The 72,089-nt window shown below is 46.0% G+C and overlaps 1 protein-coding gene across 1 annotated transcript; it reads left to right on the top strand.

Annotated features, from left to right (window-relative positions):
- The first annotated feature begins 43,345 nt into the window (after window positions 1–43,345).
- On the top strand, window positions 43,346–69,795 carry LOC144145454 (monocarboxylate transporter 12-like). Its single transcript, XM_077677076.1, has 4 exons — window positions 43,346–43,818; window positions 54,399–54,542; window positions 61,527–62,414; window positions 69,592–69,795. Exons 1-4 carry the CDS (start codon window positions 43,596–43,598, stop codon window positions 69,750–69,752), a joined length of 1,416 nt encoding a protein of 471 aa, XP_077533202.1. The 5' UTR covers window positions 43,346–43,595; the 3' UTR covers window positions 69,753–69,795.
- The last annotated feature ends 2,294 nt before the right edge of the window (window positions 69,796–72,089 follow it).

Genomic DNA, 72,089 nt, shown 5'->3' with positions numbered 1-72,089 from the left:
TATTTCCCATATTTAAATCCGGCAACAAGCAGTCACCATTGAACTATCGTCCGATTTCATTAACGTCTCAATCATGTAAACTTCTCGAACGTATAATCTTCAGTCATATTATGGAGTTTCTTGAATGCAATAACATTTTGTGTAACGTCCAGCATGGTTTTCGTCGCGGCTTTAGTACAATAACTCACCTTGTTGAATTTTCCCATGACATTGCCCATGCCCTCGACAAAGGAAATCAAATTGACGCAATTTTTATAGACTTATCTAAGGCTTTCGACACCGTTACCCATTCAAAACTTCTTCAGAAACTTCGCGTTATACTTTAAAACTCGACCTTAGTTGATTGGATTGCTAGATTTTTACATGATCGCTCCGAGTATGTTTCGTTTAACTCCACAAATTCGTCGGTAGTACATGTATCATCCGGAGTTCCCCAGGGTTCGGTCCTGGGGCCACTTTCGTTCTTATTGTACATAAATTATCTGCCTAATTATATATCCGCGAACATCCGCCTCCATGCTGAAGATTGCGTGTTGTACAATGTAATTAACACGAATGATGATCATATTTTGCTAAATGATGCTTTTGCTCAATTTTGCAGGTGGTGCCAGACGTGGCAAATGAATATTAACTTTACAAAAACAGTAACTTTATCTTTCAGTACACGCAGTTCCGTTTCTTTGTTTAATTATTCTTTCAACGGCTCTTCCCGCCAGCGGGTGAACGAATATAAGTACCTGGGCGTCATCTTCACACCTACATTGTCTTGGTCAAGGCACATTGATTATACATGCAACAAAGCGCTAAAAAAGTTAGGCTACCTAAACCGTACATTGCGGGAAGCTCCACTCGAAACGAAATTTCTAACATATAAAACGCTTATCCGATCCATCTTAGAATACGCCTGTACCATCTGGAACCCTTATAAAGTATCTGCAATTAACACACTTGAATCTGTTCAAAAAAAATGCATTCGTTTTATTTTCCGCCATTTCGATAGGAGCTTTTCGCCGTCATCCCACCTTGCTACACTAGAATTACAACCCCTGTCCGAGCGCCGTGAACGCCAATGTTTTAAACTCTTACATATTCTTACGAATACTCCGCGCTACTCAGAACAGAATAGCTATTTGTCGCTCGATGAACCTAAATCTACCAGAAATAGCCACAAACTCAACCTTGCAACTTTTTCTCCACGAACTAATCTATTTAAGTAGAGCTTCTTCCCGCGAACAATAGAAAAATGGAACCTTCTACCAGGTGAAATTAGGTCATTGCCTTTGGAAACATTCTTGCAGAATTTAAATTGATTGTGTTATGTCAGTTTTGCATAATTTCAATGTCTTGCTGTACTTATAATCTATTATGTCTAAACTTCACGAATAAGTGAGTTTAAATGTGTGGTGTTTTTATGTGCGTTATTGATTGATTGATTGTGGGGTTTAACGCGCCGACGCAACGCAGGCGATGAGGCGCGCCGTAGTGGAGGGCTCCGGATTAATTTTGACCACCTGGGGATCTTTATCGTGCGCCGAAATCTCGTACACACGGGCGTTTTTGCTTTTCGCCTCCATCAGAAAAGCGGCCGCCGCGGCCGGGAATCGAACCCGCGACCTCGTGCTCAGCAGCGCAACGCCTTAGCCACTGAGCCACCGCGGCGGGTTATGTGCGTTATTCTGTGCAGAAAAGTGTTTTGCATTCTATGTACCAACCCAATCCTGCGATAGCCCAATTGGGCTGCAGTGTGTATAAATAAATAAAATAAATAAAAATAAGAATGGTTCAGTATACTCGACTGACTACTTTAAATAGTACATATCAGCAAACAAATGAACTCATGAGGCGTTGTCCTTATTTCATGTAGATGCTTGTAGCCGAACAAACAAGAGGGAACAACTTGAAGTACTGTTCAGACAACTTCCACTAGAATTCAGTGTTTTCTGCTTTACTGAAACGTAGGTATCTTGTACGAGCGATGTTTGCCCTTTTGAGGGTTACGAGCACATCATTTTATTTAGTTCTAGTGATGTGTGCTTTGTTGATGTTATACAAAACAACAGGGCTTCTTGTGTATTAAACCTAAAAATGAGTGATCATTTACCTTTGTTCTATGTTTTCAATTACTACATCTCGAAACAAATACGCAAATCTTTGCAGAAGTTGACAAAAATAATGATGAAATGATAGCTACATTTAAAACTATGGTATGTCGTTTAGACTGGTGTGATGTTTTAAATGATAATGGCGCAAACTCGGTGTTTTCAACTTTTTTATCGTACAGTTATTCATGCCTGCCACAAGACATTTCCAGCGTATATTTTGAAGACGCATAAAAAGGCCAGAAAACCGTAGATAACGGTTTCTATTTTTAGTAGCACTAAAAGAAAAAATAAATTATTTGCAGACGTTCTCCAGACAAAACACCTTGAACTATTTAAAGAGTTTTAAAAACTTTGCAATAAAGTAAACACCGCTATTAGAAAAGCCAGAGATTCCTACTACAGACATAAGTTTGAAAATATTCAGCAACAACAAAAATTTTGGAACGCCTTTTATGAGATGAATAACGCACAAAGTAATACCTACAGAAAGAATTGTCAGTTGTGTAACACTTTCTGGTACACAATTGTCTGATACGTTTTATTGAACACTTCTTGCCGTGTGATCTCACCTAACGATCAGCAAGAAAGCGTGATCCCGTAACCTACATTAACTCCCTTGTTCAAGGCAGTATCTTTTCAAGGCGGTCGGATGAGTTAGAAGTACAAAATATTGACGCGTCCTTGACTAATAAAAGTGCAGCATGCCCTGACGAAATCAAGGCTGGACAAATAAAAGCCGTAGCTTCTCTTATTGCAACACTGCCGTTTAGTCATGTATGTAATTGTATACTTCGCGACGGGTTGTTTCCAGGTGAACTCAAGGTTGCAGGTGGGACGGTTCTTCACAAAGGTTGTCGGAAAGATTTTTTAAGTAACTATCGTCCAATATCGATTCTGAGCGTTTTTTCGATAATATAGAATGAGTAAATTTTACACGAATAAAGGAACACTTACAAAGTTTGCAACTGATAGTTCCTCCACAATTGGGTTTCGAAAAGAAAACGTCGACTTAGTTAGCGTCATTAGGAGTTAGGGAAAAGCTGATAGAAAACATTGAGAAAAAACTCTATATGGTGGGACGTTTTCTTGATATCAGGAAGGCCTTCTACTCCGTAAAACACGATATTCTATTGAACATGATAGGTCTATACGGCATAAGACGAGTGGAACAACAACTAATCAAAAGCTATTTGACAGATCGTAAACAGTTCGTGTTGTTAGATGCCACGTCGTCCAGGTTTCGTTCGATATCAGTAGGAGTACCCCAAGGATCGATACTTGGTCCTCTCCCTTTCCTGCTTTATGTTAATGATATTCCCATTATTCCTTACACGCAAGAAACATTTTTGTACGCAGACGACACTTATGTTTTCTTTTCTGGAAGTGACTAATGAAATTACAAATAGATGAATATCGTTGGCTAGGGAAACTCTCTGACTGGCTGTACGCTAATGTATTGCAGTCTAATATAAACAAAACAAAGTACGTTGCGTTCGGAGACCGAAATAAATTCCGGACAGAAAATGCTCAACTTTGCTTTCGCAATAACATAATGTAGTCCACTAACACTATTAAACTTTTAGGAGTGTTTTTTAACGAATATATATCCTTGAATAAAGATATCGATCATATCAAGCTAAAATTGTCACGAACAATAGGCCCACTGTGGAAGGTAAGTAACCAAATTCCTGCAAGGTTTAGAACCTGTATATATTCTGTCATGATTCGGTTTCATTTGCAGTATTGCCCAGTAATCTGGGGCACTGCAACGGATTTCAATTTGCCCGCACTACTTCTACTACAAAAAGATCTGTCAGAGAATTAGAAAACTTAAGACATACGGAGACTGTTGAAGGTGTTTGCGCCAAATATGGTCTGATCGACGTTTTACTGCTTCAGAAACACAAGCTTGCGACGTACATGTATTCTCACATTAAGGAAAGTCGCGAGGACTTTGAACATGCATATCTTACCAAAAATAAGTTTTTCGAATTTTGTTTTTCCAATCTCGAAGTCAGTTTTTCGATCTAGTAAGTACAAAACACCGATGATCCGAACCAATTACGGCTTTCAAAGTTTACAGAACCTAATTCCTAGCCTCTTAAATAAAAACAAGAAATTATTGATAAGTGCCCATTTCTCATTTGCTTCAAGAAAGCATTCACTTTGTTTATATTTTCTGTGTTATGCTGACTGCTTATCTGTTTTTGTTTTGCAATGTAACCGCGTTTTTTGTGTCATATCCGTTTTTTATAATCCCTAGTACCTATACACACCACGTGTACGTTGTCTGCGTGTTTCTATTGTAATTGAACTTGTTTCTGTTTCCCCTGTATGCACAATGCAAGGAGTAAGGAACGCAGACAGCTGCAGTTTGGCAACTTTTGTTCCTGTTTCTTTCGTTTGCTGTACTTCAGAAAGGGGGAATGTAATATAAAAAGCTACGTTTGTAGCATTAAACATCCTCTCTTTTCAGGAAACATTAACATATGCACAAGCGTAGGTGGGTGCAGCCTAAAGGGAGGCATTGTTGACAATGACACCAATAATTGTGAAGTTGGTAGATGCCAGAGGTTAACACAAAAATGAGAGATAAACTCAACAGATGCTGGACGAGATTCCAAAGTTTCGCATAGGGAAGTGCTTTTGGAAATCGTGGAGCGAGCCAGTCGGGTCCTCGCAACAGCTCAATGAGGTGTATATCGGCGGTGTTCTGAAACAGTTTTCTGCTACGCAGGCGTTGGTGTGGCTCTTCTTGTGTGTTTGGTGTTCAAAAGCCTCCGTTTGGCAACCTTGGCACACTCACAGCGGGGCTGCTGCAATTGGACGTGGGTAAGCACATTTACCAGCAGCCAAATTCTGGCGGAAATCAGTTGTTCTTAGAAATACGTGTGTGAAGGATGCGTGTTCATGAGCTCAAGTCACGTCCCTCAGCACATCACTCTGCCAAACACGCTTCTGTATCCCCCGTCCTTCCCATCCGTTTCTCGCTGGCCACTTGAATTTTACCCTATTCCTCATCTTATGGCAAGATTGTCCTCTCCATCCCGCTATTCATTTCCCAAACCACTCTACTATATGCTTTTCCTTAAGTTAAAGGGATTTTTCAAGACCCGACACCTTTTTTCTCGCCTGGTTTGCCAAAAAATATTCTAGACAACTTGAATTATTAGGGACGTTGTTGAGAATGTCTCGCGTCACCCATGAATTACCGGACGAACCAACGCTTTGGAGGCTTGCCGCCAATAATGAAGGTAGAAGTTCCATTTTCATCAGTTGCATAATGTTTTCATTTCACTATTGCTTTCGCTCCTGCAGCTTACTTAGAGAATGTTTCAATACACAATTACTAGATGTGTCACCTGTTCCTTACAGTACAATGTTTTAATGATTCAAGCATTTCGATGCCATGTCTGTTAGACGGATATACGGGGCCCCATTTTTTGTGAGGAAATATGCGCTGTAGGAAGTTCTTTCTGCGGAAAATGTGCAGTACAGCCTTTATTCCTGCATATTCAAGAAGATGACGTTCTGAGCGGTTTATGTATTCTCAGTTTCGCTAAAAGCGCTTCAAGGAGCTCGTGAAAAAAAATTACAGCATCTTTCCGAGGGGAACCCTGAGGTGATGCGAAGCATAGCGGAGTTCCCTTTATTTTCACTTGCGTTGGTTACCCACATCGCGTGAACGTTGTTGCAAACTCTACGATGCTTCGCATCACCACGGGGTTCCCCTCTGAGAAACGGCTCTGTTAACTGGTTGGCTGATGCTGGCTGAACTTGCATCAACCAATCCGCTAGCAGGACTTTCGGTACTCATCAGACGTGGGAGCGAGACTCGTCCGACGCAGCAACTGAGGCAGCGGCGCGTGCACGCGGGTATATATAGCTCTGCCGTGGAGAGGATGACGGAGGGAGAAGCGCAATATCACAGAGCTGGCGTGGAGCGGGGGATGCGGCGGAGAGGTGCGGACGCCAACGGGCAACGTACAATGGACAACGGACAACGGACATAGCCCCGAGCAAAACGTGCTTTGCATCTAAAAACTCAGGAAGAAACCTTGAGACGTACATTGACTATTCTTCTTGATTGACTATTGACTATTGACATACACTATTCTTCATTGACTAGTACGGGATCAAAAGGTGGAGATATAAATGCGGTTCGGTTACAAGGCAAATAAAACGGGTACGACGAAACGCTTTCAAACAGTTAAGGAAGAACAAATCACAAATCCTGCATAATGAAATGAAATGGGCCCCAAAAGTGGCCTAGTCCTTCCGTTTTCGGTGCTTGTAAGGAACAGGCAGAAATTACACGACTGCGTTTAGGTACCATATATTTCAAGTTTTTATTTTCGGCAGGCTTCTTGGCAGAATCTGAGCATCCCAAGATACATTCTCATAAAATATCATAGGCCATATAGCAGATATGCTGCTGAAACGTCTGGGTTTGTGACTGGCTGTAAAATTTCACGAATGCATTAGTATAAAAGTAGCAGTGCACGTAGGGCCGGACGAAATATGGTGGCGCAGACATCCAGTTTAGGAATCGAATTGAATTCTACTTTCGGCCTCACATCCGGCTTAGAGTTCGGCTGCCTAGCTTAACAATTGAAGCAGTCTTATTTTCACATGCGCTAACAGAAGCTGTGTTTTTACTAAGGGTGACCATCCCGGTAAATCATTTTGGTACGCAATGAGGGACAACCATGTCGTTGCGATATATGTTGTAAATGATTAAATCATATGAATGATTGATTGTAGGGTTTAACGCGCCGACGCAACACAGGCGATGAGGTGCGCCGTAGTGACGTTCCCCGGATTATTTTGACCACCTGGGGAACTTTAACGTGCGCCGACGAAATCTATCACACGCGCGTTTTTGCTTTTCGCCTCTAAATCACAGGAATGTCAGAGGGGCGTTTAACAGACAGCGGCGGCTACCACAGGGGCACAATTACAATGATCTTCGTAAAAAAAGCACTGAACTGTTCATAAACAACCAGCTCGACACAACAAGACAATAAATGCAAGCAAACCAAATCCACATGCCACGCGCCTATACAAATGTTTCAATTCTGTAGTGGAAAGGCTGTACCGCATTATGGCACTCTTTTTGACTGCTGCTCACGTTTTGTGGAGAGTCGATTAGCAGGTGTAGGAGACTCTTCCAGCACACAAAATTATGCGTCCCTTGAGGAACAGAAGTCTGAAAACGCCCGAGCTTCAGACTGTGTAGTGCCGTTCAAGATCAGGGGTGGCAGCTCGCGGCTTTCTAGACCGGGGAAAGGCTACGCGTGTTTCTTTAGGTTTCCTTTACTCTTTGTCTGCTCTAATAGACAGCTCGCTCGCTCGCTCACTCACTCACTCACTCACTCACTCACTCACTCACTCACTCACTCACTCACTCACTCACTCACTCACTCACTCACTCACTCACTCACTCACTCACTCACTCACTCACTCACTCACACACTCACACACTCACTCACTCACTCACTCACTCACTCACTCACTCACTCACTCACTCACTCACTCACTCACTCACTCACTCACTCACTCACACTACGGCGGAAGCGTTATGATAGATACAAGTTCGTCCCGATAAACAGTGTTCACTGCAGAACGTTGCATTGATGTTAAAGGGGGTATAAATTTTCTAGACCCCATTTTGTATTTCTGGGTATATTCGTACCTCTAATATACAGCGACGATTCGGCTGGTAAAAACTATGCTCTAATCATTTTGCCGCTAGTTACGCCCGTTTCCACGGCACTTCCCAATAACAGGCAGAATCCCAGATCGTACCAGTGCGGATACGGCTGAACACACGCGAAGACGCGACATAATTTGGGCGGTCGTAATGATCTTGCTGCAGGGTCAGATTTATTATCTGGCCACTCTCCCGAGGACTATCGAGTGGTTCTCCCCTCGATCGAGTCAAACAAACCGGGTGCCCTTCATAGGATCGGTGGTTGTGTGAACGACGTCATCATGCATTGACTTCAGGCTTCTCACGTTGGCAGTTTGCTCTAAGAACCGGAGACCCCATTTTGCGAATCAAAGCAATTTTACCCGGCACTTCACACAAATCTCACGTCAACTCACGGTGTCCTGAAGTGTTTTACGGCTCTGAAATGCGAAAGAATGCCCATTAGTTCGCTTGCCTACTTATTCCCACATGAGTGCAGGGAGTATTCATCATTTAAAAACAACTCAGATAAATTCTTTACTCGCGCTCATGGTAACACCGGTCCTGAGACCACGCATACACAAGTTATTTATCTTGTAAGTGCTATACATGCTAGAACAACGTGGTTCTGGACCCCTTTTAGGACAGCAGTTTGTTACACCTCGCCTACTTGGCGTAAGTGTATCTGGAGGTTCTTCAGTGTCCATTATGTTATTTCCTTGCTTTAGAAGACACAACACGTTGAACTAAAAAGAATGTTTCTCCATACAACAGTTACGCTGCCACATTGCTTTGTTGCTGGAAAGCACCATGAGGTTCCTAAGTGTTTATCATGTTATTTCTTTGCTTTAACAGTCATGACACCTTCAACTAAAAAGAACGTTTGTCCATACAACGGTTATGCTGCCACATTGCTTTTAGAAGTGAAAAGCTTGAAAATTTTGAAAGATGGTACGGAATGAACTAAGACAAAATCTTGCTCACCGGTTCTCATTGGGCTTCCCAGTGATATGGGCAATAAGGAGAGGCGTACACAACTGCAGGCCCACAGTAGACGCTCGAGATTTAAATAATTATTGACGAGGAGACACCGCATGCATTGAAACTATCCCTGAGACTCCCCAAGCAGCGTGTTTAAGGTTGAAAAGCACACGAAAGATGTATTGAAAGTTATTCCCAGTACGGATAAGCCTGGATTGTAAGGAAGTTGACAAAAGTTCGTAATTTTGCGTTACATAGAGATTTTCGTTACATGCAGGTTTTGAGCGAAGGTCGCTGTAATGAAGCAGAATCGGAGCCAAAATGCTAGACGTCAGTGAAGGTGAACTCACTTTTATGGACCTATTTTACAGCTAAATGAAATGAAATGAAATGAAAATACTGGGTGAGTTGCGCGTGCGGCCATCGCGCAATCTTAGGCACTACACGGCTCTCCAAAGAAGCTAGATAACGAACTCCCGTATTAACAAACCAAACTTTTATAAACTCAATACTTTTAAGAACTCAAAATAATCAAATAAATTCAATGCCATTCCCGAATTAACGAAGTATTTCGAGAAACACATTTAAAAAAAGGCAATTTTGAATCTGTTTCGTCAGAACACAACGAATAATATTGCGTTGCGTCAGAAAAAAAAGAGGCATCTAATTTCGTTTTTAAAGAGGTCTACGAGGTAAACCCAGCTTTCCCGTGGTCGCAGACCACGGCATCTCGGCCAGCACGCTTTCCACAATCTTTTAAGGAGCCATGAAGACAAAACACGAGTTTGTGTTTTTCGAAATATTTAGTGTTTTATAGTGCCCCCAGCGCTTGTCCGAATGCGAAGAATGCTTTATTCACTGATAAATTAATTATTGAAGTTAAAATCACAATTTTCCCGCTAAATCATGCGTTTTCGTGCTCTGCAATGACATCACAGCGCCTTGTTTACCGTTAGCGAACCTAGATGGCGCCACCACACGGCGCCAAGCCGTTTTCTGCCTTTGGTTTGTTTGTGAACTTATTGTACCTGGCTTGTTTTGTTCATGGAGACAATCGTTTCGTGAAACATGGTGCTCGCTCGACAAATACGGCCACGTAAGACATCGTCGCTTGCGTCAATTCCCCAGTGTCGTGCAGCTAAACCAAGCATAGTGCACGCAGCACCAACAGCAGCACACCCATCGACAATTCTATGTTTATGTGTTCTTTCGTAACTTCCACTGTTTGTCCCACCATTCTTAGGGCTTTCAAAAAAATGTGCCCTATTTAGGCGCGAATAGCTCGCTCGGCAAGCTTACAAGCTCTCCCTAATTTGCGTTTGCTTTTGCCGCCCTCCGCCAATCGCAGAGCTGTCTGGTATGACATCATAGGTTCTATTGCGGGAAATGAACTAGTCAGTCGCATGGCCATTCCCTTTTTTCCTAATTATGTAGCTTATCAGAGCGAAGTTTACGTTAAAAGTGGTGTCAGTATGATTCTAATGAGGCAATCTTTTGAATGAACCAAACTTGTGTTTTCTCTTCATGGCTCCTTTAAGGAAGAGGGCGCCATCATCCGTGTCTCTTCGCCTGGCATTACGTTGAAGAAAATTAACCTCAAGACCACCCTCACCAGAACTTGGAAGAATTCATGTTTACCTGGTTCAAGAATTTGAGAGCCAAGAACGTTGATGGTACAACTAAAAACGCTGTGTTTTGCGCGTCTCCTCGGGTGGGAAAACTTCAGGGGAAGGCCCGGCTGGCTTATTATTTTCGCCGCGAACTTTTACCCCAATGCTAAATTATTGGCCGGCGAGCGCCGTGGTCGCCGCAATTACGATGCCATGGTAAATGCTGGGATGCGCCTCAATTTACACATTGAATTCATGGAACCAAGTGCTTGTAAAATGACAGTGCTGATTTAACGAAGTTCTCGATTTAACAAGATTATTCGCGATTCCCAGAGACTTCGTTAGATGGGTTTTTAAGTGTTTCACTTTTGCCTTTTGACATCCTGACACTTTTGGGCGCCTTAACGCATTTCAAGAACCAAACTTAGCCTGAACGGGGGCATTTTTGCGGACTTGATACCGCTTAACGCACTCAAAATGGTTGAGAGAGGGGGCTTGCTGGGTTTACTGTACCAGGCGGCAGCATCCTTCTTTTTCGCCCGCGCAGCATTTTAAATTGTGTGTTTGTATTTAGAAGACACAACGTCTCGTTTTCTTGCAGCAGAACGCATCCCCGACAAGCCGATACCGCATATAGGTGTAGAGATGCGCGACTACACACCGACAGGACGGCCTAACACCTCAAAACTTAAGTCTCGAACCAAAATCGCACTGACACGTACAAATGTGCGATACCTTGCGGTGGAAGGTCAAAAGAACGCGTAGTTAGCCTTTCTACCTGGTGCGTTGTCACTCTACACAAGCAAACCCAGTAGTGGATGCTACGTTAGCCACGGGATGGCGCCAGCCGAGCTCGACACAGAATACGTGAAAAGGTATGCGTTGTACCTGCGGGCGGATAGTTTAAGTGCGCCCGCTCCGTTCGCTTGTACTGCTTTTTCGATTTACTTGTTGTCCGTTATAGCAACAAACATGGAGTAAAGGCTGTCGCGCCAGCAAACAAGAAGCGAATCAGCTGCAATTGTGGATTTAAACCGTCGTGATGATCGTGAATGTTGCGTACAGCTTCTCAACCTTCAAGTCTTCCCATTGGTGTGAGCTTCCTTCGTTGTGCTTCTCATTTATCGCAACTACATAACACAGACGTGTCGAAGATGTCGTGATGTCCAAGAGAAAGGCATAGAAACAACCATCGGAGATGTAGGTAGAGCTTAGAATCGTTGCCACAAAAATCAGTAACTTACTTCTGCTAACACAGCAAGGAATAGTGAACGTCGTCACTCACTTTTTACTGTTGAATAATCGATTCCTCGAAAGGGAACCAAGATATTCAGACATAAGTATGACTGCATTTTTATAGGTTGTAAATATGTTATGTTAATTCCCTAGCATCCCTGCGTTTCAGGTACAACGCACGATTACATAACCGAAACGGCAAATGGCACCACCTATTTTTGTTTATTAGTCAATTTTGAAAGAACTTAATCTCAGAACACCCTAAACCCCTGTGAAAGAAAGAAATTTGGCGCACTCGTTGTCTACCTAGCAGACTTTTCAGCGTGAAACACCACTTCCGAATCGCTATATCGGTGAACAGGTGGCTTGATTATGTATTTACCGGTATAGAGGAGTACAATTTTACAAAAAACCAATTACACAAAGGAATACCTATTGACAACTCTCGTAAATTAAAGACCGCGTGAGCTTTTAAATGAAACAAAACACTAGGCAGTACAAACAGCAAATGTGAGCAGAACCGCAACATCACCGCAAAGATAATTGCGGCAACAATAAAACAAATATACAGAAATTCCCCCTTAACTCTAACTCGGACATTTCGAAATTTCGGCTATGTCATAACTTTTTGTCGGGCATTCACATCTAATACTCGAGACGTATTTGCTCCCCCTTTATCTTGAAACTTTTTTGGGGGGACCGCAGATATCTCGAAATATTGACAGAGAGTACACAAGGCAAAGTCTGCTACAGGCAACTAATTAGGCCGCTGTTTTAACGCTTAGCTCCGACGATGCGCCGAACACGATGCAAATTGGAAATTGACGTTGCACTAGGTCGATATTTCTGTTAGCAGAATGCTGTCCGCCGCCTGCATTGTTGAGAGAGCTTTGGACAATGCAGCTGATCGTGAGGACAAAGAGAAGCCTAAGGAAGTACCTACAACGACAGAAACACCAAAGATGCTGTTCCTGCTTCGTAACTAGGTAGAATGTCGCAGTGGTGACCAATAATTGACCCAATGCATTGAGAAGGTCGAGAACGCTTTTCTGGGACTGGGAATAAACACTGCGTCACGCAGTTGTTTATTCCGCAATATTAAAAATTAGTTTTTCATGCACACTTCTTTGTCTTTATTACAAAAGCTCCCCTGTGAAGTGAAGCCTTTGTTACCTGCATGATCTCTTATTTCAGGGATTTTTCAACAGCTTTCCGGGATTTTGTTTAACTTAAAACTCCGCTTATATCTTAAGACGCGGTCTGCCAGATTATCCTAAATTTAAACCTGACAACCACCATCCTCGATTTCCTTCAAATGGGAGACGTCACTCATAGCGCGGATTGTACGGATCAGTGGACTGTAGCTACCAGAACAGAGGTCCTTTCCAGTCGTAAAGATATTGTTACATGGCAAAGACGGAGTATACAATGGCGCATTGCGCCATGGAAGCCTGAGTGAAGACGACGACGTACTGAATATAGTATAGCTTTGGTTCGCTCGGGTCATCATGACCGCTCATTGGAATCATCGCTTCATCTACAGTGGTTCGTGGATTTCACCGTTCCGCCACGTAACAATGTCAACGTAGAAAAATAAATCTGTACACCGGTCTGCTCAAGCACCGTCTAAGTTATGAGCATTGGCATTCATTCAAACTTTGGGGACCTTTGTCACTTTGATGTCCTGGTGATTTTTTTGAATTTGCTCTAAACCACCCTCACTCAGCAACGTAGTACAAGGAAAAAAGAAAACCTCCATTGAGGCGGCTTTCAAGCTCAAAAATACCAAAGTTGTGCACGACAGGCTACCGCCCTCCATGGCTGGTATGCGATTCATAGTGATAACGTGCACAATGGTGTAAGAAGCGTAGCAATAAAAATACAACGCTCAAAATTTAAACCTGACGTTTTCGTAGAGCATGTTATCGCACTCGACATGCCCAACCGGAAAATAGCACCACAAAAAGAATCTGCAAACACAATTCCGTAACTGTTGTACCAGGACGAGAGGGTGTGTGGTGGGGACGTAAACTGGACAAAAAGAGATCGAAAATAAATTTCTTGCCGACTGGCGCCGTTGAATAGTGGAGATCAAAATTACAACAAAAAGCAAACCTCGCGAGCCAATCTCGACGAGAGTGTCCAGTTCACTATAAAAACAGCTCCAAGGTGTGCCCATGTATGTGTGCTGGGTTTTCTGAAAAAAAAGAGCTAAAATACCTTCCGAACCTTTAAAGGAGCCATGAAGAGAAAACAAAAGTTTGTTTTATTCGAAAGATTAGGTGTTTCATAGTACCCCAAGCGCTTTCCCGGAAGCAAATGATGCTTTATTCACTGAGAAATAGGGCAATTTAAGCCAAAATTTTAAATCTCCCGCTAAAATTGCACATTCCGTGACGTGAACAATGGCGTCATACGAGCCGGTCCATGAAACAGATACTTAGTATGTCGACTCCATATAGCACCCACACGCGGGAGTCGACCGAGACGGCGGCCATTTTAAAAATACTAGTAAAGCCTAGTGCACCCACAGCCCTAGTCATGGAATCGCCTGATCCGGAGAACAAAACTCTCGCCGAGGAGCTCGGGCTTGCATTTAACAACCTCACACCACTTGAACGCTCAATGCTTCTAAGTGCACGAGCGGCAAGAGTTGTGGGATACGCGGCGGACGGGAAAGCGACCATTCCGCGATAGCCACAACAGACGAACGCCTTGCCGTCGGCACCGCTGCCTCGTCAGCCCCGTCGCGACGGATGAATACAGACTGGTACGTATGTGCCGTATTTTTTTACGGTTAATAATTGTTCAATTTCAGTAGCAGTATCGCTTATGCCAGTTTGCCGGTGTCGTGTATGGAAAGCCGTTCGCGCGAGCTCTCTGCTTCGACCAGAAAGATACGAGCGTCAATGCGCGGTGTTTACGGCATTTTTTCCCCCAAGGTCAGAGCGATTTGACGAAGTCGGCGTCGAGCGCCAGCATGTCCCAGGAGTGAGCTAACGTAAGAGTCCCTGCCGTAATCACTTCCTCGGAAATGAAGCGAGCACACTCGTACTTCCTTTAGCTCTATTTCTCCTCCGTTTGCAACGTTCACAAAACGTAGCCACTTGCTTCGCCGAGGTTCGTCGTTGGGCAGCACATGAAAGGAGATCTCCTCACCGGCGGGGATGTCGCACTCCCTCGACGATTTGCCCGTACTACATGGGCATTTCAAAACGCAGCAACGAAATTTCATTGTAAAGTACTCGAACAAACTGAAGTTTTCAGTGGTTATAAACTGGAAACGAACTCGTAATGACAGCAGCAAGCCAACACCATTCGAAACTTCTGCGGCGACTGGCACTATTTTGTCGCGCCGTGCTGTTCCTTACTCTCCTCGCTTCTATTTTTACCTTTGCTGGTTGGCGATATGACGGCCAACCTCCTGTCAAGGGATTAAGATACCAATCAAGGTCGCGGCTGTACGTGCTGTAACGGTTCGTTGGCCCCAAAGAGCCTCGAACCCGAAAATTCGTCTGCGCGACGGCGAGATGTCGAGCTCGGCCGGCGGTAGTTTCGTACTCATTGGCGCACACGCTTGCGTGTTCGTTCGGAACTTCAACCGTTTACTCCATCGTTCTTTGTCATAAAAAGAATGTGCAGTATGTTTCACGGGAATTTAGCTCGCTATGCAAACTGTAACCCCTGCCTAACATGCGTTTGCTTTTGCCGGCCTCCGCCAATCGCAGAGCATTCTCGAGTGACATCATAGGTTCTGTTGCGGAAAATGAGCTGGTGGGTCGCTTGGTCATTTCCTTTTTTCCTAATTATGTAGCTTATTTGAGCGAAGTTTGCGTTATAAGTGGTGTCGTTATGGTTCTAACGAGGCAATCTTTCGAATGAACCAAACTTGTGTTTTCTCTTCATGGCTCCTTTAATTAGCAATACCAAAAACAGTCGTCTGAGAAGCCATGGCTTATATTTCGAAGCCTACTCCCTGTTCTCGTCGTGTCCTTCTCATAAGTTAACGACTAAAATGATTGATGCTCTTTGGATTCCTGATAAAAAATACCTGGCGTTTGACCAATTACACGTGAGAGTGATACATTGATTGTATTTGTCGAATGAAGAGGCTCGTAGTCCAAGGGGATACCAAGCCATCAGTCACGGATGCCATCTTGGGCATTTTTCGGGTCGCAACAAGACCGATGTAGTGCTTAGTGGCCCGTTTTATTCTGGAAAAGAGTGTCTTGTACGAAGTAATCGAAGATTAGCATTTTTCTTTCAGAAAAAAATGGTCTTGTATGAAGTAATCGGAGATCGGCATTTAGGTCGGTTTGGGCATCCCACTTCTTGAGTACAGTATTCCTATTCCTGCTGAGGACTGTACAGGGCTAGAAAAATGGTAAAGGTCCGGAATCAGTTGCCCCCTGCCGAACTTGCACGTGTGGGCCAATGTAGAGGTCGTTGCTTCTTCATACCATTTCCTTAAGGAGCCATGAGGACAAAACAAAAGTTTGTTTTATTCAAAAGATTCGGTGTTTCATAGTACCTAAAGCGCTTTCCCGAAAGCAAACGATGCCTTATTCCCTGACAAATCAGGCAATTTAAGCCAAGTTTTTAAATCTCCCGCGAAATTGTATATTTCGTGACGTGGACAATGACGTCATATGAGCCGGCACATAAAACACTTACTTAGATGTCAACTTCATACAGCACCCGCGCGCGGAAATCAAACAGGGACCGGAACTCGTGCAGAAACAGAGACGGGGGCCATTTTAAAAATAATAGTAAAACCTAGTACACCCGCAGCCCTAGTCATGGAATCGCCTGATCCGGACAACAAAGCTCGCGCCGAGGAGCTCGGGCTCGCATTTAACAACCTCACACCACTTGAACGCTCAATTCTTCTACGTGCACGAGCGCAGGAGTTGTGGGATACGCGGTGGACGGGAAAGCGACCATTCCGCTATACCCACAACAGACGAACGCCCAGCCGTCCGCACCGCTGCCTCGTCAGCGCCTCCGCGACAGATGAATACAGACTGATACGTATGTGCCGTATTTTAAATGTGGTGCATTTCTTAGGCTCGCCTGGTCCTCCGTGGTTGATGACGGCGCCGTCCACACGCTCACGGCGCATGCGCAACTCTCCTCATTACACCCACAGCTCCGCGATACTACACTATAAAAAAAAGAAATAGCTGCGCCCGGTTTCGATCCCACGACTATCTGGCCGCAACGGGAGGTACGCGGTGCTCTTCCTACTACGCTACAAATCTGGGACAGGAGCAAGTGCTACGAACGCGCCTTATGTCCTTGACTAATTCAAACTACGTCAAGAAGCTACTGATACAACGAAGGCACGCGAAGCTGAACGTCAACGGAAATGACGAACTGAAAACTTTAGAGAGGGATTCGAGGGGTGTTCATCCGGGAGAAACGCTACCCCCCGCGAAATGGTCTCTCTAAGGCGTTTGCAACTTTCTTGTAATGTATCTCGTTAGAGTTGGCATGAATGGTGAGTGTTTGGAGGTAGTGGGATGGCAGCCAGAGGAGGTGTGGTGGGTGAGCACTCCCTCCAGCTCATGTGGTTGCTGGTTTCCATCTGCGGCGTCCGTGCGCCCCGGTGCCCACGTAACTTTCATTGGCAAAACTTGTTTTTTCCAACCTAGAGTAGGCCGAATATTTTTCTGATAGTCATATTACCTCTGAACGCCGAGTTTAGCTTCTGTAAGAAAGTTTTCGAGTCCGTCATGAGCCAAAATTCGGTGCTGCCATTCAGCTGAAACAGTATCTACTTTTGCAGGATGCCAGCAGTCTCAAAAGTTGCGATTCTTTTGCGAGACCGTACGGGAAGAGGACCTTTCTCGGGCAAACTAAAACGCGTAGCTCGGGACATACGTAGTCAGTAGATGCTTTAGCTCCGCCGACTGAAGCGCAGGTAAAGATGTCTAACTCGTCCCGAGCGTTTTCTTTTGCGAGTTGTCAGAAGTAGCCTTCCGGTACTTCTCTGGTTCGCTGGCTATGAGTGTCCGTCACACGGTAGAGAGCTTTAGTCGCTCCCAGGATGGAATAAATTAAGGCATTAAAAGGGGTCAGTGGTGTAATCAGCACATCTTCTTCGCTGAATGGCTTGTATATGGGTGTTCAGAACAAGTAGGTGTTAATTTCCAAATAGATATTCTTCGCCACAAAGGGGGGAGGAGAAGGAGGAATGCCTTTAATGATGAGAAATCAGCCTGGCAGCGAGCTTGGCTTGCTACTCCACATAAATATAAGAGGTGCAAAAGTGAAAGGAAGCGATGACACAAAAACTCATACAGACACTACAAATACAAACAAGCACACATAAACTGACCGACGCAGGTTGGCGCACACAGCACACGCACAGTGATGTAGTTAAGGCAAACGGTCACAGGATTTTGTTCAGACTGGAGTCACGGAGAATTTACACCAAGGCCCGTGTACTCCGTGTTGCCGCGGCAGTTGACTGCCATGGGCCAATGGCGTCGCAAAGTGTCAGTGGTAAGTGTGGCCATAAATGACAAATAGGATGTCTTGCTCCAAGATATTGTTGTGGGTATGTATGTATATCGCCATTATGTTTCTGGTTATAGCCTAGTAAAGCATGTGGAGATCCCACAAATGCATTTTGAGGAAGTTCTAAGTGGGCAGGTCGTGCATTATTCGCCCGACTGCTACCGTTCTAGAAAGGGAAACGGAAGCGCATTGACTTTACCGCAAAAGTTATTTTATATGCGAAGGTTATGATGGAGAGCCTCTCGTTATATATCTTTTGCGACAAGTGCCTACTGATGTTTTTTAGCTGTTAAATCAACTGACTTGGATGATTAAAAATCATATTACCCCAATCTGTGACGTCACATTACAATGGGGTTCCCCATGTCGTGGGTGCGCTATGTACGGCCTGCCAAGAAATTAGGCACAATGCGGTTGGGTGGGATAACACTTTATTCACATCGTGTCTAGATTTAGCCACACCGCACAGGCACACAAACCACCAGTCCCCCAGAAGCCCCGAGTACGAGTGTCCCCGCCCCCGTCCGCTTCTTCCACACCATCACCCGCCGATCCCCATCCACTAGCGCCATCACTCGGGCGCCGACGTCTACAAGAAACACCACCTGTGAAAGGAGAAAGCCTCAATTCTGCGCCCTTTCCACTCGTACTACGTTAGCTAATGGGGCGACTGCATGATGCGGCGTACTGGTTCAGCGGGGCCTATTTCGCACGCACTTGTCACAGCGACGTCACAGCATTGCACGTCCGGCTCAAGACGAACCCAACTTGCGCTGGTAATCAGCATTGCCCGACCCGTCTTTCTCAATCGTGCATATCTACTCAGCTATAGTGCGCGTGTTTTCCGTGCCGCTGTGAGTGTTTCTGAATTTGCGAGTGTCGGAAATGTCAAAAGAAAGACGCTTAGATGCTGTGCAACTGGTGTGTGCCACGGTGCCGCCTAGCTACACTGGGGGCATGAAGCTTGTGCACGTGCGAGTTTTGGGGTACGGAGATACTGCCCAATGGTTGGATACGCTCTGTGCCGTGGGGAAGCTTCTGTGTGACAGAAAATTTCGGGGTAAGCCTATTTTTATTTTGGTGTCGAACTTTTTGGCGTCAAGTAGCGATGGGTTTGCTCATAGACGCAAAATGTTTTTCTAGGTAGGCGTACTTCACTTTACGGATGAAGACATTGTCCGAGTATCCTCGCATACCGATCAAGCTACTGGCGTCACCATGACACTGCCGCTATTTCGTGTCGCCTTCTTCCAGGCACTGTACCGTCGAATTTTCCCAACTATCCGAGCTACGTTTCCGGAAACAACAAAAAGGGAAGACGCTGACTTCAAGCGGGCGCGCTTAAGCAAAGCCATCTTTCCTGAAATTGATTTTTCATGTCTCCCAATGTCTTCTTATCGGGATGCAAAAAATGTGTTACTAATAATGCAATGTCTTCGGTTCTTTCGTAGAAGCACGTTTCTTTACATATGTGTCCATGGTTACGAGCGCTTCCGGAAAATCTGCTATTTGTTACAGGTGCTTATATTGTTATTGTTACGGCGAGTGTATACCAAGTGAAAGCCGTATTGGTGTTTCGGAGCGCAAGAAACGTGAATAAATCCACCAATCGTCGAATATAACGAGACGTTTAACACAGCATACGGGAAGACTAACAAACCATTTGAGGAGCCAGGAGACGAAGTTCTGGCATGTAATGAAAAAAGTGAAACACTCCTGCTGATTCATATCATCGACAATGAAGCAGCGTGCACAAATACTCTGCGGGAAAGGAAACTTGAGCGTCACGCTACACGTCATGTAAACGGGCGTAAAAAGCTATGAACAAATTTTCGATTCCGAAATTGCTAACTGTAAAAGGGCTAATGTGGAACTCCGCAAAGGCATCCACAAATGCAACGGTGATGTGATATCCAACTAAGTCACGCAAATTTACGAGGCTCTTTGTTTACTAATGGATCGGTTGCCAACTTCTCAAGCAGGACACGATGCGGACTTCATTCGATTTCTGCAAGAGCAAGTCACTTAATTTCTGCCGACAAAAACAGCGCAGATGCACCTCTCCTTTTTCCATATTGTTCTACTGAATTCTTTTCACTATATTTGTTCCACGCGTATGCTTACATGCGCAGCCAAGCACAGACTCGCCGCAGCCGATGACAACCAGATCGTTGCGCTAGTCTTACGGTATGAGCCCTCACCAAGGGAATGGGAGCGAAACATTCCTCAGGTACATGACGAGAAGACTTGCTGCCCTGAAAGATGGCCACTGCTTTGTAACAGTTATGGTTATAAAATACATAAAACACTCCTCCTTGACTATGGTAATATAACCGGGGCTGAGTTTAAGGAAAATGAAACTTCAAGTTCTGTGGAAAGCGAAGCGGCAAACTTATTGACGCGGCCGATAAGTAAAAAAACGAAGCTACAACTGATGTTTGATTGCAGGGTATAACGCTCCGACGCAACACAGGCGACGAGGTGCGCCGTAGTGCAGGGCTCCGGATGAATTTTGACCACCTGGAGATCTTTAACGTGCGCCGAAAGCTCGTGCGCACGGGCTCTTTTGCTTTTCGCCTCCATCAGAAAGCGGCCGCCACAGCCGGTAGTAGAACCAACGTCCTCGTGCGTAGCAGCACAAGGCCTTAGTTACTAATCCACCGCGGTGGGTAGAGTATGTTCTCAAGCCAAACCTCATCACGTCCTCTGTAATTCCTTGCCTTAAGTTGCAGTTGGAGCTGAAAGCACAATCTTCTGACACGCAATTAGTAATATAAAACCAATACATTTGAGCATCGTTTAGTGAATAAGAAAAATCTCCAAGCAATGCAGAATGAATACGCTGCCGAAAGATGGAAGCAGTGGGTGGCAACGAGTGGGGGAGATGGGCATGAAAGTCGTAGGGCAAGGGGAGAGCAGAATCTTAGATGGTGGCGAAAGCAACTAAGGCACGCGTGTTGTACCCTCCAGTGCTCCTCATTACGTATATATGAATGCAGCGATCTTTTCCCGCTACTCTACCCCATAGCACCGCAAAACCTTACAACCTTATCTCTAATTCTAAAACAACCGTCAAACACGGCCCTCCCGACTCACGACTGCAGCACACTCCCCGAACACACCGTTGCCCTAAACTAGACCCCCGGTTCCGGTCTGTCCAGACCGGGCTAATGTAGCGGTCAAAAGCTATAACACAGGACGCCTGACGGCCGTTCCCTCCGGATAATCAACGCAATACAGTCATCCTCACATATCAAATCACCACACCCTACCTTGGCGTATCCCCCCCCCACCACAAAAAAAAAAAAAACGCTTCCCCCGAACGCCCGCATCTGGAGGGAACAACAATCACCCTAGATCCCCACACGACCCACCCTCGCACACATCTTGCCCACGCTATACAATTCCACCATTTCACTTCATTTCGGAGTCGGAGACAGTGTTTTCTTCCCACGGTTGTGTTCCTCATTTACCCCCCCTACGCAGCACAAACGCCCCTTTACTGGCCCGCGCAATATTATGCTGGAGCCCGCCTGACCTAAAGCGCCCAAAGGTGCCGCTAAACGTTTCCTACGTAATCCTCTCCAGGAAAATGTCTTCTGTCTTTCTGAATCAGCGGATCACAAATTATCGCTGCGCCCCAACCTGCAACGATCAGATGTACCGTTGCGCCCGTGCTGCACTAGTAACTACAAGCATCCTTAAAGGAGCCATGAAGAGAAAATAAAACTTCGTTTAATTTGAAATACCTAGGATTCAGTATCTCACTCAGATTCATTACAGCCACGAAAGATGTTTTTTAACGAAAAAAAGCAAGAAATATTTAAAAACTTTCAAATTTTGCGCCACAGTGACGTTTTATGAGCAAGAATGACGTCATACAGGCCAATAATAAAACATAAGTTTCAGTGCGTTAACTACGTTAGCATTTAAGTGATGCAGTCAAATGGAACTAGAGGCCCCATTACAGACGTCCAGTCATGTGTCGTCGCGACAGGTCAGTTAGGCGGCCGCTAATCGCAGAAACAAGGTTCCGTGACGTCATAGAAAACTTGGGGGATATTGGCTAGGGGGTCGCGCCTGCTTCACGCGTTTTCTTTATATCTCCGTTATTTGATCGAAGATTGCGGTGATATTGGTATCATTGTTATCGGGACTAAGCAGTCTTTCTAATAAACCCAATTTGTATTTTGTCTTCATGGCTCCTTTAAAGCATCTACCAGCCAGATATTTCCACTTCGTCTAAACGCGATCTCCACCCGAAGACCGGGCTCTGTCTGGCCGCAGAACCAGAAGCAACCGTCATCACAATGGCAGCAGCGGAGCTTCAAAGCGTTAAGCAAAATTTGACTCTGAAACATCTGGCATGTAAACACCATGTGGACCAGCAAAGAGACCTTCCCTGCAAAGCACCCCGTCTCATTTAAACCCTTTCACCGAGACCCGGCGCGAGCCTGAGGGCACACGCTGAGAAACCGTGTTTGTTGTTGCCAACCGCTGATTGCGTACGCTGCAGCATGAAATTCTTCTGCCGATGCAACCTGCCCCAGCGACAACAGGCAAAACACCATTATTTGAGTGCCTAGATGTCGCAGCCACCGACCGGCACAGCCAGCTTAAACAAAAGGGTTAGTCCAGCTGCAACCAACATTATCGAGCGTCGTCTGCCGTCTATCTCATTTCATATATTTCTGAGTCGGTTGAGCGTATTATTTGACCCTTTACTCTGTGGGAGGTATTCACTTCCTGTGGGCTCGAAGGTGGGCTCTAATAAATAGTTTTTTAAAGGCGAAAACGTTGCTTGCCTAGGTTGGCGAAGGCACGCACCCTCCAAGCACTCACAGTATGCGGACGCAGATATCGTTCGCAAGAAGCTCATACAAAGCTAACAATTCCCTGTCGCGTTCGATTGCGTTTAAAGTGCTTCAAAGTGGTGCGTACAAAAGACGAATTAAAACACGGAGAAACATATTGCGCGCACCGAAAAAAGCAGTTGGCGCAGCTGTTGCATACACTGCATCAGAAATAAATCAAAATTAAGCTGTTCCACTCAACGTTAAATCGGTCAGAAGTGCAGGGCAATGGGTCGCTGCAGGGGCTGTGGTGTGCTTTTTTTCTCTTTGCTAACCCCCCTCACGCTTTTACCCTCTTTGTCTCACTCCTCCCTTGAAAAATTGGACAGACGTTTGTTCAATGCATTTCGATTTTCCCGCCTTCGCTGTGCTCGCGCGCCTTCTCCTGTTGCAGCTGGCATCCTTTTCTTCATCTGTTGTCTCTTGTTCTGCCTGGAATAGCACGAGCGATACTTCGGTTCTTTTTGAGCTTTATTTCATCTCGCACGTGGTGGAGCTTTTCTGCGCCATTTTGAACTCGTTCTTCTTTTCTTCAACAGGCAGTTTTTAGATGCAAAGCATCTCTTGCTCTAGGCTCCGTCGTCCGCCGTCCGTCCATCCACCGGCCCAGGAAGACACCGGCAACACTGCCGCTCCAGGAGCTCTTTAAGGGGAAGCGTGCTCGTGTCGTGCCGGCCCAGGAACACACCGGTAATACTGTCGCTCCAGGAGCCATTAAAGGGTAAGACACCACCAGGCGTTCAGCAAGCCGAGCATGCGCAGTGGGAGTGTGGACGGCGCAACAACGACAAGGGAGGGACATAGCCCCGTCGCATCTAATAAAATTACAACATCTTCCCGTGGGGGAACCCTGAGTAGTATGCGAAAGAGCCAAAGGGCTCAACGCAATTTCCCATTTCGTAGTTCCGGTAAGTGAAAAGTGCGGTAGTTACCATGGAAACCAAACTGTAAATATAACGGTAGCTACGTACCTCAACCTAAAAGAAACGACGAACTGAAAACTAATGGGCACTTGAATCGACCCCATGGCTGCTTTGCATACTACGCCGGGTTCCCCTACGGGAAAGGTGGTGTAATTTTTTTCGTTTACTATAGTCAAAAACAACAAGCCAACGAGCATTCCTAACGAATTGAACGCGGGGAGTGCCGGCTAAGTGCATATCTTTTTCTTGCAATGTACCAGCAGTTTTGGTTGTCTAATATATTGGGAGAATGTATGAGCTGTTGCAGCGGTTCCGCGAGTTTCGAACAGTTCTTCTGATATAAACCTCTTCTTCGAGTATGCTGTTAACACACTGCCGCAAGGCTTAATCGAGGGACAAGAGGGTATCTTTTCGAAGCCTCTGTCGGCGACTGCCGTGGCTAGGTAGCGTGACATCAGACGAGATGAGATGACAAGCGGGGCCCCTAAAGGGCTCTGGACTTAAAAGAGAAAGAAACACTCGGCGGGAGGTCAACTGCGTCTACTTGCAACGTTTTCCATTGGATGGGCGTAACAAAAAAGCCACACAAAAAACGCGCGTGCGCAGAAATCGCGCCCGCAGTCTTGTTCGCCTTCAGCTTCCCGTGAGCCAGAGGCGCCGCAGGAGCTTGGACGCCGATTCTGCAACAAATATAGCTGAAGTAATACAGCTGTCGAGGTTATAGGCTATTCTCGACATCGGCAGAAGATATGGCTACAAACCGAGCCAAAGAAACGTTTTCACGCTCTCATCTCAAAAGACCTTGTTTAGGGATCCTGTGCAAAATTTTTGCGTTCAAGTTCCAGTGAGCCCGGTGGTATATTGGCGGCTTCAGCTGTTCAAGGAAGGCTATAGCAGCCACACGGCCGGGGCAACTTGCTGTCATATTATTCCTATTGCTTTGATATGTCACCAGTGGGTAAAAAGATATCTCCGAGTTAACAAAGTAAACAGTTCTCGTCGCAGGTCCTCACCAGGGATCACTGTCGTATACCCACACACAGAACACAAATAAGCCGGAATGGGAGTAAATGGCTTGTAGCATAACTCAGTACCAATTCGGAGTCTTCAAAACTCCTTCCAAAGGGAGTTTCGCCTTACTCCCATTATTTCCGGAGTTTTTTCAGTACCATATGGGAGTTTCATTTTACTGCCACTACAATGGGAATTTCCAGGGGTGCAATTGGTAGTGCATTGTTTCCTCCAACTGGGAGTTTTCAGGGAAGGAGTTGGGAGCAGTGCTGACCTGCATTCGAGGTTTCTTTTTTTTTTTTTTTGTTATTGTGCGCCTGATAGAAGCACTGCAGAGGAATTTATTACTGTATTTGGGAGTTCTTAATGAGCGTACAGGCCACATTTTAGGATTACGAAATTTGTAGCCTTTTTTCGCTTCAAATGTTGAATAGCGAAACGTCAAAAGTTTGTTTTCTGCACAGTCAATTTATTGCAAGAAATTACATAAGTACGGTAAACGTGTGAACACGTTAATAAGACAATAAAAACACTGAATAAACAAAACACCTACATCGAGCACACAAGATATCTTGGTGAGAACTTTATCTAGTACAACACTCCTCAACGAAAAAAATTTAAGCTATTTGCAAACAATGAGGTCAGCATGCCGTCGGTGCGCTGTTTGAGTGCACCTGCCTCCCAAACGCTGACGTTGCCGCACCTCCTGGCACGTTCCCCAGGAAACCACAGCAGCACATGCATTAGAGGGATAGCAAAACGCTTTAAATCTCCGGCAACAATTACAGAAGCATATTGGACATCTGACCTGAAAAAAAAAGAAAGAAAGAATCGGCACTGTAAAGACGCTGAACTTGTCACTGTTGTGCCCAACCTTCCGTAATGTCTGAATGTTTATTTAAAGCTACGTAAATTTTCACTTCCGTCCGAGACACCTGCGCTCACTAGTTCGTCAAAACGAAGTGCTCTGCTCTTCAAAAGGTAGCGCGACCCTTGTGGCGCCCAACTTCTCAAAATGCTTCTTTTCCCTCGTTTCCTTGCGTGAAGTGAGCTTCAGGTTTTACCCCCCGCACTGCCCCTCTCTCCCCACACCCAAAGTTAAGGAAAAATTTCGGTCGGTGTGACGCCTGCGCCTGCCCCCCTTAAAAAATAAATAAAATAAGCAGTGTCCGTCGACTCTACAGATTGCTCCCTCGAATGGCGTTTGCTGGTTATAGTTACACGCGCCTAGCGTACGGAGAGCTCCCACGGGGCCCCGACCTTCTCCCTTTCCAGTGAAAGCAATTATTCGCCGGTGGCCCGCGGCAGTCACCCTCCTCGTAGCAGGCGCGGCTGGCACCACACGTACTTCTCAAGAAAAGCGGCCGCCCTGCGACGTTTGACCGGCCAACTTCACCTTCGCCTGCCACTAAGCCACAGACACAGCCTAACAAAAATCAGAGTTCGGACAGTTTTCATTCTGCTCGCGAGTGTGAATGAGTGAGTGTTCTGCTCGAGACCCGCGCAAATACGCATTGCTTTAATACCCTTCGGCCTCCCCAATGACGTTCCGGGCATGGCGGCGTCTTTCACGCACAACGCTCACCTCCAGTGGCGGAGAATCGCCCGTGCAGTGGCGCGGGAAACACGTTGAGTTTATTTGACGCTAGAAGGGGCACAAGTCTCCCAAAATGTTGGGTACAATAAAAACGTTAAAATCTTACCTTCAACCACCTCGCAGAAGCACAACCGCGTTGTTTTTAACGAGGCACACTCAGCGATCACTGCATTTAGGCCTCGCGTGGGCTCGCTGGCGTATTCCATCGGCTCGAAGGTCGGTGACACGGAGGCGACGTTGCAGTGTGTCGCACGTCAGTGCAAGCTGGTTCCACAATGTTCGTAACGCGCTTCGATTACCGGGAAGCACTTCACATTCATTCGTGCGGCCGCAAGTTCACATCAACAATAAATTTTCGGGGACGCTGGAGCTCACACGACACACGACATCAACTGGCAGCCATTTTGTAAGGAGGCGTAGAGAAGGAAGGGGTGCAGCAGGAGGAGGAGGAGAAGGAGATGGCGCTGGCGTGGGAGTTTCCTAAAACTCCCATTATGACAAACGCAGTATTCACAGCTAGATACTGCGTTTTGTGAAGAGGTACAATCGTGGTAAATGCGCCTGTTTACAACGGCTTGTGGCCCCCGGTGTAAACTGGCAGTTTTTCCACCATCATACTACCACACGTGGGAGCAGGCCGCCTGCCGTGGGGAGTTTAAAAGACGTATCCCAGCCAAAAAACTCCCATTCAGGCTAACTTGTGTTTTGTGTGCAAGATTGCCATTTCTAGGGCAGTCAAATCACCTCGCCACAAGACTCGCGCCATTCACGTGAAACAGCAGCAGCACCTGAAGAGGTTCGCCTCGACTAGTGCTACCTTTGCTGGGAAAATGTTTCATTTCCGCGTAAGAATGGCCGCGCTGCCACGATGAAAATTGCCCGGTTCGAGGTGCTTCAGGCACCTTAAAGCCTTTCCTCTCAAATTTTGTACGTGCGCTAACACGTTTCACTCAAAAAGAAACCTCCTGAATATAAATCTAAAGTCGATGAAGAGGCTTGTTGAATTTAACGGAAATTCTACAAGTTAATAACCTCAGTAGAGCAGGCAAATATAATACCAGCGTGCGCAAGTCGACTTTTGCGTAGATGAGAATAGAGTTCGGACGGGCATTTATAATCTAGACGCTGACCGGTAATATGCGAATCGAGTGTAACGGTCCATGTTGGTTGATACGACCCCTGCATTATATGCCTGCAGAGGCCTCACTTCGAGGGAAGCGTAGCTGGGAAGTTAGGGATTAAATTTAGCGCCGTCTGCTTGAGCCCGCTGTTCACGCCCACCAATTTTGCGGCACCCTGGCTCCCATAGGCACCGGCTACTATATATATAGAGAGAGAGAGGGAATCCACTTTATTGGAACTCTGGTTTTAGGGCGGGGGAGTGGCGGTGGTCCATAGGGCCGCCGCGAAAAGTCGCTATCTATAAGGCCGGTAGGGATTTGTACAGAGCCAGCATGAGCTTCGGCCGTAAGTGCTCGAAACGAGTCGGCGTTTCGTCAGCTTCTGTGCAACAAGAAACCTTTCATAATGGCAATGCCCGAGCCATTCAAATGCTGCAAACTATGAAATTTCAGCAGAAAAGAAACGGTAATAGGAACAGTTCAAGTATAGCCTTTGTTGACAGCGACCACGATGTTCAAACGGGAGCACGGTTTCAGGCTATTCAGCTAAGACATGCTAAGTAGCCAGTAACCATGCTTGCAAAGTTGGCAACATATATTCAAACGTTGCTTACGACCATATTCCTCGGCCATTTTTTTTTGTACTTAAGTAATGCTGACGATTGTTCAAGAATTCCTTCACGTGAGAGAGGAAACATCCTGACGTATATAGCAACAGTTGTGGACCTAAGGAAGGTGATGTCAGGACTGACCAATAGAAGGGTGGGGTTGTGCTGCTGCTTTTTACAAAGCTGTGGCGTACCGTGGACGCGAACGCCGACCTTAGCTTGGCAGGGCAGATTGGCTTCGCATTAAAAGAACGATACTTTAGCGTTGCCCTCACAAAACTCCAAACAAGGCAAAGAAGAGTTAAAATAACATCTCCCCGAAAGGTGGGTTTGCTTGCCCGCCACCAGTACGAATGTCCTTCACTTGGGCACGATGATAAGATAACTTAAAATTAAAATGTAACGATGGGTTCAATTGTCAACATGAAGTGCGGTAAGAAAATTTGCATTAAATGGCCACACCATACGAAAACGGCTACCTCAAATTGAATAGCGTTCTTTTAAACGCAAACTACTAAAAATGCAGTGAGAAAAACTGAAGTTTTTATTCATCGGGTAGTGAGCAATACCTCTGGGAAACCCTTCCCAACCTTGTACACCAATAATAGTTGAGTATTCAGGCGATTAACTTGTTATTTTAGGGCGCAGCCCTTTGGCGGCCGTCTCAGGGCTGAGCCACTTTGTCGGCGTAACCGAGTGAATGATGGCAAGAGAAGGAAAAAGCGAAGGATGAAAGAAAGCACATGAGGAGAATGTAGGAAAATTGGGAGGTGAGGGCTGTTCGCCGTGGCGGTGCGAGCTAGTGCTCTTCGATAGTGTGCGGTAGAGGAGGGGGCGGTATGCAGTGCCCCCGCGAGGTGTTCGATGGCGCGACCCTTGACGAAAACGGGAGGGGACAGGCGCGTGACTATGATGTGCGTTCGCTTAAGACGCAGCCCGCGGTCCCTTTCTGAGTCTCACTTCGCGCCGCCGATGGAGAGGGTCATAATAGCTGCCGTAGAGAGAACGCACCAGTGAGTGCTGACTCAGTGCGCTGCTACTGCGCCGAAATATCACATTAAATTGTGTCGTAATCGCACAACAATTAATAATGGTTTCTTTATCCGGTGTTGCCTCTCCGCTTCAATATAAGCGCTTCTTTCAACAACTTTTACAAGACACTTGGAGAAAGATCGGAGACCTATTGCGATTGTTATCGTCTAGGCGTCTGTGGCTGTTCGAGCAGTTATGTTATAAAACGTAATATTGAACTCAAGAAGTAGAACTACATACAAATTTTCTGTTTTTCAGACACCTGGAAAATTTTATGACCCCGTTTAAAATTAATAAGGGATTACTTCAATATCAAACAGCTCAGCAATGATCTCAACTAGTAAGGCAGATTACAACCTCCATCTTCACAAGATATTAGGGATCATGCAAGTGTAAATCAATTCATGAAAATGACTTACTACGCGAGGCGTCGTTTGTGTGTTGCCGCTTAATAAGGGGATGAGCTTCCCTAAAAGCCAGTGGCAGTACTGTCTTTCGGTATAATGCCTGTGTGGGGATACGGCCCCTTTATATATGCTGCTCTCGTGGAGTAGTCGGTCATGACCCAGAAATAAACAGACCGGGGACACAATGGAGGTGCTTTAGCTGTGGCCGAAGCCGAAGGTGGCCATCCGGATTTTACTAAGAACCTAAGGAATAAACGTTCCTAGAAATAAATAAAAACCTAAATAAAAACGGAAACAAACCCGCAACAGCTGAGCTATACCAGGATAATGCGAGTGAAAAATTAAATGAACAGGAAGCCAAAGCTCCAAAGTGGCTCAGAAGTAAATCCAATAATGTACAAAAAAAGAGGCTATGGCTTTCATCGGCGGTGAACAGCACTACCAAATCCGGCACACACCCCACTCAATAGCGAAAGGAAGTTCAGGGCCTTATACCAAAACCATCAAAAGCATCTCCAAAGCCCACCCCGCCACAGCCATCACCCCTCCCCGAAGAAGTCCCTACCCCCTCACAGAAATGTCCTGTCACTGTGCATGAAACACAATTCTAGAGCACACGATGTCTAAACAAGGACCCTTCTAACCACAAATCAAAGTTCCAATCAGCACCCCCCCCCCCCCACACACAATGTCCCTCCCCCCAAAAAAAATGTTGACAAAGAAAGCACAAAATCCCGTGCACCCAGCCGCCCACACCAGTTCCTCCGTCCAGTCCGATCTCACTGCCGCACAAATTCCACTCCCACTGTTCGCAAAAGCGGTTTCAGAATACTTGACCCCTTTCCACGTCCCCTCACTACAAACTTAAGTCCTAAACAATTTTTGCCGACGCGCACAGTGCCGCCCCCACATAGAGTTCGCGGAGTTCGCGAGGACGCGCCTGCCTGCCACAAGAATGCGGCCACCCCAGTCGAGGTTAGTCCACGCCGAAACACACAAGAATTTTGAGAAAAAAAGAAAAGAAAAAAATAATCCTTGCACATTCGAAGAGCCACAAGCAGCAGTGTTTCCTGTTACTGAACTGGATAACGTCGTCGTCATCCCAGGTGACGTGAAAGCTTCTTCCGTCAAGCATCCATGCATCTAGCAGCCTTTTTTGATGCACTTCTATAGCAAAGGAGAAGGCGTTGTTTAAGAGAACCTGCCCGACACGCCTCATTGGTGACAGGCTCTGACCAACCACCAGCCCTCCAAAGCTGGGCCCCCCCACCAGCATACGAGCGAGGGAATGCCAGCAGGAGTAACCAGCGAAGAGAGGCCCAAGCCAACGGTCGCATAGGTTTCACGGAAGTGCCACCAGGAACGCCAGTTCCGCAGATTTGGGCAATGCTGTTTCCAGGATTCATGGCTTCACAGGCTTATAGCTTTCATGGCTTTCCAGGTTTCACACCTGGGATATATAAAAGAAAGCAAAACCAAAGTAGCCCCCCCCCCTACCAGAATCCAGTGTAGAAAACTAAATCAGCCATTGCGACCACCTTTAATGTTAGTAGCAATACAAACCTTACGGCTAGTTGTTGCCACAAAACTATCTTTAAGAGTTTATACCCGCGGTTGAAATTGCAGCTATGATGGTCCCTCACACAAGTCCTTACTGTTGCCTGACATTTCTGTGGTCCCAAAGAAATTGGCTAATCTCCATATCGGGGTACGCACCGTAGCGTGGCCAATCTTTCTAACGGGCATCCAGTAAGCCAGCGTGTAGTGGACAATCTCCTAATCTGGAGTCCGTTCGTGAAGTTGATAAAGTAAAGGCAATCTTCTTACGGAGCCTCTCTTTCCCGCATCTCCGCAACCAGACCAGTCCACCTCCTTGTGCCCAACGGAAAGATGTATTCAAGCCGTTAACGAAGGCTACCACGCAGCTGCAGGTAAGAATAAGACTGCCATTTTTGTCCGATTAACGGCGCTGCTTCACCACCAAAGAGAGAAAAGTAAACAATGAAGGAGGGAAAATGAAGCAAAAAAAGAGTGAAGGGGTACCCAACGCACGCCATGCCAGATGGTCTGCAATCTCATTCCCGGGCCCGAATGACCACTCACATGAAGGAAGAAGGCGCCGGAGATGGTCAATTTCCTCATCCCGAGTGCGCAGGGAGCTAAGAGCGCACAGAAGCGACAAGCAATCAGCGTAGGTATAAATGGGCCGCCGTGAAGTGTAGCTAAGTAAATGGAGAAAAACCTCTTCCCGTCTACTAGCTTTGCCCCAAAATCGCTGCTTGCCTTCGTAATCCGAAAACGCTGGGCCACCGCCAATCTACCCGCGTGCGTGAAGGCCACGAAGGCAGCACCAGCGGGAAGGGGTGAAAATTCGCCATCTGAATAAATGTGCAAGCCCGGCACATGAGATTGGTAAAATGCCTGATGCGTGGAAAGACGCTCAAAAGAACAGACAGTTCTGTCTGCGGGGTAGTTTCTCCACGGAACGTACGACAGCTGCACCTGGTGTCGAGACATATGCAGATTGTGATAACAAACTCGCTGCCGCATGACAAGCAGCAAGTATCGCTGTCGCATAGCTGCTAACGTCTCCCGTATGGGAATCGGACCAGTTAGTGCATTGAGCACTTCGGAACGAACTGTCCACAGCACTAGTTACTGCCACAAGTGGAATGCGCTGGATAGATGTAAATCTAGCCTGCAGATACACAGAGGATGAATCTGGCCACCACGCTGGAAACCCATTCGTTATTACTGGCTGAATAAATTGCGAATATAACTGACGCAAATGCTTGGGTGACGGACCACAGTGCATTTGGAGGAACCGGATGAGTAATAAACCGACCTTTCCACTTTCGTTTTCAAGTAATTAGCGTCCGCCATACACTTAAACCGGGGATCCAGGATCACACCCAATAGCTTCAAATTTGCACACACTGTAAACTTTGGCCTTGTAAACGAATGGTTTTAAGTCTCCGTGACATGCTAATGCGTTCATTGAGGAACATGAGCATTTGTCCATGTTCAAATGGACATTAATTCGCTTATTTTCCTACCATTTCAAGCGCGAGGCCTGCAAGTCGTTCTAGCTCTCTCCTCTGTGATGGAGACACAATGAGTATAGTGTCGTCAGTATATGCCTGAATATGCACCCGTGGTGGAAATGGCTCATCCAACAAACCCTGACTGACTAAATTCCAAAATAAAGGGCTTAAAGATGATCCTTGCCGACTACCCCGTGTAGGGCAGACAGAAACGTCCCCCTCACGCAACCGAAATACCACTCTCCTGTACTCTAGAAAGGACCTCAACAGTCGAAATAATTGGATGGACAGGAATGCCTCCGAAGGAAATTGAAAACCGTTGGGTGCCAAACTGAATGAAGCGCGCCTTGAAAATACAGTGATATGAAGACCGAATGAAGTTCTGACTTCGAGACTCAAGAATTTGATTTAATTTAAAAATACCCATTGTGGTGTTCTTATAGTGCGTGAAACCGAATTCCGACTGATGCAGTATAGCAGATTATTGGAGGCCAAGAAAAAATAGAGACGGGCGAAGAGCAAGCGTTCCAAAACCTTCCCAAATACAGACAACATACAGATCGGTCTGTTAGAAGATACACCATCAGGTGGCCGGCCAGGTTTTAAAAGAAAAACAACCTGACTGGCTTTCCAAATATTGGGGAAATAGCCCACACACAGCGCCGTACGTGTTCAACACGAAAGCAGAAAACGAGGGATGTGCGTCGAAAAAACCTTGCACGAGGTCAGCCCTGAGACCATCAAGGCCAGGGGCAGACCGGCTCTTAATGTTACGCACCGCAGCCGTAACCTTTAGTTCAGTAAATGGCTTGTCATCTGAACAACTGGAATACGGGGAACCTGCCAACAGTCTTTCCGCCACGTGGATCTCGCCGTCGTTATCGGTACAATCTTGTCTGATTACAGCTTCTAAGAGCATCTGAGCTGATTGCAGTTGCGAGGCCGTCTGCGTACCGTCTGGGCAACGCAGAGATGGGAGCAAGAGCGGTGAGCGGGTCTTTTCGAAAGCCAACCTGTAGGCATCTCCAAACAGGAACTTTCGGGTAATGTCATTGCAGAATCGTCTTACGGCACACTCTTTTGCTTTTGCGATGATACAGCGGTACATCCTCAACGCGGAGTAATAAATATCCCTCCTTATGAGGCCCTCGTCCGCATCTCATTCGCGCTGATACCGACGACGTCACGATCGCATCCGCGACCGTTCCCGCGCTATCTCATTCGTCCACCATACTGGTTGATGATACTGCCTGACCGTGTGCTCGATTGCCCGCGGCAAGCTAAATGTAAAAGTATTCAATCATAAGTTTCAATATGTATGAACCTGGAATAACGCTGCTGGATACCATGCGGAACCAGCGGGTCCTCGCCAAGGAGTTGACAACGCGCTGTTTTCCGGCACGCGGGAGTCGTTTACAGGTGGGAACGTCTTGCGAAGTTAACGTAAATTCAATGTATTTCTGGTCAGACAGCGTGGGCATGTCACATACTCTCAAAACACACCTTAAGTTGGGACATCTGCTGAGAAAACAACGTTAGATCGATATAACATTCCACGTAGTCGGTCGAAAAAGTGAGTGGAGAGCTTGAGTCATTTACTGCAAGGAGTGACAAGGCAGTCAGAAATTGCAAAACGTCCATCCCTCGCGCGTCCGTTTGTGAACCTCCCCACAGTGGACTTTTAGCATTAAAATCACCTCCGATGATGTCGTGGGGCCCATTGCTTCTCAGTACAATTTGCGTAACCTGATATATGATGCCGAATATTCGTACAGACAGAGCAGCGTAAACACCGACGAGTAGCAAAAAAATGAATTTGCGGAAACTTTAACTGCCACTACATATTGCGATATTAAACTCGGATTGATAAATTCGTTGCTAATACCATTACTTTTGGGTCCGCTTGCTGTTAAAATTCTAAAATGTTCCGAAGACCGGGTAGACGCCCAGACCTCACAGAAGGATCTCAAACTATTGTTATATTTACTAAGGAAGATTTCATGAAATCAATCAAATTCGATGTGGCAGCACGGGTGTGGTCCAGATTAGCCTGAAGAAATTTCAATCTCTGTGCAGCCGCCGTGATGGAAAAAGGAGGAAGAAGTGGTGGAAAAGAAAAGATAACTTGCACAGGGAAGACTACTGCAGAAATGGGTCGCAGGAATTGTGACAAGTCCAGTAATTCAGCGTTGCTTAAGCCTGTCCACCCACACCCTCACCGACGGGCAAAAAGCCGCTCAAGAAAAGTGATCCGAGGTACGCCCCCATTTACGGCACTCGTTCTAATGTTCTAATGTAAGGCTGACGTTAAATGCCAACTTGCACAATTATTACATACATACTGTTCAGAACATCGATCTGTGGAAAGACCCAGTAGGCAGCATTTGAAACACATGCGTACGTAGAGGTTTTCCTCTAGATGGCACGATGTCCACCCGATGTGCAGCTTTGCCTTTTTCAATAACTGTCCAAAAACTCTTGGCAAAACCTCCACAATGTGGACTTTGTTTCCAGACCTTTCCGTGTACAGAGTTCGGTGAAAGATGTCTTCCAGAGCAATCGAAAGATTATTTTGGCCATTTACCACATCTAGCAACGTGGCTGGCTCGTTGGATAGGTCAACTCTTGATTTCTTAATTTTTGGGCAGCGCCTGGCCGGCCTCATACTTCCTAGCGCATTTCTTGTTACAGGGGTTGTCGCAGTGGCCTTCTCCAGGTTTTCTATGTCAACTCTATTACGGGAAAGAACAGCGAGACCCCGTCGAGACTACCGAAATGTGACGGGAACCACCCCTATGTCGGATGGGTTCAATGTTGACTTGATGAGCGTTGCGATGTCTTTGCTTTACGTTGTGGAGGGCGTCACCAGACGGAGCTGCATGGCATGCTCCGGCGCCCCCGATACCGGAGCGTACGCGGAACCGACCGCCGACCCGGCCGGCCCCACAGGCGAGGAACGGGTCACCATGGCCGCGAAGGAAGGGTTGCGACCGCCCTCTACCTGTACAAAGCATGTTGACCATCGTACCTTCAGGTTTACGATAAAATCTGGAATCGGCTCGGCGCCCCACAGTAGTCGACCAGCCGTTACCCACTTACGTATCATAGGAATATATAGCGCCAAACAATTCTGTTCAATCGGGGATGGGGGTATACTGTCTGCAAGACCTCTTTCAGAAGGGTACACGCCATGCTCGCACGGCTAGACCATACAATTAAATACCACAAACAACACCCACTCAGGCCATACAAAAACATCAACAGGAGAAGACAAAGGCGTGACGCATAAGCGGCATCTTTTGCTGTACGTCTCACTCGCCGAGGCCCCATCTCCACGCAGCCATCCAGCCGGCCAATTATTATCTGCCAGTGGCATGCCGCCACGCATTTGATTCGAGCTAGGCAAGGTACTAGGCAAGCTAAGGGACAACCCAAGGGGGTTGCACCCCTCCGCAATCATCCTGACCGACGCTCTTTGTTTTATTGAGGCGGGAATGTTCCTAATTCCGACAGGTTCGAAGGATACGCGCCGTTGTTCACACGCGACGTTCCAGCAATAACAGGAAGCAAGGCGCCTACCGAGAAAGATTCAGCGGGAGGTCTTAAGCCCTGTTCCCACCCCCCTTTTCTACGCCACTGCCAATCTTCTTAGGTCCTGGGTTCCTCACCGCTCGTAAAGGCAGTCTATGTCGCGTCGCAGCCGTCGAGGACAAGCCCGCGCGCACCGTAACATTCCATCCATGAGCACAACCAGGGTTTCAAAACGGCGGCGAAAACGCTGCCGTCTCGCCTGTGATGCTTCGCATCACAATGCCTCGTCGTACGGGAGGGAGAGAGGCAAACACTACCAAATTAGGCGCCCGTCACGAGGGCACTCCGGGGTTCATCTAAAACAGGTTTCTGCTCACACCCGCGGTCAAGCGTTGCGTTGTCCCCACAGGTAAGGAGGACGATAAAGGGAGAGGTAGAAGGCTGTAGGCAAAAATGTCTTCATCCGTTAACATCAAGGGGCAACAGTGCAGCGGTGGTATTCATCTGCGTCAACTGCACAATGTGAAGACGACCTTACATCGTAAGAAGGGGACAATCCCTCATCTGAGGGAAATCAAAACATCCCCAATTACTGATGCTACCGTGTTACAAACTGTCAAACATTGTTGTCAGTGCTAGTAGCCTCGGCGGGCTGTAGAAGGGAGAGTGGAACTTCCGGGCTCACCTGTTTTTTTATTCCTGATCAGTGAGTACCCCGCTTTGCCATAAAGGCGTTACATATACTGTACGTTGCATCTCTATGTACTGCTTACGCCATAAAGGCGTTACATGTGCGTTACATCTGATGTACTGGTGTTAATGACATTTCAAGAATACAGAGGAGCCTAACTCAAGGCCCAGACCGAGGATGATGCAGACCCCGACGGGTAGGATACTCGCGTGCCAGTTGACCTACACGGAACAAATCCAAGAAATGTCTAATACCACATACATTCCTGACGATATCCGCTGGAAGTCCCACGTGGCCCCAATACCTCGAAACATGGACACCAACCTCCGTCAAGGCAGACGCCAACCATTAGCAGACTTCATACACCACGCGTTCTCCTCCAGGAACAACAAAGTGTACATGAACCTAGCCACACAAGATACAAGGAAAGGATAGTCGCTACCGCAGCGGCTGAAGACTTCCGGACGGGCCGGTCACTTAAAATATTTTCCTACTCGCAAAGGCCTGTAAAAAGAGCCTGAAGGGACAGAGACCGGGCTCCTTAATGACAGACTTCTCGCCTGGTGCCGTGGTATGAAGACACTTGTCAAAGCTGGTGAGAAAGTGCGCAGGCAGAAGTGGCGAAGACCGGAGATGCCGAGCGGAACGCGTTCCGCTCCCCGCTAGCAGGCGACGCTCGCTTTCCTAGCGCAACTCGCAACCGCAGCGCCGCGGTGGCGAGAGTCCCGGCCGGCCGCCTTCTCTCCACGGCCGCGGCGGGGAGATACGGAACTGAAACTAAAGCGTGGCAAACTGTTCGCATGGCGACGCAGTGAAACATCCCCCTCGCGAGGGGCACGATCAAATGCAGAGCATTTCCGGGGGCGCACGACGTTAAGTAGTTTGCGTTACGTTAATGTTGTTGCACTTGTGGCAACTGCTGACGAGAGAGCGCTCGTCAGCAGTAAAATTGGCAGCCTCGGCGCACGTTGAGTCCGAGAGAGGGGAGAGAGTGTCCTTGAAACGTGCCTGGGCGCACTATCGAATGTTGATCGCGCCGATAGCGAAACGTCTGAGCCGGGCATGTCGAGGCGAGCGATGCGGACAACTACGGACGCCAAGAATGGGTGACGTCGTGAGTTAAAGAAATGCTCTGCATTTAAAACTTTTCGAAAGGGTGAGTAAGCCACCGCGCTGTCCACGTAGTCCTTCAGGTTGAAGGCGCCATACCCCAACATCCTGAGCATCCACCTCAGATCCACCACAGGATCCTGTGGTTCCTGTCGAAATCGGGAATAGAGAGGAACAGAAAGGCGCGCAGGGTAACTCGAAGCTGTACTACAAACCGAGCACCTGGTGATTCCGACCTCGAAGAACACACACCAGTTCCCATGGAATGCTCGGCCACACAGGCATACTACCGGGGCATAAGGAAAACATACCCTCCGCCACACGAAGCTCTCCCGAGGGCAGAAGCCACTGCTGACTAGAGACAGATGCATACAGGCACGTTTCTAAACCGTACTGAGCAAATTTTATGAATTTATCAACTGGATGTGCAGACGCATGCCCATTGTCCAATCAAGAAACACCCACCTTCTACAACACTACAGGGGAATGTCAAAGCACAACGGCTGTCAGCAAAATCAGGAACCCTATTCGGAGTAATGGGACGCACTGTTGGCCAGCGACAGCTGTAAATACCAGATCGGTCTGATTCAACGGGCACGCAAAGCAGCAGAGGCCATTGGAGCCCTCGAAAAAGGGTACCACCACTGCGGAATTCGTTGGGCGTCATAGCACGTGGCACAAAACCAGCGTGGACTGCCGCCCAACGAGTCAGAAAAGACGAATATCGTTTTCCCCCGAACGCGACGGTTCTCAGGTTAGCATAAAATACTTTTTTTTTATCCAGAAAGCACACTTGCATATCTTCAACCTGGTTCCCATCTCAAATAGGCTATCACGAAAGGTATTATAAAGCACCTCTTTTTGCACGGTACTCTTTCAGTTTGGCCCGGTGTTCATTTAGAATGGATATTTAGTTGGGTACATCGAAATGGTTGGTGCTAACAGTTCTAGAGTTTCCATGAAATACACACACAAAAAACTTAAAATGCATTTTTTTTCTTCTCGAATAAAGCGACTTTCAACCAATTTCGTCCTAATGGCAGTACTGCTGTCTCTCAGTTTGTAGCACCCGTAATATAGCGCGTGTTTTTGTAATTGTTTTTAAGAAACAAGATAAATTTCGCTTTTTACCATCGTCGTATTTGACGTAACGGAAGGTATATGTAATATGTTGCGTACTTTTATTGCCCACAACGTTAGACACTTGTGCCTTAAAAAAACGTTACGGCTGGCGGAGCCAAAGTACGCAGACGCCCCATTAACCTGCAACCTTTTTGCAATGGTCTGCTTTACGATACGCGGCGCCAATTAAAATTACACCATCTTTCCGTAGGGGAACCCTGAGTAGTATGCGAAGTAGCCATGGGGTCGACTGAAGTTCCCATTAGTTTTCAGTTCGTCGTTTCCGTTGACGTTTAGGTTCACGTGCCTTCGTTGTACCAGTAGCTTCTCGACGTAGTTTGAATGAGTGAAGGACATAAGGCGCGTTCGTAGCACATGCTCCCGTCATGGTTTGTAGCGCAGTGGAAAGAGCGCCAGGTACGTCCCGTTGCGGCCACAAAGTCGTGGGATCGAAACTGGGCGCTCCCTACCTATTTATTTTTATAGCAGACTGCGCTGACGTTAGCCCAAACGCTGATGGGGCTGAAGAGACACGCTTGCCCAGTAGAGTGTGGACGGCGGACAACGACCACGAGGGAGGGAAGGACACAGCCCGAGCATGAGTTGCTTCGCATCTAAAATAAAAGCCAGCGTGCACAACGGTGCAAGCCTGACGTCAAAGCAGAGCTGTGTTCTTTACACTAAGCTAAACTGTAGAAGCTCTATTTAAGTCACTCGGAACCATTTACCCTATGTGTATATGTGGCGCTCGTCAGCAGATGAGCTAATCCAGCGCAAAGTGAAGTATAGAAGTGCTTTACTTTTGCAGTGCCCACTTCAGTTTTCGTCTACTTCATCGTCCGCCATTTCAATGTCCTCGTCGAGCATTCCCTCGCAGTTAAAGAATTGCACTTCTCGTGTTGTTGTTTTGGGCGATCGCATACTAAGAGCGGTGCGCTTTCTGATAAGCCGCCGCTGCTTCGGGAGTCCGGAACTTCTTTCGTTGCCTCATCCCCCATTTTCTCGGCACAAAGTAGGAGGGTTCTGCCGCCGCCGTTGCCGCGGCGACTGTTTTATGAGCGCAGATGATGCCATTAGCAATGCGGAGCTTGTTATATCACGAGCAGGCGAAGGTGCTTTTTGGTGACGCTGCTCGCTCTATCGCTTGTGGTTTCATGTTCTTCCTTTATCAAAATGATAAGATTTCTAATTTAAAATCTTAAAAACGTGCCCCCAACTTTCTTACACCTATGTCACCTGAATACCGGGGCATAAAGGGATGACGGGAAAGGATGCTGTGCGCGCTGGAGCCCGAGAACACAACGGCCGGGTCTTCCTGCCCCGCAACTTCGGTGCTGCAATGGGCGCATCAGAAGTACCTTGTTACCTATAGAGGCATACTTCATCACTACGTTCTTGAGCGGAGGAGATATCCCCCTCACACTCCGATTCCCCAAAGAAGAAAGCGTAACCTTTTGTTGCATCCAAACAAACACGTACGCGCACGGAATAATCATGAATATTCTCTATCTCACGCAATTCCCGTATCTCTGCGCTTACGGCGACCTGCCCGACACCTTGCCACACATGATCCTGGAGTGCTCTTCCGAGGAGCGCCTTCAGACACACCTGTGGTTCGCAAAACGTTAATAACAATACCAACTCCCACGCCTCAAGATAATCCAAACGCTCATACAACCGGTCAGACCGACGTTGCCGGAAAGTGGGAGGCATTGTTTGTTCACGAGGATCCAGCGAACTCTAGAGTCTGGTGAACCGGGGGAAGACGGCAGCTACCACCTGAATTTTCCTCGTCTGAGGAGACCTACCCCTCGGACCGGGAAGGACCAAGTCTTGGGTGGTCTTTCAGAAAATTAACGTTTATTTCTTTTCTCTCTGTGTCTCTCTTTTTGTTTAGCGGGCGCGTTAGCCCTTCTTACGCAGTATAACTTGTGGCATTGTTTTTATACCCTGTATATCCACCCCTTATGTGGGAACGTTTTTATACCCTGTATATCCCCCGTTTATGCGGTAAATTCTTTATAGCCTGTATATATACCCCTTATGTATTACCCCCTTGTGGGGTCTTTAAGGTAATAATATATTACGATAATGATTCCTTACCAATCCCAGACGTGAGCCCGTGTTGCCGGGCGCTCTCACGAGAGGCAGGCTCACGTGCAATCGGCCTTTTCTTGTTTTTTTTTTCTGTGTATGTACGGTGCAACCAAGATCTTAAAAAGCTGGACTGCTACACTACGCTGCGTGTTGTCGGATTTTTGGCGTTTGCGTACATGTTGGCTTTAAAATTCAGTGCCATCAATGCTTTTGTTAGAATTGATAAAGAACCTGTGTGAATGTGCCTACACAATGCGGATAACGCGCAGGGAGCCGAAGCTTAAGTGCAGACGTCCTCTTGTGCGTAAGACTATTGACCTCTTCGGTCTCAGGCTTTATTTTTAGTTGAATAATTAAAGGAAGAGTGAAGTTGTTTATTATCAGTATACGCTCTCTGTAGTGTTGCGGCAAACCATCGTGGCTCAAAAGGTGTGTGGAACATGGAGTGCAGTATTTTTCTCACGCGTTTTATGCGCACTGCTACCTAGACTGTCTGTCGCTGTGCTGCGAGTACCCTGTGCAATTAGATCGCAAGAATCTGAACGTGCTTCTTCGCGCGCACCGAAACATCTGTGCCATACTGTAGATGTATTGACCCGCACTGAGCGCTTGCTTCCGTCGCTCCCATTGCGGCTGAGCTGCTTTCGATGCGGCAACGGGCGAACCGAATTTAAGCTGTGCCAAAAAAGTAACATTCACCTAACCGAGCAGCTGGATCCCCAGTGGTCGCTCTGGAATCAATCGTCCAGCAGGTGGCGTCACGTCGTTTACGCCCACGGCAGCACACGATGCGTCGGCGGCGAAGAGACAACACTGAGGGCGATGCGCGGATGGGGTATGTGGGGGACTGGCAAAATTATACCGATATCATGCATAGGGGAACCTGCATGGCAATAACAACTATGTTTTATGCTTACCTCCTGGAAAAATTATTTGCAGTGAAGACGATGGGGATAAAAACCATGGCGACGTGGAGCGCGTCGTGTTTTGTAAACACCAAGTGGAAGGAATAACGTAGTAAGATTTAACTTCGTCTCGCTCTTGTGCTTAAAAAACGGCGGCAAAATTGCAGTGATTCTTAAGTTGGCATGCTGGGCGGTAGCAATGCGCGTATAGAGGCAACGTTGATATGTAAACGTTCATGGGTGGAAGCGCAACGAACCAATTTTTGCAAACTCCTCCATAGACCTTTGGTTTAAAATAGAAAACAATCACTAAAATATGGCGTTCCAGCCGAAAGAATGGGGGCTTCACAGCGACATTACAAAAGCATAAGCACAATACAAATCAGAATCGTTTTGATTGTTTGCACGTTCAAGATCCCCAGGCGGTCAAAGGTCCCCAACCCACCACTACGGCGCACCACATAGCCTTCGTTGAGTCGGCGCGTTACACCCCGAAATCAATCGTTCGTTTTGGTTGTTTGCTGCTTCACACTAACGTTTTAGTGGCAGAAATATTCTATAATTGTAAGAGACATCGGAGAACTGCAATAATTCATTCCCCAATTCCCATAAAATTACTTCTGCTTTGCCATGAAAATACATCATCATTCTTTGGTCAGGTTTTCCAAGAGGTGATTTTCAATCATGCTCACTTCGAAAGAAATTTATAATGATCTCGCACCCACTTCTTCGTACAACTGGATGTTCGTATTTTCTTTTAGTAGGTTGAAATTTATAAATATCTGAGGACAGAAAATTTGCCCGTGCTTCTAAGTTAGCTTTTCTTCGGGACCGCGTTTCTGCGAGGCGGATGGCTTGCACGAATGCAATTTTAAATCTCAATTGCACTATTTTCTCTCTTTAATGGCCCATATTCACGTTCATCACCTTAGAGTACGCTTCGTGCGCTCCTACACTGTCCTTGGCTCCCCATAAAATCTAGGATCCGCTGCTGAATACCACCGGAAATAGGTGCAGCTGCAGGGGCACGTGTGGATGGCAAACGTTTTTGTTGCTTATGGCTGCCATCTGGCTCCAGGTTTGTCGTTTAAGCAGCCGTCGTCAACAACTGAACGAGTTTTATCCAGACAGTAGGGCTTGCACATGTTCGGCCCCACTTCTACGATAGGTGTTTATACGGGGGCGAAATTTATTTGCGTTAGCTCTGCCGAGAAGCCTCTGAATTTTAAATCCCGCAGATCACTGAAGTTACTCGTATTCTGACTTGCTCTAATTCGGCTGCCTCACTGCATTGAACCCCAGGACAATGGAATCAATTGAACATCGAGTGCAGCAAGATGTGAAGCAAAAGCAACGTTAATATCCCCACCTTCAAGTGATTACCGCCAGTGAGCGCAAATATGCCAGACGAGAGAAAACAGACCGCAAGCTTTCAGCAGCCTGAGTACCTGCAAGACCGATGTTGGGCGATACCAGTTGTAGCGGCTTGCGTTATTTTTCTTACCACCATCGTTAGCTCGAGTAAAGGATATATGTATGTGCTTTACATGGATCACTACGTCGTCGACCACGAAACAGCATCGCGGGTGGACAGCACTTTTCTCTTTACCGGGTCTTTAGTAGGTACGTGTTGCTTTATTTTAGGGTCTTTGCTTTCAATTGTAGGACACAGAAAAAATGACCCTGTTCATTTTGGAATTGCTAAGCACCACGACAGGCGGAGATGGCGAGAATAGAACAACAACTGGGATAATGTGAATTCTTCAAAAAGTTTACAGCGCACGTTGGACGGCTTTTCATGCCTCTAGCTGTCGTGGCCAAGATATCATTCCAGTAGAAGCAATTGTGCTAATGAATACCTCTTTAACCGTGAAGAGGGAAAAAAACAAATAGCACAAATGTACTCCTGTTGCTGTATTTGTATGCCCTTGACGACTTCCCTTTAATTCTTTGCCTGGAGACAGTTACTGGCTATGATTTCGCGCGCATGTATAGGTAAGGCTACCTGGGGATTTACCCGAAAAAACTTGTGCAGGGCTAGTAGTGGGATGGCGAGTAGTGCAAGTGCTAGTAATGCAAGAATGCCAATACGGGTACATATACGCGGTCGCATGTACGTCGGTTGTTCTTGCTCTAGCGGCAGTAGTTATGACGTATTTGAGCGAACTTGTGAGAGGGGGCCAGACATGCTCAGAATAATAAATCGCTCTGCAACGCACATTGTGGGCCTGTGTCTCCAAGAACCTACCAGTCGCTAATTGGACTACCCACAATAAGACTTGAGAGCCTCGCTTCGGCACAGCCGCTGTCCTTAGGTGCCAGTTGCCCGGTACACTTAACTAGCAAAAGTGAAATACCCGCTGCCTAATGTTTGTAGCTTCAGCGTTATATTGCCCCCATGCCCCTTGCGCAACCTAAGGCGATGTAAAACGGCCACATAACTGTTTTTGGAAGCAATGAGCTTTTTGTACCGTCAATTGCCGTAACAATATTGTAGTCTCATCCCGGCGCACTTTCGCGGAACAGTCTATTGAATGGTCCTGCAGTAACACGAAGAGAGCATTTCGAGTATCACAACGTGATGCACCAACTGCACCGCATTGTTTGTAGTTTGAACCTCCATTTGATTGCTTCTGCTGTTTTGTATTTATTTCTGTGATGTGTGATTTATTGTTTTCCTTTCTTCCACGTTCTTTCTGTTTTTCATTGGTCCCCGCCCCACCCTTCTCGAAAACGAAACCCTTCATACGTCACTGCACGAACCTTTCATCAGGACAAACATAACGAAGGTGTTCGTGTTATAATCTGCAAAGGGAAAAACGGCATCATTTCTTAGCAATCCTTCGGTTAAAATACGGCAAACAAACGACTACTGCCTTTGCAAATTTTGCGGACGCAAGGCCACCCCACCGCAGTCAAGGCAAGGAAGCCGGCGCTGCGGCCCGAGCACCCATATGAGACAGGCGTAAAGGCTTAGTACTACTCCTGGTTTCCGGTTTGCCTGGTGGAACAGTGGAACCAATGCGCCAACTGTTGAGTTGGGATAGAAATATACGACCCAGGGAACCAAGAGTGTGGGAACTGGACTACCGCACTGGCAATGCTCCGGGATATTGAGTGCACAGTGGCGTAGCCAGAGGGGGGGTTTGGGGGATTCAAACCCCCCCCCCCCCCCGTAATTTTCATTGCACCCCCTTCTCAGTGCGTAGCCAGAGGGGCCTGACCAAGCTGTGCAGCCTCCTCTCCTGCACACCCCCCTCCCCCCCCCCAAAAAAAAAACAATTTCGGGCCGGCGCCGTGTCGCCTGTTTTGCCTGGTACGTCGCCTGTGAACAAAGGCGCATATCTTTCGCAAGTGCCGCTATTAGAAACATGCATGACTAAATGCCTGCCCTACGCATTCTTGCTTACACAAAACGAAGCGCCTGAGTCAGGAAAATTGCAGAGGGGTGCAGCCCCAAAACCGATCGCGCCTTCGGGTAAGCTCAGCGCACGGGAGCGTTGTGTCCCTTTGTGCGTGACATGCTGCCGCACAAACAATAATTGGCCGGCTGAGTTGTTTTCAGCAGAGGTTATTGACTCGTCACGGTATGAACGAGGAAGCAAGGAGTGGTCCTCTCGCGACGGAAAAGAAGAGGGACCACCGGCTATTGACGGGTGAAGACTGGTAGGATGAAGGGCCTAAAGGGAGCTAGCAGGGAATAGACGATTATTGTATGTTAAGCAGAACAACATAAAAGCGGTGGTGGCAGACCACGGCCGCTCCATCTTCTAAAAAGGGGGAGATCAAGCGGCCGTGGGCAGACATTCAATACTCCTGCAAGGTAATTGTAGAATGAGATGCAGGGGCCGCGTATTGGGCAAAATGTGGGGTTTACCTGTATGAATGTCATGCGTGGGCAAAGGGCCTTTGTGAGTGAGGGCAGGGCGCAAAGCAAACTATGCCCCTCTTCTTCGCGTCCCCCCATTCATTCTTCCTTTTTGACGTTTCTGTCCAGCCCGCAAGGGTGTTGTTGGTGTGGTCTCAGATTGTGCGCGCTGCGTGTCCCCTTCTGAAAGCGGCGTTGCGGCAGTCATTTTCACCTCCGCGATTAAGCAGATTTGTTCGGCGGTAGTTGTCTCTAACCTAGGAAATCGGAGAACAGCGGTTCAACAAAAATGGCGTGCTGCGACTCAGCGAGCCAGTTCGAGACTTTATCCTAAACGTGAGGGCACGGCGGTCACTAGCCCTGCCAAAGGCAAACGGCAGTCGCGACAGTAACAAAGAACGGATGGCCATCTTCAACCTCGGCCACAACTAAAGGCCCCCATAGCGTCTATGGCCGATTTTTACCTGGGCGGCCGCTGCCCGGAGCAGTGTATATTCAGGGGCTTAATTGAGACACAGCAACAGCAATATGCTGCAAGGACAGAAACGCCCATGCCTTTGAGAAGCTCATATTCCAAGTGCAAACACACAAAACAGGCCCCAAATTGTAAGTCATTTTCTTCCATTGATTTTTCCTTGCATGAACACTGATGTCTTTTGACGATGGAGATTGCTGTGCCTTAGCTGTGCGGTGTAGACGAATTGAGCACTTCCAAAATTTACACGATGTTACAGCACCTTTGTTTCTGTGAGATAAAAAATGTGTGTCTCGTTTTATTTCGAATGCAATATTTGCGTTTGAATTGGTCGTTGAAAGAAGTGCCCACGGTGAAGCGGATAGGTGACTTTCAATGAACGAAAACGTAAATTCAACTCGTGTAAACGCCTAAATATTTTATTATGCACACTCTTGGAGGGGCATACTCAGAGTGTATCGGGACAGCATTAGTATCGGTACATGAAGAGTTAAAAATATATTAGTTCTCGCTGCAGTTTTAGTAGTTTGCATTTACAGGGACACAACTCCATGTGATGTAGCCTCTGTAGCATGGTGTGCCCATTATCGAGACTTGTGTCACCGCGTTTCATACCAACGCGTGCATCCACTGCTGCACCCAACTTTAAAATCATCATGCAGCGTGCGCAAGTGAAGGACATTCGTAATCGTGGCGCAGAAACGTACGTGCCCTTGTGATAGAATTTTCCGTTAGCGCTTCCTAGCCTTCGAAGTTCTGTGTGCGTAGACGTATCGTTCTTTCAATTCTCAATCGGTCTGCCATGACAACAGAATTTCGTAATTAAACAAACAGTGCACAGACCACAGTCACTATCAAAAGCACCAGCACACCTCCGCTGCCCCCCCCCCCCCACCCCTCCCATACGGGTGCGCGCTAATAGGATTCTTTTTGCCTGGATCCGCAACTGTTCCGTATACATTATAAAACGTCGAATGAAGGTAATTTTGACCAACCGCCAGCATTGCTTAATAACCAATATGACCGAGAAATTATCACTGTAAAAAACTTCGCAATTTTTAGCAAATCTATAATGTCGTAGCCTGAAAGGTGAACATCACGGTCGCTGTCAACCAAGGCAATACTGTAAATGTGCCATTCCTGTCTGTTTCACGCCGAAAAACGGCAGTCTGTAGCATTTATGTATGCGCGGCCATGCCATTACGCATGTTTTCTTGGTGGACTACGGGAAACAAAAGCATCGCACCACGTGCGAAGGTGCTGCTGGCTCTGTACAACTGCGCAATGCTCCGTTCTCTGGTGGCTCATGGAGCTTCCCAACATAATTTCCATTTCCCGAGTCTCTAACGAAAACTACAAAATTCCTGTACGCCCTATACATTCCAGAGGCAACCATGCTCATACACTGCAAATGTTGTTTTATTGTGTACTCGGCTGAGCAATGGCAGCGCACGAGTCAGCTAAAAAGTGTCCTTTTATTAAAGTTTGAAATCGAAATGGTAGTTCCTTATTATAATAACTCCTTCCTCTGATCTCACGGCAAAATTCAAAACACATCAATATTTTGCTCAACTTGCACAGTACATGCCTAACCACAGAGTATGGCCAGACACCGCCGTCCTTGCGTTATTATTATATCTTGCTGAATTTAAAGCTCGATACACAATTGAATGGTCAACTTTGCAGTGACTCACCCAACCTTATCCAGGAGTGGTACCTACACCTAAAGGGAATGGCGTCCCCAGAAACGTTACTGGATAGTGCACGTCTTCAGACAGGCTATAGAGCATTTATGCACGCCCCCTGCCGCCCCTGCCACGCTTGCCGTTTCTAGGGATCAACTTTCTTACCCGCAGGGAAGCTAAACGCCCGCAGGGAAGCTAATTCCCACTTTCTTCAAATTCCTCTCTAGCCCGCTGGGTTGCATATTCCCTCACAGTATTGTGGCGCCATCTAGCGTGATGCCTTCCTACCACGACAGGAAAAAATCGTTCTTTTATCTTCATTCCACTAGTTGCCGCTGCAAGTCTTGTGATCATATGCCGCAATTTTCTTTTCTGTCAGTCTTGACTTGCGCACATTGAGCACCATAAGGGCTACGAGATATGGATTACTAAGTAATCCACTACGGGCAAAGTAAGTAAATGCTATTGATATCATAACTTGAAGTCTTCTCCAGCGTACTAGCGTGTTTTTGAGCCCACTTTTTGCTTTTATGTACTATGAGTAAGGATTGGATCAAATCTACCACATGGGAACATATTTCTCTACGGGCTTTCAGCGCATTCCAATATTTTTAAGCTACCCTCTTTTTTGTTTTGTATGGCTCGGCATCTAAGGGCAGAAGAGGTTTACAACCTTTTTATTCCCTTCCTGACGATGCAGACCAGTGCACAGATAGTGGAAGATCACGTTGATGAGGCATCAGCTGTGTCTACCCATTCAAAAGATGCAGAAATTGATAGCATTGCAGACATGGCCAGCTTGTCAAACGCGAATGCGAGCAGGGACATGTTTCGAAGAACATGAATGTAATTATGACCGCTGGTACATACACTGCCTTCAGCACAAAAAAATCATCCCGAAGTTTTGTTTACAGCCAAGAGCTTTATTGAAGCCTACCGCGTATTACACGTACACCCTTGATTTTTGACTCTTTGACGTATTGTTTTCTGATAGAGTAAAAAGTCTTGTAGAGCAAGTAAACCTTTTGCGAAGCAAGGAAACCTGTTTCCGAAGCAAGAAAACATGAAGGGCTTGCACAATGCAGGAGATAAAAAGATCCAAGCCTTTATTCTTAGGATGATGAAGATGTGCTTTCATAAGCCACGCCCCTTTTCTCACAGGCGGCAGCGCCCTACGTGCCGTTCAGATATTGTTCAAGAGCAAAAAGCCACAATCGGTCCAAGATAACTTGCACAACATACAAGGCTCGCCTCTGCGCGGCTCTGGCTTCGCGAAGTTTCCTATAAAGTAGGACACCCTTGAACGCCCACAGGGAAGAATATTCCCATAGCAGTATTTTTTGTTCCTTGCAACTGCAGGGGTTTTCTCGGTTGTAGTTGTGTTCACAGCATAATAAATAGTGTTTCTGGAAGAATTCACTCATTTATCTTCAATAGAAACCTTATGGGCATTTAAGGGTTAATGACCAACGGTCATCTTGCCTTAGCATAACATGCCACGGTTATCTTGCCTTAGCATTACATGCCCTGCCCACGCCCATTTCTTCTTCTTAATTTCTACTAATATGTCCTTAACACACGTTTGTTCCCTGACACACTCCACTCTCTTCTTGTCCTTTAACGTTACACCTATCATCTTCTGCTCTATTGCCCGCTGAGTTGTTCTCAATTTCATTTGAACCCTCTTAGTGAGCCTCCAGGTTTCTGCCCCGTAGCTGAGTGCCGGTAAGATGCAGCTGTCATACACTTTCTTCTTCAGCGACACTGGTAGGCTGCTATTCATTATCTGAGAATGTCTGCCATATGCACCCCACCCCATTCTTATCCTTCTAATTAACTCTGCCTCATGGTTGGGATCTGGAGTCACAACTTGGCCTAAGTAGATATATTCGCTTACCACTTCCACTGCCTCGCCACCTATCTCAAACCGCTGTGCTGTCCCGAGGTTATTGATCATTAGTTTAGTTTTCTGCATATTAATTTTCAGGCCCACGGTTCTACTCTGTTCGTCCAGTGCGGAAATCATGCTTTGCAATTCGTCCCCCGAGTTACTTAGTAAGGCAACGTCATCAGCAAATCTGAGGTTACTGAGGTATTCTCCATTAACCCTTACTCCCACCTGTTCCCAATCCAACGTTCTGAATACTTCTTGTAAACATGCTGTGAATAACATTGGAGAGATTGTGCCTCCTTGTCTGACGCCCTTCCGTATAGGTAGTTTACTGCTCTCATTATGGAGGATGATGGTGGCTGTGGACCCATTGTAGATATCCTCTAGTATTCTTACATAATGCTCATCTGCCCCCGGGTTCCGTAATGCCTGAATGACTACTAGGGTTTCGACAGAGTCAAATGCTTTCTCATAATCTATGAAGACTATATATAGGGGTACACTATATTCAGCGCACTTCTCTATCACCTGATTGATCGTGTGAATATGGTCCATTGTTGAATAACCTTTACGGAACCCTGCTTGTTCTTTAGGTTGAATGAAATCTAAGGTTGCAGAAATTCGGTTAGCGATTACCTTGGTAAGTACCTTGTAGACGACTGACAGTAAGCTGATCGGCCTGTAATTTTTCAAGTGCTTCATGTCGCCTTTCTTATGCATTAGGATGATGTTCGCGTTCTTCCAAGATTCCGGTACACTTGCGTTCATTAGGCATGGCGTATACAGGTTTGCCAGTTTTTCATGTACAATTTCTCCGCCATCCTTCAAGAGGTCTGCTGTTATCTGATTTTCACCAGGTGCTTTGCCCCCTTTTATTTTTTCCAAACCCTTCCTTACTTCTTCGGTCGTTACCGGTGGGATGTCTATCTCCTCTGAACTACTTTCTGGTTCGGCATTATCCTGAATGTCCCGCCTACTGTACAGATCCCTATAGAGCTCCTCGGCCACTGTGACTATTTTATCCTTATTTGTGATGACATTGCCTTGCTCATCTTTAAGTGCATACATCTGATTTTCCCCCGCGCCAAGGCGCCTCTTCACTGCTTTAAGGCTACCTTCGTTCTTTACAGCGTATTCGATCCTCTCCATATTATACTTCCGTATGTCAGCTGTCTTACGCTTATTGATTAGCTTGGAGAGCTCCGCTAGTTCTATTCTGTCCGCTGCGGTGGAGATTCTCATGGTTTGCCGTTTCCTGATTAGATCTTTCGTCTCCTCTGAAAGTTTACCAGTATCCTGTCTAGCCATAGTGCCCCCGACTTCTACTGCACACTCCGTGATAATGAGTGTAAGGTTGTCGCTAGCTTCCTGTGTCGTAAGCGCTGCTTCATCGTTAAGAGCTGAATATCGGTTCTGCAGCGGGATCCCGAATTCTTCTGCTTTACGTCTTACTGTTAGCTCATTTATCGGCTTCTTTCGTACTAGCTTGTTGCAGTCCCTCCTCAAATGTAGCCTAATTCGAGATCTTACCATACAGTGGTCACTACACCTTACCCTTCCGAGCCCTTTCACATCCTGCTGGACGCCAGGGTTATCGCATAATATGAAGTCTATTTCATTTTTATGATCCCCATTCGGGCTTCTCCAGGTCCACTTCCGACTCTCCCGTTTACAGAAGAAAGTATTCATTATGCGTAGGTTATTTCTTGCTGCAAACTCAACTAGTAAGTCCCCCCTGCTATTTCTACAGCCCAGACTACTGTTTCCAACTGCCTTGTCTCCAGCCTGATTCTTGATTCTTGCCTACTTTAGCATTGGACAAGAAGAGATTTGTACAAGAAGAAGACATTGGACATTTTGGACAAGAAGAACTAAATAAAAAACTAATTCTTACGGTCCACGTCATTTTATTGCGGGTCTCACACTCATCATACTCCACACGCTAAAATAAAGCAAGTAATCACATGAAACTAGGGCTATTTAATGCAATGCCTGCACAAGGTGCCCGTGCGTGCAGAATACGTCCCCTATCACGGGAACAGATTTCCACCTCGCGGTCTGCGGATTTTCTCCCAGTTTACAACTTCACCTGGCGCAAATACCATCATAATCAACACCAATATCATGAGAGAGACCCTAAAGAGGCCATATGAAGACAAAATACAGCCTCGTTCAATTTGGTAGAACTAACTTTGGTAACTCACACGCCCTTTCTAGTCACAGATGTTTTTCAACCGAAGCAATGCAACAAATATCAAAAACTCATATTTAGCGCTGCAGTGACGCAATGTGGGCAGGAGTGAAGTATATAGGCCAGCACTAAAAAGTAGTTATGAATGTATTAACTTCGCGTTACTCTACAACCGCGCAAACATGTTCCTTGGCAGTGGCTTAGGTCGTTGGGCGCCAATCGTACCAACGAGATCCTGTGATGTCATAGAGAAATCGCGAGAAAGTGGGCGGGGATTCGCCACGGCTTCATATGTTCTATTTAATATCTCGACTATTTCTTTGAAGTTGGCGATAAAACTAGTATCATTTTTAGGACAATGCAGTCTTTTTAATGAACACAACATGTAAACTACCGCGCTTTTTTTTTTCATTGGGGAGTTTCGGGAGGGGGGCGGGTGTTTGAGAACAACCTTAGCGCCCCCCCCCCCCCTCTGAAAAAAAATCCTGCCTACGCGCCTGGAGTGCAGAGCCTAAAATGTTCAGGAAGTAATACTTCCCTCTTTCCTCAAATTAGGCATTACATTTGCATAATATTCCTTGAAGTGTCTGCCGGCTGTTTGCTAACGGCGACTGTAGGTGCACATAATTACAAGCGGGATCCGCGAAGTTGGGATGTATCGTGTTAGAATATTGTATTTTGGCACGCTATACCGCCTGTATGTCCCAATGCCTTTCGGTGTTAACTGGCTGGGTTCGTTGCGAACGAAAACCAACCGTGTAGGGGTGTTGGTAGGTTTCTATTTCCTTTTACGGTAATTTCTATTTTCACGGATATACACACAGTTGAGACTAAGGTCTTTGAGAGCGAAGGTAGCATGCGAAGGCAACGGTTCCTACTGCGAGATTTTGCAGGAAAAACCGCGCACAGCGCTGTGACTTGGCGCACACCTTCCTTTTGGCGAAGCCCGGCCAAACAAAAAAAAACTGATAAACTGGCGTAGTCAGCGGCTTTTGTTTCTCGCGCCTTAAGGGCCACTTGCGCTCGTTTGGTGGTGCCACAGCTCTGATGTGTTCAGTGCCGCGTTCCGGCCACTAAACAAGCTCGTCCTTCCGCTGCAAGACAAAGTACCGTAGCATAACCTAATCTAGAGTACCAAAACCCGAATGAGACAGAATCAGTGACCCCTACTTCTTACCAGAACGTGGCTGAAGAAGTCAAGCGGTACTTCAACAACTGAAAAAGTAACACAAGGCTACTGGGCATCGATTATTCAGCACGAAATGTTTTCACTATAAAAAGCTTCTTTTAACACGAGTCAACACATCCGCCGCCTTAGAACCATTAAAAGTCCGGATAAAATGCTGACCTAAGACTAATGCCATCTTGCAGTCTCACTGACCAACGGCGTTTAAATATATATACTGTATTACATATATGCGCCTAAATCCGGTTACGTAGCGCTTGAAGTGACTAAAGCACGGAAACCCGCTAGTCGGCGCCTCGTATTGCGCTCAAACGTCTCGGCAGCCACTGGATAAGTTTCCCAAAAGACGTACCGAAACGTAAGCCAACTATCACAAGGAAATGCCTAAAATGAAACACAGTTGCAGTGAATAAAGCCACCTGTTTTAATTCAGTGCAAAGAAATAACGTTAGAAAACGGCTGTAGAAGAACCATAGATCCTGGGCCACTGTGCTTAGCAGTCCCTTCGATCCAGGTCATCCTAGTTGCCATAAAAAAAACCTCACTAAGGAGACACAGGCAGACCAATATCATTGCGTTCAGGTGACTTGACTGGCTATCCTGAGGTATGACATCGAGCTAATACGTGCGATTAGTAAGACTCCCTAGTAGACTCAAGTTGCCTAACCGACATCCAGTGAGGCGAACCATGTCGACCAGCCACGGTATCGCAGCCTCATGATTCTTTCACAAAAGGGAATTGATAATATAGTAACCATTTGTTTAATTATTACATGGAAACTTTAAGATGAACACGCTCGAGTTTACCTGCTATGTGTAAAAAAGCTCAGCCCAACTTTTGTAAAAGCTGCGCCCAAAGCGGACGAAGCAGGAGCAAAGCTTTATTTTCATGATCATCTCTTTGCAGGTTTCGGCATGGTTCTTGTACAGCACAAGTTTTCGCTATTCTTCCTAACGATGCTCTCAGTCGCTGCGGTTTGCACTGGCCTGGTGGGGGGCGCCTTCTGTCCGGACTTGGTGTGGTTGAGCGTCGCGATCGGAGGGGTCTACGGTGAGAATCAGCGACTGTAACATTGACAACACCACTTTACAAACATCACGTGACGGGGTGCTTCGGAACATTTGTTCAATAATTCCCACCATGCATATTGAAAACAAGTGAAGCATTAAGATTTGTAGGATTTGTGCGGAGAAGCGGTGCCCAGAAAAAAAGGCAAGGGCACGAAGTAGGAACGATGTGCCAAACAATTTTTACAAAAACTCCTTACAGCGGGCCCTTCCCATAGGCCCTCTCATCGGACCGCTCCTTAGAAAGGGTCCTGCACACGTCCCTATAAAAAACGAGCAGATGAAAAAAAGACATAAGGAAATGCGAGCATAAGGACTCCTCTTATGGGAACTAATATCTTGTAGCTTTAAAGGATACCCTTCAATCACAGTTTCATATTAAATGACCTGGGCTCCTCGCGGAGACGTTGGATCGAGAAATTCCTAACAGATGTTGAGCACTCTGTGACACTTGCAAATTGAAATGAATTTACTTCGATAGGGGTGCAAAATAAAAATTCCCGCTCGCATCTCTATACGCTTGTTGGGAGAAAATTTCGAAATTCGTTTCGGGACAATTTTGTGGGCACGATGTATAAACAAAAACAAATTGGTTATATCAAAGGATTGAGTAGTTATTATTATATATTAAAAATGGGTACTTTGCCTAAAATATTCCTTCTCCTTATTAAATTTGTAGTATGGCAAAACCTCATTAATCAGATTTTGTACATTGTATTGGTTGCCTACATTTAAAAATACTCGATCGATATTTCAATAGACCTCCGATAAAGAAGGAATATACGGAAAACATTTTAGTGTGTCTCACTCTCTCAGAAGTACAATTATTTTTGAATTAAAGCATATCGACCTCCTACACAATAGTGAAAATGGCTCCTTGAATTTAAAGTTTCTACAAACAGCAGTTCGTCGGGGTGCTGACATGACCTATTAGGCCTTTCCAGCCCATCAGAGGTGTAATCTAATAAAATCCTTTCGGCCTTCTGGTGGAGCCGCAGGGCGAAATCTTTGAAATTGGTTTTGTGCATTTGTACGAGTATCATTTACCAGCAGAAACTAATTTGTTGTACCAAGCAGTGAGTCGCATATTGGGGAATCTTTAAAGCCACTTGATTTGTTCCGAAATGCAGATGTTGGCTATTAGGGTTGACTAAGGCAAAATCGTAAAACTACTTTTTGGAGATTTTTAGCTGGTAAATACGCCAGCAAAAAGCACTTCGATATCTGGAGTGGTAAAAGAAATAGTCACGAATTTGAGAAAACTCTATGTCCGCAATATACTATGTTAGGGGCATAACTACGAAACATCCCACATTAGTGAGTCATTAAGCTATGAGGGAAATATACTCCGGAAGTTTCAAGGCTGTAGGCCTAGAAGGTTCGGCTGGGCGTTGATGAATCAGTCGGTGAGTCAGTCAGTCAGTCGGGCACTTTATTGTATAGGTATAGATAACATGGGCTCATAGCGTGTTTTCAGAAGTTCCCAAGCAGATGGCGAACGCTATGCTACGGGGGGAATTTAAAATAAGTTCCACTTGAAAATGGGGTTCTATATAACAAATCCCGCTCGCCTCTTTATATGCTTGTGGAGAAAAAAATTCTGAAATCGGTTTTTGGACAATTCTGGGGGCAATATTTACAAAAAAAAACGACTTCGTTATACCAACGCGCTGAATAGTCAATAAAATATCCGTAAAAGTCAATAATTTGACGAAATTCTTGTTTTTCCTTATTATATGGGTGTTATGGAAAAATATTGTAAAACAGTGTTAGAAAATGTTTATTCGTTACCTGTATCCACAAAAACTTGTTCAATGTCGCAAGAGCTCTTGGATAAAATCCAGAATTTGGGGAAAATGTTTTAGTGTGCCTCACTCTCTAAGGGGGGTAATTTTATAATATAAACACATTGAGCTCCTGCATCATAATAAGAATGGTTCAACCTTCAATGGTTCAAGTTCAACCTCGATCCAAACCATGACTCCCACATCACTCATAGCCCTACAGTGGAACTGCCGAACCTTCACTTCAGCGAAAACAAGTCTGACCAGTAAATTAAAGCAACTCAGTCCAGCTTTCCTCCTCATTTAAGAAACTTTGTATACCCCGAAAATTGCTGTCTACAACACTTTCGTAAATCCCTTCATATCACGAAAAAGAGCAACCCCCGAGTATACAGCAACATTGGTCGATGCGTCGATTCCGGGTGTACAATTACAGGTTCCCGCCTCGAACTCGAAGATGCATGAAGTTGTGGGCATTGTCGCCCAGCCACTTTACGGTAAATAGTTAGTCTTGGTGTCCGCCTACTATGAACCATACTCTGCCTCTACAGGCACCGGCCCCTTCACATGGCTTCAATACCTTATCAATGCAAATCCAAATACCCCCATTCTCGTCGGGGGTGAGTTCAATGCACATCATTCGGCACGGGGATATTCAACAAATTCGGCTCGCGGAACAAAGCTCGTTGAATTTACTGAAATCCTAAATGTTCAACTAATCAATGATACAATTTACTCTACCCGCATCGGTCTCCATCCATCTCAAAAGGATACCACACCAGACCTTACGTGAGCCTCGCCAGGTCTTACTAAATCATGGGTACCCCGCTCTACAACGTGGGGCAGTGATCACTTGCCTATTATCATCACATTTCGCGGCAAACGAATCCGGGGCGGGCAGAACAAGAAACAGTGCACCTACCTTAATTGGTCTTCCTTCCGAGATCGTCTGGTTTAATACGACCCCCTACATCACTTGCAGCAATGCTGAAATTGTACGGAAATTCTCTGCCACTGCATTGGAAACTATTACATGCGATGAAGATTCCCCTACCGTTGACAATCACCTCGCCAACCTTTGGAAGCGAATGGAGTACCTCACTCAGCTCTACCGCTATCAGTACCGCTATCAGTACAAGGTCATTATCAATACCAAAAAGAACTATCAAGCGACAACTGGGTAAGTCTGTGTCACAACCTCGGGAAAACACCAGGTTATGTTTCTTTATGGAAACTTTACCGAAGCCTTGGGGACAAAAAATGCAGTAAGACAGCAATAATTAGCACTATCATGCTGAGCAGCACGACTCCCGTGGATACCGAAGAGTTGCTGCTCAAAAGCTTCTTTCCACACGTATCACTAACTCTCGCACCCCCTCTACCCGAAATCCCGATCCCGGAACCATGCTCCAGTCTTGAAAGCCCCTTCACAATCGCTCAACTTTATACAGCATACAATGGATCCACCTCCACATCCTTCCAAAACCAGCACGATACAAACTCTTGGCACAAATCAACGATTCCTGGGAAACCGGGCAGTTACCTCCACATCTCAAGCTATCCCTCATCTATCCCATACCAAAACCTAACAAAAAACAGACCTCTCCTAATGATTTCTCCCATCTTCGGCCAATCTCCCTCACACCTGTCCTATGCAAACAAATCGAACGACTCATTAACAATCGAATAGTGCACTACCTGGAGTATGTCGAACCATATCTTCACCCAGCGCAAACTGGTTTCCCCCCGAATCTCGGCGCTACCGACAGCCTATAGCTGCTGCTACGCGTCATTAATCGCTCAAGCTGTTCGAGACTCCCGGACTATGTGCTCGCACTGGGCCTCCGAAATTCCTTTGACTGAGTCATCCAGAGCGCCATCCTCCATGAACTTGCTAAGTCCTTTCCTAGCCAACGAGCAAAGACATGGGTTCGAAACTTCCTAGAAGCTCTCCCCATCAAGCTTCAAGGAACATTCTCAGGTTGGAACCCTCGTACCTTCTACCTCGACAGAGGAGTTCCTAAAGGCTGCACACTCTTTAATCTAGCCGTGACTAGGATCGCCCGGAACATTCAAAGGGAGACTAGGGCGAGATTTACTATTTATGTGGACGATATCACAATATCGGCCAAGTCAAAGAACTGCCCGAATAAACGAACTATCATTACGGCCCTCCGAAATGCAGTAGAATGCATTTAATCTAGCCTACCGGATATCGGGTTTTCCTTAGCCCTTATAAAACAGAATGTCTGCCAGTTTTTGGCCGCAACCCAGCTCCTGACTTTGCCTGACTTGCCTTACATCATCGTTGGCACCACACCGATCACCGCCAAACTCCACCACATCTGCCTACTAGGCATCCCCGTCAGTTACAAAATTAGCCCGACTGTATGACTGAGCCAACTAAAACAGAAGTAGAATTCGACTCAACATGCCATATGAAGACTATCTAATAAGCATGGAGGAGCAAAACAAGAAGCAGTGCAAACACTAGCCCGCGCCGTCTCAGCCGGTATTCTTACATATGGAGCCCAATCTTGCACATTGAATTGTACCCAACGACCCGCTCTTAATGTCCTTCACAATGCGGCTCTTCGTACAATCACTGGCTTACCACGCCATACAAAAATCTCTATCCTCCAATCTGTGGCTGCCCTTCCACCAATTGAAAAAATCATTCAAGAGCAAACCGACCAATACAACTTTAAGCGGAAACTTACCCATCAAGGTGCCATACTCACGGCCTGGGATAGGCAAGATCGCATCCCCTTACATGATTTCACGATACCCGTTCCTCCATGGCAACGACCTCTCATGACGGAACCAACAACGACTCACCCCTTCACTCGCACAACGGCCATTTGTAGACAGAAAACGTTGTCAGGGGCTATTCAGCACAAAACACCCAGACGAAATCGACATTTATACTGATGCAAGCCTGACACCACCAAATGTTGGAACTGCCTGGGTTTCCCCAGATGACCGAACCGTTATAGCAACCCGACACTCCAAAATTACTGTCACACCCACGGAAGCGGAACTACTCGCCATTACCCATGCTCTTGACTACTTGATTTACGACCACCATCAAACCATACCAAAAAAGATCAGGATGTTAACCGATTGCTACGAAGCATTTCAAGAACTTCGACGACTATTTTCAACGCACCCTTTCATAAACCAAATTATCAGGCAAACAATGGCCCTACGACTGTATGTCTTTTAAGTCCGCATAGACTTGACCCCTGGCCATGATTTGTCGGCACTGGGGAATCAGGCAGCCCAAGAAGCTGCGCAGGAGGCTTGCTTTTTTTTCTCCCCCACTGACCCCGCGGTCGCCCAGCCTTCAGACCTTCCTGAATGCTTGGACACGACCGAGAATACCAGCGTACCCCCCGCTATCCGCATACACTGGCACAAACATGAAAAGAAACTCCGACTCAAGCAACTTACGCCGAGGGATCACGTTTTCAACAGACCTTTCCTTACAAAAACCCAAGAAATATTTATTAACAAATTCTATACAGATGCATCATTTTCACCGGAAACAATTTGCAAATGGTACTACCCCCCATCAACCCACAATGTCCACAGTGTCAGCAAGCCGTCAAGGCTGATTTGCACCACCTGGTCTGGATATTCCCCAAATTCTCTCGATACCGGAATTTAACTTCCCCAAAACCAGATCTCTCACCCCCTATCGATCCCCTCACATTAAATGAACACATCACTAACCTTATGATACGGTTCGCCACTCAGCTGTCTAGCGCGAGTTATACAGGGTGTCCCAGCTATCATGCACCACGATTAAAAAAAGAGTATTGGCGTAACTCGAAGAAACCCTAGTGCATGATGTTTGCAGTAGTGTGGAGAAGCGGGCAGCATTTTTTTGTTAATGAGACCTAACTAATGAATAGTAATCAATTATCTAACTCGAGAAGTACTATCCTAATCACTAAAGTGTCAATGAGGCACTGGTAGGTACCCACGAGGGGCATCTAATTGCGGTATTTTCAGCGACGAAGTAATTGCGTACTCATTCATTCTGACTGGTAACGAACACCCACGAAATGTGAAAGATACCACGTGACCGTGCCTCCGCGCGCATCGTACAGCAACGCCCTCAATCAGGCTGCCTGTGAGTTAGCCAGAATGAAATAAACAAAAGAAAGAAAGAAGCAATCGCGACCGAGTTTCTGCCTTTTCTGCACACGCGCACAGCGAATCTTGCTGTTGCTGCTCCTTCCATGCATGCCATTATCAAGGTGATGTGCTGTCTCTTCGGGCATGTGACAGGCCAAGCAGTTGCTTTCAATCAGCTTATTTGGGGACGCTGCTTCAGAATGCACGCGGAAACGCCGTCACGTGGTATTTTTCATATTTCGCGGTTTTTTTTATGAGTAAGAATAAATGAGCAGGTAATTAGTTCGTCGCTGCAAATACCGCAGTTAGAAGCCCCTCGTGGGTACCTACAAGTTCCTCATTGACACTTCAGTGATTAGGGCAGTTATTCTCAAATTAGGTAATTAATTACAATTGATTAAGTATTATTAACAAAATAATTACTGTCCGCTTCTCCACAGTACTGCGAACATTGTGCACTAGGTTTTCTTCGAGTAACACCATTGCTCTTTTTTAAATCTTGGTGCATGATAGCTGGGACACCCTGTATAGCGATGGCCTACACAGTGAATGAACCATTTAATGCTGAAAAATTGTCCCGTCAGAAACTTATGCCGCCTCCCGCAGACCACGAACTCATACGAGCCCCCTTCAACCATGAATCCTCTCCTCCCAACTCGCCTTCCCTTTTGAATAAAAGATTTAACAACATGCGAACAAAGATTTAACAACACAAGGCGCGCACGCAGGCAGCTTGTGAGTTGGAAATATGTTGCGGATTGAGTCTAAAATGACAATGTTATTGAACCATTGCAGTAAAAAAGTGCATCTTCGCCAAACGCAAATGTGTTGGGTTAAATACCAAACTTTAGTTATATAAATAATATGCATCTGAGTTCAGCAGACAAAGTTAGCCTAGTTACAATACCTTTCATAAGCGTAAACCACAAATTGAAGTACCAACAGTTGTTTGAGGTTTATCGCGAAAACTAAGCTTTGTATAAATTACCCGTGAATTTTCTATGAAACAAATTTCTGTGTGTATATTTTCTTTGTATCAGGTGCGGGGTATGGTGCCACTTTGACGTGCCTCAGCTTCTACACACTGCTTTACTTCGACAAGTACAAGGCTACTGCTACGGGAGTAAAGTTTGCAGCCCAGGCGGCTTCAGGACTTGCCGCCCCGCACATCATGCCTCTCCTTGTGGGTCGTTATGGTCTACAGGGGGCACTGCTCTTATGTGGAGCCCTTGCAATGCAAGCCGCACCGCTCATGATGCTTATTAGACAACCTCGACCCTTGAAGTTTTGCTCGCATATCAATGGGAAGGTGCACCGACCAAGCGGCTCAGAAGAAAACAAGCAGGCACAGAGGGTCAACGCGATTGCAAAACCCTCAATCCCACAGATTCCGCCAGCTCTCCCGTTATCCTCAGCTTTCCAGTCTAAACCAGCCGCTCATATTGTTGCTGTTTCCTGGAAAAGCGTTACAAAAATGCTGTCTATTGGAGAATTATATGTCCTCCTCATTTTATACTTCACCGTCGATTGGACTCTCATGATTCACGCCACAACGGTCGTAGACTATGGACGCGACAAAGGAGCTCTCCTGGAGGACGCCAACTACCTCCAGACGTACGGTGCCGCTGGCGAACTGGTTGGCCGACTTGTTGTGCCAGTTTTCTCAGACAAGGTTCCCTTCGGTCATTGCCTATTTGCAGCAGCGGGGCTGTTCGGGTCATCGCTAACACTATTCGGAATGACTTTCAATCAAACTTTTGCGTGCTTTGCAACTCTGAACGCATTGTTCGGTGCGTGTTTGGGATACGTGACCTGCATGCGGTCTGTTCTCATCACAAACTACCTGGGTCTAGAACGACTGCCATTGTTCTACGGTATCGTAGGCCTCGCACTAATCCCCGCATCACTTGGGAACCCCATCATTTTAGGTAAGCAAAAACTTTTTATGAGTAATTTTGCATAATTTCTTTCAATGGTGACGCTATCTTTCCTTAAGACAGTGTGGCACCTTATTTGCTGTACTGACCAAAACCATTTTTGCTCTAATCCGGGCCTCCATTAGCATGCAACTATTTTACCCTCAAAAAACCCTCTCAGGCACGTAGGGCAAAAAGAGCACAGGTCCAGAAGTGTGGAGCTCGAAGAAGTTACAAAGTAAATTTTAAATATACCAAAATAAACAGCGCCCTCAGAAGGCTGCGTGGCCAAGACATGTCTTCAACCATATCTGGAGCATGTGGTGGTAACCACGTTGAAGAACAAAGGTTGTGACCTTTTTCTCAGTGTTTCTTTCCTATATTTTTATAATTGCACCTAATCATTCGGCGGGTTCATAAAGATTCACCCAATTAATCCTAAAAAACTATTAACCGATGGTATCAGACATCTCTACATGCACGCCCGTCGAGGTCAACCATTGTCATGGCCTCGGCAATGCAAACTTAGCCGATTAGTTCGACCCTGGAACCTCATGCATTATCCACTTCGGTCCACGCACTCAGGGTGTATTGAAATCGCCTGTTTATTTTTTTTTTTTCAAAGCTGCCTTGCCACAATGGTCCTCCTTAAACAATTGGGCAGTCTGTCAAAATACGAGTGTGCCCTATTGCATTCCTTCTCAGGGCGCTATCCAGGGAAGGCGTCTCTTAGTGGTGTGGATTCACTAGGTATGGAGGGAATAGAACACATAGAAGCTCTGAGCCGGTCTCACCAAATGCGACTCTCTCATGCAAGATGCGTGAGGGCGTCTGTGAAGAAGTAGACGACTGAAGGTTCACATATTCAAACGCAAAAGAGTACGGTACTCTGCTTCTCAAAAAGAAGAAACAGGCGTTTCTGCACGTCAAGGTGGATCCTGAATGTGAAAATCTCCGACAGCGCTCTGTCTGACTGAGTTAAACTTGAGGAAGAGTCAAATACACAAACTAAGGCCCTTTTTCGTAAGAAACGTCTAAAGAAGTAAGAAATTTTTCGAGGATCCAGAAGAAATACTTGAGAACATGATTGACCCATGAGATGAAGATTGGTCCTCTAGGTGGTAAAAATTATTCCGGAGCCCTCTAGTACGGCGCGTCTCATCGCGTGCGTTGCATCGGCGCGTTTAGCCCTACAATCAATAAAATCGATCAGTCTTTCACTTATTTCAATCTTATGTGTAATCATCACCTGTAGTCTTTTTCTGTAAATGCTTCATCTTCTTCACCTGTACGTGATCATTATCATCGCTGAGGCTGGTTTCGCTTGGCTGCGCATTCGCCAAACAAAATGCGTCGGTTTTCCCTTTCCTGTCAGCGAGCGACGTCTCTTTACACACACACACACAAATATACGAAGGCTTGCCCCAAGCCGAAACGCTAATGCACTTTCGTTCATTACCAGTTAGTCTTCTCGTTTACAATATATATATATATATATATATATATATATATATATATATATATATATATATATATATATATATATATAACGCCGCTTGGGAAAACCAACGGTGTTCGACGCACGTGAAAAAGAAAGGAAGAACATGCCACCGATGCAAATCACGTGACTGACTCCAATTGTGCCAGCGCGTGGTACGTGTAATCCCACGCTGAGGGTAGGAGGCTGCACAGGAGAAATGTCACATATTGGGCAGCTTTGGGTGTAATAGAAACGTTCTTTGGCCTTTGAAGGAACAGGTGTCGCTACCGAAAATGCGGGATGAAGCAGGCCACATGATTGCTTAATTTAGCATCGCTGAGCACAATAAACCTGAAAGTGCTTACGTTTTCGGTTCGGTTATATCGAAAATATCTTTTTTGATGCTTACGTATTTCTAGCACAGTACAAGGTCGCCCTGAAGTTATAAGTATAAAGAGGGCTGAACCTCACGTGCATGCCATTTATTAGTTAAACGCACCAATAATTTTACGAACATATATCAATACGGCAGAAAGTATGTAGCGAAATGATACTTCGAAGTTTTTAATGATAGTCTTCTTCGCTATGCGTTGTCTGGGCGTTTCTCGATTTTGGAGGATAAAAGCTGTATCTATGTAAATTTATGTCCACACATAATTGCAGTGCAATGGTGAGCGGTACAGTGAGCTGCAGTGGTCCGCGCATCTATCTCATATATGCGGCTTCTTTTTGTTAATGCTGTATGTTGCGTATGATAATTTTGATTGTTAAAAGGAAACAATTATGTTTTTGTGAGTTTCACTTTAAGCGGCCCTTTTCACAAAAAGAGAAGTGTTTATCTTCGTGTACGTGGAAAAAGGTGAGAGGGTAAGGGGATTGATATCTCCTATCTATCGAGGCGTGCCACTGTTAAAAGGGCGGTTGGCATCGGGTGAACGGGTGGCAAAGCTGGACGAAGTCTTTATTGATGCCGCTGTGACCAGTAGCCTTTCAGTCGTATTTGTTGCCCTGACGCCGTACATGTTGCATTAGCAGGGAAGGACTGGAGGAAGTGTTTTCTCGCATCGCAACAAGAGGCTTTCAAGGATCGCGGCGGCCGCTGGGTACTTGGTTTTGGCGCGTTTCAAGAATTGGTAGGCTTGAATTTCTGGAGAATTCATGCCGGCTGGTTGCTGCATTTCCCCCTTCTTGCTGTTTCTTACAATGGAAAAGTTTCACGTTAGATTTTACGCTCTCAATCTATGGCGTGAGGAGTGGGCGGTATCGCAGGTAACGTGAGGACATTTGCGCGCGCGCCAGAATTTCAACAGACTGCGTTTCGCTTTGTCCCCTTCACCATAAATTTGGCTCCATGTACGCGACATCCTGGTGACATAATTTGGAATACAGAATTTCTTAGCTTGCACCCAGAAACGGTGGTGGGTGTTGGGGTTCGGCATGCGCTGTTGTTAATCAAACTATAATTTAGAGGTCCGCAGAAACCCCCATGCATATATACGTCCCCAGAAAGATGAACAATAATTTGGTTTATGGTTCTTCGCTGGAGCCTTTGTTCTCGCTTGGAGAGAACGTGTATTCTTACGTTTTGTTTGTTGGTCTTCGGTATTGTCGAGTCATTTAATAAAATAACTGCCTCAAGAGCACACTGAACCAGCCCACATAAAATTATTTCCTAGACGTTCTGTCGGTTCTGAATACAGTTTTTCACATATTAGATCAATTCTCAACGGCCACTCGCACTAATCCTTCCATCGCACTCACTGTAAAACAGGCCCGAGCGGGCATACACGAGTTAGTCACTTTTTAATTGCTTTATACTGTCTTCGTGCTTTCGACTGTCGATGGCTGTGCGCGAAAATAGTTTGTGCCAGTACCTACATGCGTGAGACGCGTCAGATCATTTCGTAGAGCTGGTATTTACGCGACAATTGTGAGTTGGAGCTTTTGCGTGTCAGAGAGCACTATCGCGGCTGGTAAAAGAGCAGGTGTCGCAGTTGCGTAAATAGAGGATGCTCGTCCGCACCTCCCAGTCCGTAAAATTGAATTCGTGCTCGTCATCATCATCGTCAGTCTATATACGCCCACTGCAGGGCAAAGGCCTCTCCCATGAATCTCCAATTATTCTGTTCATGTGCTACCTGCGACCAATTTGTCCCCGCAAAATTCCTTATCTCATCTGCCCATCTAACTTTCTGCCGCCCTCTGCCACGCTTGCCTTCTTTAGGTATCCACTCTGTTACCTTTAATGACACACGGTTATCTTGCCTTTACAATGCGTGCCCTGCCCACACACATTTCTTTTTTTTATTTCTACTAATATGTCCTTACGCACGTTTGTTACCTGTCCCACTCATCTCTCTTCTTGTCCCTTGAAATTGAGTTAAAATTGTTTCATTGACCATTTTTAATGTCAGGTATTAGTTTCGTTGGTTTCTGGCTTCTTAGCCTATTTGTTGTAATGGATTCGTTAAAAAATATCATAAAGGCATAATCCGTGTTTACGCTAAGTACAAGCCCACATTTAAAAGAAATACACTGAGCACGTTGACGATAATAGTAAAAGCGTCTTCAAGAAAAACAAAGCATGCATTCATTTTCGATTGCAATACGGTAAACACTCAGTTCTAAGCAGAATGATATTTTCAGAACGATACAGCTTTATCTCTAGTATGTAATTGAAATCGCAATACCGCAAACATACCTACATACTGCCCGTCAGGAATAAAGTACATCGTCCATAACATTGTGGTAACTCGCTAAAAATATGATTCGGGTACCCATAAAACCAGTGATGACACTCGTGTAAAAGACATTGCAAAGCTATATTATTTAACACCTTTTTTTACTCTTTTTTTTGCTGATATTTTACAAATCGTATGACGCGAAAAAATTCTCTGAAAGCTTGACCTACCTTTTTTGACCATATGAGTGAATGGAGAAGATAGTTCCCAATTTTCGCTTCAACATACTTGCGTCTGTGTTGCAGTGTGTCTTATCAAAGAGTGTAATTAAAGATGCGCCCTGAGAGACAGAGCCACTATTTGCCCCGGGCGTTTGAAAGATTGTTTTCGAGAACGGGAAGCTATTACAAACTCCTTATGTACCAGGAGAGCAATCAGATAGTCTTTTAGTTTAAGAAGAGACATTATTGTTCTAGAATACAGAAGACGTAAAGACAGCGCTCAAAAAGCAACTTGGTACATGATTCACAAGGCAGTGGCGTAGCCAGATATATTTTTCGGGGGGTCTTATATATCGTCGAAATAACAACAATAAAAGAGAGCCTGTGCTCATAGCCATTTTTCGCATTAGTGAATCAGCACCCTCATTTTCATCTGTACATGTGATTAAATATAATTGGTGAAAGGAAGACTGAACGAAAGGGAAAGAAAAATTGCAGCCCTAAAAATTTCGGGCACTGTTGTAACACCGAAGCACGCCCCTCTCCGCATCCCCCCCCGCCCCCCCCCCCCCCCCTCTGCTAAGCCCTTGTCTCAAGGCTCTAGTGTGGAGGCATATTATGTGCCTGAAGAGTGCGTGATAGGTAAATCGCCAAGACGCGACAGAAGATGTCCGTCGTGACTGGAAGATGGAACAGTATTGGGTGCGAAAGATGCCGGTTTCAAAATTCTTTTGTAATTTGGCTTGAGCTGAACAAAGAAAAGTTTTTCGCTAAAGTTTTTGACTAGTTATCCAAGTTTAACACATCGTCCCGGGTTACATCTAAATATAACGCGGTATCGACTTTTTCATTTCCTTACTAGTGACCTGGCGCTTGCCCACAGAATAATCTGCAGTTTTGTAGTGTATCTAATAACTATAGAAAACCGATGTGAAGTCATAAATCTAAAATTGTGAGACCGCCATCGGCTCGTGACAATTATAAATTTCTACCAATAGGAAATCCTCCTGCATAAGGCGTGTAGAAGGGCACCACCAGCATTATCAGCAGTGCTATTTTCACTATACGGTTTTTTCCGCACATCAGGTATTGCAGACTCAAAACAGCGTCCGAGAAAATTTCCTTTGCGGTAGCGAAAGCTAAGTGTCAGAGGGAGCTTTGGGGCACTCCAATTTTTTGCTCGTAGCAAATATCTTGGAACTTCTTCCTCTGCAGCTCTGTAGAAGACAACGCTGCATCATTGTCGGTCTCGCCAGAACCCACCGAGCGGTGGCACCTGCTTGCGCTGTACCTGCGCCAGTTTTACCAACACCTTTATGCTAACCTGGCGTGTTGTCTACGCTGTATAACGATGGCGTGGCAGCCGGAGAACCTTGACGTCCATTAAAAAATTTGTCTGTGGCGAGGGTCCTAATCACCGTTATAATTTGAACAAAATTGGGGCTGATGGCGCCTAACCTTTAGCCGATGCTGTAACACTTTAGGCCTACTTCCAGTAAAACGGTGGCAACAACCACTTCTATCATTCAAGCCAATAAAAACCAGAATCTCTAGAGACGCTGTATGAACGACGGCTTCATTTATTGTCACACAAAGCAGCCCCTTAGTCCTACGCCACTCAAGTAAGCGAAGCCGGGATTGCCGAGCTAGTTTTATCACTAGGCATTCCCGAAATTGAAGAGCGAAACTCACACCATACTTTTAATTCATACACCTACTGGGTGGCCTTAACTATTTTTGTCAGTGACCTTAAGATGTTGACCTCGCTCCAAACAAATACTACAGAAAAATAAAATCTTCGGTGCTGTATTTTTGCTGATTTTCCTTACTCTGAACAAACACTACCGACGTAGTAGGAGTGGTCCAGGCCGGATTGATTTGTTTCCTATGCACGTACTTTTACCATCTTTCGGTGCCCATATATACATGCATCGAAGAACTTCTTTTAAGTGTATCCTCCAAACGCAAAAAAACGGCGCAGGCGACGGGACTAAGCACGAAAATACAGCGTAGGTGCTGTTTCCTCGCTTGCACCCGTCGTCTGCGTTGTTTTTCTTAGAGGTACAATGTACCAACCAGTTCATTAGGATACCCTTCTCCGCAAAGATGTCGCATATTAGGTTTAATCCTTTTAGACCATTCTACTCGTCATACTTTTTCACAGTACGCAAAGAAAGTTAGCAACAATGTATTACACAACCGGTTTAAAGTGTGGTAATGTTTGCATTGACCGAAGAAAACCTGGGTAGAAGGGATACCTAAAATATTTGTCATCGTCGGAGCAAAGGATGGTGAAAGCGGTAAGAATAAGAACAGCGTCTCTTCTTACACCCATGGTAGAGTCCTGGAAGAACTATTTTTCCTCCATTTTACATTAGCTGAATGACTGCACTCGCTACAATTTAAGTATCAGGTGCGTTTTGCTCAACCAGTACGTTTACCTAGTAAAGGCTTTGACTACAGGTATAAAATACCCTACCGGCCACCTATTTCGAGCGCCTTTTTCTGTATAACTTTCCAAGCAGAGGCAAAGGTGCCACGACACATTCCCTGTTGCGTAATCAAAACGACTATCAAGGAATTCTTATTTGTGCTGTGCACGCTATCACTGAGCAGCAGTACTTGTAAATAACCACAGCCAGAAAGACGTTTAAACGCCATAAATGTTCATGTAGTAAGACGTTACGAAGTAAGCGTAGTTTAAGCAGGATTAACATATGCCTTACGAAATCTCCCCCTTATTTCATGCAGACGGAATAATGCCTTCGCGTAACACTAGCATTCTTTGTTTCGTTTTCCAATCGCAGGTTTCTTCCGTGACACTCTGGGGTCCTACGACAGCTTTTACCGCGTCTTTGGAGCTGTGAACATTGTAGTTTCAGTGCCTCTGTTTTGCATAACCTTCCGAGACCGAGCAAGAAAAAGAGACTGGGAGGTTAACCACGAGGGCGGCCTGCCTGAGGGATGAACCATTTATTCGCATACTCTGATGGCTGCCTTCACCATTTTTGAGTGGCCGCGAAATTAAAAGTTCAGAATCTACTGTCATTTGTACGTCTCTCGTTGCTGCCCGTGTTTATGTATGCGTGCTAGTGTTCTTTTACACAAACCTGAGAATATGCGAATGGCTCCAAATACCACCTGGCATACAAGCACCTTTATTCTATAGTATCAAGCGTATTTAAGATCGCAACAACTTTCTACAATTTACCTTGGCTTTCAAAAACAGCAGAAGGGTTAGAGACCCGTCTCATGCGTGTGTGACTTCACACTGCCTGAATAATTGCGAACGTGCGCGGTAAGAAAGGAAAAACTGGTTTATTGTGGGTTACCAGGAAGCTGCATTTTACACTACGGAAGATCGTCAGAGAAAGAGTGATTTCCCGAATTGTTCAATACTCTGGCGTTTATTATCTCCTCTGACTGACGAAGGCTGCGGAATGACGTTGGAATCGCATTTCCGCATCTTATTTAAGAGGGAAGTGCAAATGCAGATGCTCACGTAGATGCAGACATCCATATGAAAACCTCCGGCGGCACCGAATCACTTCTTATGGTTTCTGAAGGTCAAAGCTTTAATGTTTGAGTGAACACCTACCATGGCGGTCTGCTTCGGCCTGAACGTTTTTTCTGAGGGACGTTTTCTGAGGGACGATTTCCTTTGTGATCGATTTCTGCCCTAAATCTTCCGATCTGTCTCACATGCGTTGTGTCGGTGCTCGTTCGGTTCTACTTTTAATGAGATAGTTGACAACACTGGTGGATGTCGCTCCACGTCCGCTCGTTTTTCGGTTGTGTTTTTTTCCTTCCTTACTTTATATGCGGTGTAGTGACCCGTAAATTCAAAAATTAACTAATTTTTTGCATGGACTGGTAATTTACTCTGCTTGTAGGTGTCTTTTTGAGAAATGTGGCGTACCTCCGAGCATTGATTATCTTTTTTTAGCGAATGCGTGAATGCGGGCCCTGCTTGTGTAGCCAAGGACGCAGATGGCCAGAGACTGCTCTAAAACACGTGGATATTGTCTTACATTGCTTCGCGTTACCAAAGTGTACACCCCTCTTTTCCGGAGGCCCCTCAATGCGGGCGCTGTTAAGTCGGGTGCACAATGGTCGCAAGTAACTGCGACTTATGAATCGAGCACTCTACAGGGCGCACAGGGCTTGGCGAGCGCAGGCTGCGGAGAAACTCCCCGCGGCGTTTTATGACCCTGCGAACAGGGCTGCACGTCACTAATGAGAAGACGGTGCTTTGACCGGAGTTTTCCAGGCTTCCGCAAAAGCGCAATGGTTTCCGGGCGTTGTGTGGTGTTTGTGTATATTTGCTTTCCTGTTCGTTTTTGTGTCAAACAGTTGTACTGCCCCTCAGCTGTGGCGAAAAGGGTGCAGCCACACGTCGGTCTCTAGATTCGGGCTCTAGTTTAGGGGTGTGTCGCAGCGTTATGTATGGCCTGGGAGAGAACGAAATCGGGCTGCTGAGGAAAATACTGCACATTGCATTTGAAAACTGTGCACTTCCATACATCAAACGCCGCGTATCTGTGCGCGTGCGCTAAATTAAGACGCCAAACTAAGCGCCTATCCTCCGACTAGCAAGCTGTTGATAGCACTGTGGAAGGTAGCTGCGCCCTAAGGCAATCATAATAGAGCGCACTACATAATTGTGCTCCTACGTGCCTGTCGCCTCCGTAAATGTAACAGGTGTCTTTTTTACCTTTTTTTGACTGGCGAACAGCGAAGCTTTTTTCTGTGGAAGTCTAGCGAACCACAATGTCGTTGTCCACGCAGTATGCAAAACGCAAAGTGGAAGACGAGAAGAGGTGCTTTCAGGAGCGATGGGAACTTTCTTATTTCTTCACAGAATCAAGAGACAAGGTGTTATGCCTAGTCTGCCACCAGACTGCGGCTGTGCTGAAGGAGTACAATGTTTGCCGCCACTTCATGTTTTGCCATCACGAGAAGTATGGTGCTCTTACTGCCAGCGTTCGCGAGCACACCGTGACTCAACTGAAGGCAGCGTTGGGAAAGCAGCAAAACCTGTTCAAAAAGGCGGCCAAAGCAAGCGACGAAATCGTAAGGGCAAGCTTCGTCATTTCTGAGCTTATAGCCAGATCATCCAAGCCCTACACTGAAGGCCTGCTCGTTAAGCAGTACCTACTCGGAGTCGCTGATGCTACCTGTCCCAGCATAAAACAGACAATCGAGAAAATAAAGCTCTTTCCAAACACAGTCGCCCAGAGAATTAACGAGATCAGTGGAGACATTGAAAAGGGGTTAGTAAACCGATCCCACGAGTTTCAAGCAT

Source organism: Haemaphysalis longicornis, unplaced genomic scaffold (assembly GCF_048455015.1).
Source record: "Haemaphysalis longicornis isolate Haplotype H1 unplaced genomic scaffold, Haemaphysalis longicornis Haplotype H1 scaffold_7, whole genome shotgun sequence".
In the NCBI taxonomy this organism is placed as follows: domain Eukaryota; kingdom Metazoa; phylum Arthropoda; class Arachnida; order Ixodida; family Ixodidae; genus Haemaphysalis; species Haemaphysalis longicornis.
This window is presented reverse-complemented; position numbering and strand designations above follow the sequence as displayed.

Excerpts from the sequence above, each read along its gene's own strand:
- LOC144145454 (XM_077677076.1), top strand. The coding sequence starts at position 43,596 with ATGCCAGACGAGAGAAAACAGACCGCAAGCTTTCAGCAGCCTGAGTAC. Across the intron at positions 43,819-54,398 it reads CTTTACCGGGTCTTTAGTAG|GTTTCGGCATGGTTCTTGTA; the intron begins GTACGTGTTGCT and ends ATCTCTTTGCAG. Across the intron at positions 54,543-61,526 it reads CGCGATCGGAGGGGTCTACG|GTGCGGGGTATGGTGCCACT; the intron begins GTGAGAATCAGC and ends TCTTTGTATCAG.